General features: G+C 46.5%; 2 protein-coding genes and 1 pseudogene across 3 annotated transcripts; 1 reads left to right on the top strand and 2 right to left on the bottom strand.

Moving 5' to 3' along the window:
• Positions 1–33,437: 33,437 nt before the first annotated feature.
• LOC147978670 (alkane hydroxylase MAH1-like) lies at positions 33,438–35,291 on the top strand. The gene has a single exon (XM_087516652.1). It carries the CDS (start codon positions 33,475–33,477, stop codon positions 35,032–35,034), a length of 1,560 nt encoding a protein of 519 aa, XP_087372778.1. The 5' UTR covers positions 33,438–33,474; the 3' UTR covers positions 35,035–35,291.
• A 2,091-nt stretch (positions 35,292–37,382) lies between these two features.
• Positions 37,383–41,151, bottom strand: SIP2 (seed imbibition 2). Of its 2 annotated transcripts, none has more exons than XM_087546447.1 (8): positions 40,900–41,151; positions 40,558–40,780; positions 39,991–40,235; positions 39,798–39,888; positions 39,661–39,709; positions 38,636–39,511; positions 38,339–38,541; positions 37,383–38,224 (listed from the first exon to the last, which is right to left on the bottom strand). In XM_087546447.1, the coding sequence occupies exons 2-8, from the start codon at positions 40,746–40,748 to the stop codon at positions 37,621–37,623; spliced, it is 2,259 nt and encodes a 752-aa protein (XP_087402573.1). In that variant the 5' UTR covers positions 40,749–40,780; positions 40,900–41,151; the 3' UTR covers positions 37,383–37,620. The 2 variants fall into 2 exon arrangements, with proteins under 2 accessions (XP_087402573.1, XP_087402574.1); XM_087546448.1 differs by having other exon boundaries at positions 40,558–40,801; positions 40,900–41,109.
• A 6,243-nt stretch (positions 41,152–47,394) lies between these two features.
• LOC147978669 (uncharacterized) lies at positions 47,395–52,553 on the bottom strand (annotated as a pseudogene).
• Between the last annotated feature and the right edge of the window lie 19,536 nt (positions 52,554–72,089).

Raw genomic sequence — 72,089 nt, 5'->3', positions numbered from 1 at the left:
AATCTTCTCTAAGCAACCACCACTTTTCAAATTTAAAACTATTGCTCTTTCGAGTTTGGTTAAGACCAGAGTCCCAGAGCAAAGGAGTGTGGTCACTACCACATCTGGGCAGAGCTCTACAACTAGAAAGGGGAAATAAACTATCTAATTATGTGTCCCAGAAAATTCTGTCCATGGTGGACATAATCCTGGAGCAGCACTTCCAACATATCTAGCAGAACTGTGGGTTTTGCTTCTGACAGGGCAATTCTCAACTTTATGGGTAACCATTTTGCAGATAAAACAACTCTTAGGCTTGACACATTTATCCAAATGATGCCCTGGTTCCCCACAGTTGTAGCAGATCACCTCAGAGTATGCCATAAGGCCCGAAGCAGGGGCAGGAGTAGTTTTCTGGATGTCCTATATCTTCTTTTGCTAATTCTTGCCTTGATATTTCCCATTGATCTGAGAGTCAGAACCACCAGCAGATTGATCTTGGGCAATTACAGGAGCCTGCCCAGATTGTGCCCCCATTTGGGGCGGAGGTGGGCCATACCACTGGCCAACCGGCGCTCCCCCCATTGTGATAGGGGAAATTCATCGGAGTTCCTGGTTCCTTCTCATCCTCCAGCCAGATGTTGTCTCTCAGGAACCAGAAGTAACCACCAGACAGCTCAATTGAAGCAGATTGCAAGCCTAATTTCAATCTTCTGCAAGTTTGGGGGAGAGGTAAGGTAGGGGATCCACCTACTCCGGCTCCGGTGGCATGTTGGTGGGCAGGAGTCCAGTCAAGCATTCCCATCTCGCAGCACGGCGTGGATCTCCTGAATTCACTTCTCCTTTCGCCCATCGAATGAATGCAATCGGCAGCTCACTGGGGTGGGGCATCCTGTGCTTCTCCGAGAAATCTCCTTCGAAGTAGATCCGCAGGGCAAGATTCAGCAGCTCCCAATCCACATGATCCTTGCACATCCGGGCATACCTGCGCGAGTGAGAGAACAGATTCGGTCCCTCCTCGGCTTCCTCCCTCGCAGCTTCCTCCTCTACTTCCCTCCATTCGAGCGTGCACTGGGTCCAGGAGAGAGCGTCGTCGCGGATCCGCATCGCCCGCTCCCTCCATCTCCTCCCTCGAGTCTGCCGGCGCGACTGAGTCGAGCGGCTGGAGCATCCGCGGGAAGGCTTTGTAGACATGTGGGAGATGCAACTTGTACATCTTCCTGTCTTCCAGCCATTCCCCCGTGGATATGGCCGGTGACTCCATGGGGCGCGCGAGCGAACTTGCTGAGGGGGGCAGGCGTGCCCGGAGTCAGGAGGCAGGGGGTGGTGGCGAGATCTATTTGCCAATTACTCCCTCCTTTTCGGTTTATAGGGCTCAATTCAAAAATCTCACCAACCAAGGTAGATGATGAATGGTGGAATACTTTTTGTAGTTTGGAAAAGCACCTAATTAATGCACTTGTTTTCCTCAAAAAATTATGTTTATCAATGCATAAATTGTAATGCATGCATGCATAAAGTACATGCATTGGTCAATTTTCTCTTAATACTTGCATGCAATGATTTAATGCACCTTGGAATCTGAACATGTGATGGAAAACAACCAAATTGAGCCTTATAAAATGGAAAAACTAATATTTTGAGATAAGCCCTATAAACCGAAAAGGAGGGAGTATGTGAACTAAACAGTCAACATATAAAATAATTTAAATATATATAATATAGTTAGAAGGGAAACATAAGTTGGACCTGGCATTCCTATTCTTATATAGAAAAATAGAACGGACCTCGTTTTCTTCAAAAAAATACATAAATTGGGCTGCCAAAAATAAAACCTCGGATGGGAGGTCCATAGGCCAGTCGATACATGACGGCCCTAAGAAAATACAAACAGGCCTATGGACCTCCCATCCGAGGTCGTGGGCTGCACATGTTAAAAATGAAAGCCTAGACGGGGCAGCCCAAAACCACGTCCAACACTTGCCAAAACTTCGTCCCTCGTTTTCTCTGTGTTTCGCACACTCGACATTGTGTGGGCATTTTGACTGTGCATCATATGAAGATGTGCTATGCATGAATGTTGATCAGCATGATGTTAACTGGCTGGTAGTTCCATTTTCGACCATGAATAAAACTTCCAACATGATGTTAACCCTGTTTGAAAAGGCCGTGTTAATATAAATGCACTGCCTCTGAAAGTTGCAGTTTCTTATCTGAAACTGAACTTGCAGTTTCTTATCTGAAACTGAAACTTGATGTTTCTTCTCTGAGAATCACATTGTCTGCACTTTTATACTCCTATGAAACTACATTTTTTTAAGTGCTAAAAATAGATCTCTAGAATTCATAAAATACTTTATATGCTCAATACTGCAAATCTGAAATTCAAAAGACATTCATATCTGAAAGTACTCTCAAAATACACAACAGGAAACACAATTCACAACCTGCAAATACTGACAACCCTAAGCTCCTCCTGACAATTCACAACACGCCCGACTATTGGGCTGGGGGGCAGCCCCCTCCTATTCCTCGGCGGCAGACAGCCGCCCTGTGAGATGATGTGAACGGCGAGGGAGACGATGGCGGGGAAGCGTCGTCGGGCCAACTAATTTTCTCCTCTTGCAGTTGGGTTCGGTCGACGAAGACTCCACCGGCTCGCTCTGGCAGGACACCCTCACAAACGGCACCTTGTAGATGCTCGATCCTTCAATCTCTGGTGGATGCTCCATCTGGGATTGATACTCCCACCACCGCTCCCTCACGATCGGATTCGGTGAATCTGTTTGCTCCATGGCCCAGAAGAGCAGCTCTATGTACTTCGGCGCGACTCCCTCCGGGAGTATCGTCGCCTTTTTGCTCTGTTGCAGATATTTGGCCATGGATGTCGCCGTCGCCGCTAGTTGGTCCTTGTTGTCAAACCAAGACTATATCTCCAACATCCTAGCTAGCTTCACAGGCTCGCCGTCTGCGATCCTCACGTATCGGTTGTACTCCTCCATCGATCTACTTCTCCACAACACCTTCACTCGCCGGCGGTGGTTTTTGAATGGAAGAGGAGAGGAGCAGCGCTGGTTTTGGATTAGAACAGGAGAGGAGCGACGCTGGTTTTGGACTGGAACAGGAGAGGAGGGACGGTGGTTTTGAAATGGAAGAGGAAAGGAGCTGCGCTGCATTTAGATTGGAACAGGAGAGGAGCGGCGGTGGTTTAAGAGGAGAAGAGCGGAAGAGCGGCGCTGGTCTTGGAAGTATTTTTTTGTTGTTTCGTGTATTTTGGGTCAAAGTTTGACCACGTATTGTATTTGACAAGCAAAATGTGAATGCATGTCACCAAAAATTGTATCATTTGGTTCGTATCTTAATGTACTTTCAAATTATACTCCCTCCATTTTTGTATACAAGGCCACAAACTCATATTACAGGTACCAAGGTAAAAATCAATTCTATGTTTAAGTCAATGTTGCAAGCTAGCTTGTCACCTTGATTGTCGTGTTAATTACTGTACCAAGGTAAAAATCAATTCTATGTTTAAGTCAATGTTGCAAGCTAGCTTGTCACCTTGATTGTCGTGTTAATTACTGTGCTTTTTCTCTCCCAAGCACAACAAGACAACCCTCTTACTCATCATTGGTTGATTAATGTTGGGAATGCAAGCTAACCTTCTCACTCCCGCATGCACACAAGGGATATTAATGTCCTCGGGTGCTAGTACGAGGCAAACGCCATCAATTTTGCCTCGATTAATGTTAGTGGCCTTGTATAGTTGCAAATTGTAATTTTGATAGTGGCCTTGTATACAACGTATAACATATATTTTATGTGCGAAAATCATGGTCAATTATGACCCAGAATAAAAGGGAGACTAGTTAATGTGGGGTCACTTTCTTAATTGAAGGGCAAATTGATTTTGATTTTGATCCAGTCAGAGCGCGCCAGCCCTCTCGTCCAATCCTAAATCGCTGCCGCACGCTCCTCTCCCTCTTCTCCATTGCAAAACCACCTCCTCTCCTCTCCATCATCTCCATTCCAAAACCACCGTCTCGCCTCTCCCTCTTCTCTATTGCAAGACCACCGTCTCTCCTCCGTTTTCTAGATGCTTTGCTCCATGGCGCGGGCGCAATCCATGGATACAAAATTAGTATACTGTATACTATTTAAAAGTCGAGGGCGGGGCTTTTCCTGCGCGGTAGGCGACGGGGCAGTTCCGCCTAGTCGGTTCGAAAGAGACGCGAGAAGACGAGGGAGTAGGCTGCTGCAAACGTAGGGCTGTGTGATTTGACAGCGAGTTACTGCTGGATAGGTGGGGCCCCGTGATTTGACTTGCCATTATCATTTTAACTGCGGCGCTACGACCGGCGTGAGTCTCCCAGATTCCTGACCACCTCCATACAGGTGCCTCTCCCAATGCTCCACCATGTAGTAGAGGCTGGCTCTTGCATGAGAGCCCACTTCTCCACTTTTTCCTTGCCTCTCTTTCCTCCACATAGGCAAAAATGCCATGTAAAGCGCACTGTTGTACTTACTTTTACTTGCTCCTACAGGTGCTTAAGCTTGCCACATAGGCATAAAGTCTGATGTGGCAAGTTAATCAAGAAGAGAGAGACTAGTTTGGTGACCCAAGGAAGAAACAGTGCTAAGTGCATGTACCTAGGTGAAAAGACAATTTTGAGTCTGTAGCTAATTAAATGAAGCAAACTTAGCAACACCATTTCATTGGAAGAGGTCACTCCTTGGCAAATGCAATAAATACACGCGCTTAGCACCGTTTCTTCCTTGAGTACGAAGAAAGAGATAGAGAGGAGTAAAAAAATACACTTATAGCCAACCTTGTTGTAGTATGAGTGACTAAGTGATGACTATGTATGACATGCCAACATTAGATAGCCTAACGCGCCGTGTTAAATCTCCAAGGGCGCGAGCGACGCGACAGTTGTGGTAGGCGCGACCATGATACGGGCTGCTGGCAGCCCTTGGATCTGAGATCAAACGGCCGCATGCTAAGTTGCTGAAAATTTGCAGAATAACCCTCCAGGATAGGACATTCACCCATAGGTCTAGAATCACGCCATGCAACCGTTCGATCTCAGATCCAAGGGCTCTCGGAAGCCCGTATCATGGGAGAATGGAAAGCCACTACCCTGCCGTTCGCACGCTGGCAGTTCGCTCCTACTCGTCCCCGCACGTCCTTCAATACTATGGCGGTTCGCTCCTAGTCGTCCCGTCCATTCACATTACGGCAGTTCCACTAATCCTAACCCTCCTCCCGAATCTATGGCGTCCCAAATCTCCACGATCAGCGGTGAGTACAAGGTTAGAACCATCACCGGCGATGAGTTCGACGTCATCTACACCCGTTCTTCCGTGACGGTGAAAGGATGCTTTTCTTGCTTCAAACGCATGTTCGAAAACTCAAATGATGAGTGGGTCGCTGGGCTAGATGTTGAGTACACCACAGTCCTGGGACGAGAGAAGGATCTAAAGGACGAAGACAGGAAGAAGCCCGCAGTGATCCAGGTTTGTGTACATAACGTTTGCTTGGTCTACCACATATGCCATGCCGACGTTGAGTGCCAGGATTTTAAGAACTTCCTCGAGAGAAACCTAGTCAAATTCGTTACTTTAGACTTTGGTAATGACAAAGAAGTCCTGCGTCGGATAGGCCTCGTTGTAGGCAACACCTTCGACCTCCAGAAGAATCGGCTGGTGTCCTCTTGTCAGCCTTCAATGCTGACCCTGGCAGGAGCCATGGTTCATCCTTCGTACGGTAAACTGGAGAAACCTCATTACACATTTCATCGTCATGCATGGCAGCGGAATGTACTAGATATAGACCACATCCACTACGCTGCAATGGATGGCTACCTTTGCTTCAATATCTACAAGGGTTGGATGAAGAGCAACAGCCAAGTGTGCGGTTCAAGCAAAGAAGTATCAGCCAAGAGGAAGAGGGACAAGGACGAAGTCGAGGACGTGGACGAGGACTCCGAGTAAGGTGGCAGTGTCGTTGCTCATGGTGGTTCTAATGCAGTGTCTACCGGAATAGTTGCAAAGTTTAATTTCAGGTGTGCTTAATTTAATTTGAGGGGTGTGTTGCGCTGAGCCCCCAGCAGAACTATGTTATGTTTCTTCTCGTTACTTTAACTCTTCAGTACGTACATACTAGTATTTCTTACATTTCATCTTTTAGTTGGTATAGTACTACCACTCGTTTCTTCACATTATATACGTACAATATATATGGCCAACATCATATAGCCAGCAGTTTAGTTGTCAAAGAATTTCAGGGTGCTTAGTTTTGTCAAAGAATTTCAGGATGCTTAGAGGGTGCTTGGATCCAAGGGACTTATTTTAGTCTGACTAAAAATAGTCTCTTTAAGAGGCTAAAGTTCCAAGCACCCCTGACTAAAGAGGGGCTAAAACTAGTCTTGAGACTAAAAAAATTTAGTCAGGGGTACCCCTACTAAAATGTGGATTAGTCCTCTCTCTACTCATTTAACTCCTCTCCTTTAACACAGGCGGGTTCTGGATTGGAGGGTTTGGAGGATAATAAATGCTCATTAACTTGATTTTAGCCTTTTTAGTATTTGGATCCAAGCATGGGTGAGGCTAGCATGTTTTAGTCCCACTACTTTTAGTCATGGGACTAAAATGTATCCAAGCACCCTCTTAGTTTTATTTGAGGGGTGGGTTGTGCTGGACACGATTATTGTGACTAGCCTTTTTAATATTACTATATGCATAATTTGGCGACGAGCGCTCTCTATATGTACCACCTTTTTTTAATTTCAAGTTTTGCTCCATGACGCAATCCATCGATACTACTACTATACAAAAGTATACATTTTTTAAAAGGCTAGAGGGCGGGCAGTCTAGCTTGGTCGGTTTCACGAGAGGCGAGGGCCTTTGTGATTTGACGGCTCATTACTGCTGGAAGGCGGGGCCTTGTGATTTGACTGCTCGTATAAATGCGTCGGCGACCTGATCGAGGAGGAGCAAAGAACCGTGCGGTATACTCAAGTTTTCCACTGGAGTAGTACTGCGACGGAGGAGCACGAAACACGATAGCCCAGTGCCATATGGCGATAAAAATGATCTAATTTGCTAGCCATCTCATTGTTAGCATTGTTCTATTCATTCCCTCAAAAAAACATTGTTCTATTCATGCCTCGTAGAGAACTTGACACGTGCAGCGAAACACCCGAAGCAAAAGATGAAACACAGGAGCAAAAGAAGAAGGAAGATTATCACCCCAAATGATCTAATTCGCCGCGGAGTCGTAACTGCTTCTTCATCGCCTCCACGACCTCCATCTCCTTGCGCGTCTCCTCCGCCATCTTCATCATTGTGTCAATGACGCGGCATTTCTCGACGTGAGCCTTCATCATCTGTTCCACAGCCATATTACGTACCTTGACAGCAGTCGGGTGCTCGATGCGGAGCTTCGCCAACTCTTCCTTCTGTTCCATGGCGAGGGCCTGCAGCATCTTCATAGAGGAACTACTATTCTCATGTAGCTTCTTCCAGCCGGCGTTCTTCTCCTTCAACAGGTCGATCTCGTGGCAAAGCTTCGCATTGTCCTCCCGAAGTCACAGGATTTCGCCGGTCGCCTTCTTCTCAGAGGCAATGCTCTTCTTCAGCAGCATCACCAAGCCGGCGGTCAACTCCCCCTGCTGATTGAGCTCAGCTGGCATGTCATCGAGGCTCTCCTTCAGCAACTCCATCAAGCCTTGGATGAACTCCTTCTGCTTATTGAGCTGATCAGGCATGCCGTCGAGGGATAACGACTCCAACTTCGCCAGCTCGGCATGTTCGCCTCCGCGGCTAGGGCGCTCCTGGGAGCCATCGCCTGCCCGTAAGAGATCTTTCGAGGTCTCTGCGTGGCGGCGAGCCCTCTTTTTTTTCCGCACCCTTGGTTGCCGCTCCCTTGTTACGAGTAGTTCTCGACCTAGAGCTCTGCTCACCGGCCATGGCAACGACGGACGAAGAAGAAGCAATTATTAGGAGGAAAGGTAGAGTGATTTTCGGTTAGGTAGTTCCCCTTTTTATAACCTAAGTACTAGCACTAGTACTAATACCTGCATAGTGGGAACACGTTCAGGTTTGGTACGTACTACTAGTAGGTGTGAGCAGGCTTTCGAATGTGATGGGAACAAGGTAAAGATTAATTGATGGTTTTGGTTTAGAGGCCCGAAACGGCTCCTGATGAGTTTAGCGGAACATAAATTTCAAGTACTACACTGCTCAAATGCGTAAATATTATGTTACTGTTAAAAATTGGCACAAAATACGAAGGAGACCAATGGAAGTACTACTAGCAACCCACGATTTAACTACTCGCATGCGCGCAGTGGAGTAATAATGTCTTTCTTCCGCCCTCACGTCCACTCAATTTGCATGCGCTGTATTAATTGACCATCAATGAAGTGAACGACTTTACACGCGTCAAATTATCACATGGGGTGGATCTTGGTACAAAATTGCGTCCGCCCGTGTACCCGCGTGTGCGTGCGAGGAATGAGTGCGTGCATGGCGTGCATGCACATCTTCACTTCGTGCATGTACCGCCAGTATGGCTCAGGGAGGACGAGTACATTCTTCTGGAACCAGCAGTACGTCACTGTGATCAATCCACGCAAGGAGGTCGCGACAACGCCTACACATGTGCCACGTGGCTTCATGAACTTTAAGAGAGACACTGTGTAGCGTGCCATTGGTATTCTAATTTACGTATTTTGCACATACTCGAAGTACTAGTAAGGTACACGTGCATTGCACGCATCAGATTTTGCAACCAAATTATGAATAAATACCACACTATAGCATGTAAGCTCTGAGTCATATATGCCTGATGTAGCCCTTCGTTTAATTCTTATAGTTCATCTCATTCAAAATCAATTAGTTTTTATAAAAAAGCTAAGAACGCGGGAATAGGAAAAATATGGGATTATAGTGGAATGTCGTCTTGAATCCTACAGAATTGTACGAGTGTTTGATTGTGCATAGAAAAACGCAGAATTCTTTCAAAGAGGTTTGAGTGGATGGGATGTTTCCTATGAAATCTAGTGCAAATGAATCATATGGAAAAATTCCTATGGTCTACAATCCTACGAATCAAACAACCAAGATAGGAAAAATTCCTAATGATTAGAATCCTCCAAAATGCCTTTGAGAATCCTTTGAATCAAAGAAGCCCTTAATCTATTTTATGATTCATGGAATTGTGCATTCTAAAGCATAAAGTAAAAACAAATAATGGCAATTCAACTAGAAAAAAGTTTGGGCAGTTATGATACGGAAGATTCTAGAACAAAAGGGAACCACTATTGTTTTGAGGTTTGTGCATTATGCTTAAGTTCAACCATGGAGTGTGCTAGATTGTACATGTGGCAAAATCCGGTGGGGGCTAGAAGATGGTGTGAGGGGCCGAGTGGAGGGAGACTATGAAGGAATGCACAAGTGCGAGATCGATATTTAGAGAGAGGGGCGAACACGTGCACTGATGCGCGCAGTGGCGGAGCCATGAAAAGTAAATGAGCTAGGGGGGCAAGCATTGCTAATCCTTTACGAGGAGGGTCAATTCATGAACTTAAACCATTTTTAGCAGCAATTGTCTAATGATCACATTCATATTAGCCTTGATATATAGTGATGTTAGGGGGGAGGGGGCAGGGCCTTTACTGCCCCCTGTCTTCGCCATTGTGCACGCGTCTGAGAGATGAAGCGGAAGGCATGGATGATGAGAGGGGGACGTTGGATACATAATTAATGTGGGTGTATTAGCTATATATGTTAATCCTATATAGAGAAGTATAGATTGATCGATGTGGACGTGGGAAAGAGGGTGAGACCTCACTGGATATATCGATTGATCGGTTTGTGTGGAAAACTATGAAAGACCTAGCTATATACACACATACATAGAGGAACATCGATCGTTGCGCATGCACGCGTGAGAGATAAAGAATGTCCGATATGATGAAGAGGGGGATGTGTGTTGGTGTGTGCCTTCATGGGAGACCGACCTGAAGAAAAAGATTGCATGCGTGCGATGGATAATGCCGACTGGTAATGTGTGTGCATGCATGCACGAGAGAAAGTTAGTGGTACAATTATAAAGAGAAGACTACTGCGTGGGTGTAAAAGAATAGCTGAATAGGTGAGGTCACAATCAATATAAAGTTGAATTCAAATATTTGAATAAGGGATCCTAATGTTTGAAACCCATGCATGCATGAATATAACGGAGATCTGCGCGGTGTGCTTTGGAAACGAGCATGTTGTAATGTATACACATTGAACAAGGTCAGACTGATTTGAATTTGAGATACCGATGGCAGACATCATTTGGCCACGTCGCATTTGTGCGTGGACACACTATTCTAATTGGAGATGATGGGCGGCTTTTGCATCACATATCTATATCTATACCCCAATATATATATATATATATATATATATATATATATATATAATTATTATATTATATTGTGTGCAGGTAAATTTAACTTTGAAAGATGGTCGTTGGATGAGGCGAATCCGATGGTCCAAAGATGGCAAATTTGAGCACTATTGGCCGTTGGATATCATCTAGATTCCACCAAATTTCGCCACATGTATAATCTAGAGGACTCCATGGTTGAACTTAAGCATAATGCACAAACATCAAAACACAAGCACTTCTTATTTGTTCTAGAATCTTCCTTATCAGAATTGCCCAAATGTTTTTCTACATGATTTGCCATTATTTGTTTCTACTTTATGTCTTACGACGCACAATTCCATGAATCTTAAAATAGATTAGCTTTTTTATAAAAACTAGATGATTTTGAATGAAATGAACTATAATAATTAAACGAACATCTACATCATGCATATATGACTCAAAGCTTGCATGCTATAATATGGTATTTATTCATAATTTGGTTGCCAAATCTCATGCGTGCAATGCACGTGTACCTTACTCTAGTCTAAATGGTGTTTGTGTGTGTGTTGTGCGTGTTGAGGTGCAAATTGTCTTTTTTGGGTACATGTTAAGCTTGTTCTTCCGAAATTTCAAGCCGCGCCTTGTTATGTCGAAAATTCAAACTAGCGTCTCTGTCTATCGTGCTGCGAAACTCCCCCCTCTTCAACCCGCGCCTTGTTAGCCCGAAATATTTAAGATATATCTTTGTCTCGTTGTGCTCCGACAACTCCCTCCATCTCAACCCGCGCCTTGCTATTCTGAAATTACAACGCTCGCGAAAACTCCCACCTCCTGTGAAATCCCGACACGCGAAATGCCCGTGGTACCCCTGAACCGAAAGAACTGCCTCAAATCGGTGGGGGTACTTTCGTCACTTACCCCACATTTCGGACAAGCGCGTCTCTAAGCCATGGTTCCCCACTGCCATCACATCCGCTCACCCATTCATACACCGAGGTCGCAAAAACCCGTGACGAAACCCCACACCCAGCTCCGTTCGCCACCCAGCCGGAGCCTCTTCCCCGACGACGTCGTCCACAGCAACACCTCGACGTCCCTCGTCCACCGTACCGGATGAGAATCTGTCGTCGATCTCATCGTCCTGCCAGTTCAGCCACCCCGTCCTCCACCTCCAAGGAGCTGCCTCAACGTTCCCCTCGTCTTTCGCGCCACCTCCATTCCCACACCGCCGTCTTCACCTGCACCACCGAAAGAGTATCATCATCACCGTTTCCTCAGATGAAGCTGCGGCCTAATCGGCGCCACCAAAGAGGTTGTACACTAATCGCCGCATTTTCTTCTTGATTCGATCTCACGGTGCTGCCGGCGCTCGGTCCCGAGCCGACACGGCGTGGCTCCATCCACGGCGGCGTCGCCGGCCACTTCCTCCACGGCGTCGCTCCCTCGACGGCGACGTCCACATCAGTAGGACCTGCTGCTGCTTTAGCTCTCGCTCGCGCTCCTGCTCTCCTCTTGCTCTCGGTCCCCTGCCTGGTCTGCTCTTGCTATTGCTCTTGCCCGCGCTGCTGCTCTCGCTCTTGCTCTTGCTTGCGATGCTGCTCCGATTTAGCTACACTTCACTCTGATGCCACTGGGGTGAAGGAAGAACCAGCCGCGGAGGGGAGGGGGGCTCGCTGGAGAGGTACCCCACTATCTATCTTAGGATTCAGGATGGGGGCGGTGGTCGCCGGTGGTGGCGGGGCGGTGGCGTGGGGATCGCTGGAGAAAAAGCTCGGCACGGGGGGGGCTAGAGGGATGGTCGGGGCGACGGCGGACTGGCGGTGGGGAGTGTTTTCGTGGCGGGCGGGGCGGCGCACCACCGGCCGCGGGCGGCGGGGGCTGCTGTTTGGCCGGCTCAGGGGGGTGGAGGTTGAAGATGAACTGCAGGCCCTTGATTTCGTATCCAACGGATGCAAAATCGACTGACCAGAGATGAAAAATTCAGTCGACCGACGTGTAGCCTCACCTTGCTAGTGTGTTCAGTTTCGACAGCAAAATTCAGTTTCGACAGCAAAATTCAGTTTCGACAGCAAAATTCAGTTTCGACAGTTAAGTTCAGTTTTGACAGTTAAGTTCAGTTTCAACAGTTAAATTCAGTTTCGACAGTTAAGTTCAGAGATGAGCGGCTGATGTATTTTACATCTAGCACTTTGTGGTTATGTATTTTACGTCATGTATTGGAGATGCTATTAGAATTCCACTCAGGTTAACGTTGTTCGCTGTCTCTCTTGTCCTGCTTCAGCCTCGGCGTCGTACAACTCATCGGAGCTGCTCCAACAACGAAACCCTCCATCACAGCGGAGCAGTACCTCGGGCTCCATCTCCAGACGCCTAAGATCTTCTTCCCCTCCTCCGACAGCCAAGTCAACCGGAGCGTCCTCACCGGCCAACCCAATCACGCTGAGATCGACATGGCTTCGCCAAAGAGGTTGTACACTTGTTGCATCTCTTTTTTTACTCTACATGTTATATATATTGTCCACTGAGCACTCGTAGTAACGGGAAATACGATTATTTTATCCTACTATATGACAAGCAGTGAGGTACCAGGCAACTTAGCTATCCGTGATGGACTCTCTTGAACGCCATCATTATTTATCTCTGCGCGTTTGAGCTGTGCATTTGTCGATGGGCCTGGGAGTTGAGCTAGTATGGCAGTGGCCTGGGTCCAAAGTAATAGAAGTAGCACAAAAACATTTTTTTAGTGTAGGATTTTCCTTCCTCAAGCCTGCCTACTAGAATCGCCAGTGCTTGAAAGGAAAAGTGAATGAAAAACATCGGAATTGGAAAGTTTTCTAAAGTACTGCTTTTCATGAATTTGGTGCAAAGGAATGGAGCAAAGGAAAACTGTAGGATTTGTTCCTTTAGTGTCTCCTTAAAAGAAAAACCGTAGGAATTATAATTTCCACTTCTCCTCCTTTTCATATTCATGTTCATCAAGCACAAGACTAAGAGATAGTAGCATAATAGCATTATAACCGTACATTTTCTTGTGGTTTGACTTAATCTCATGATGTCTACTACACAACCTTCTTCTTGTAGACGTTGTTGGGCCTCCAAGTGCAGAGGTTTGTAGGACAGTAGCAAATTTCCCTCAAGTAGATGACCTAAGGTTTATCAATCTGTAGGAGGCGTAGGATGAAGATGGTCTCTCTCAAGCAACCCTGCAACCAAATAACAAAGAGTCTCTTGTGTCCCCAACACACCCAATACAATGGTAAATTGTATAGGTGCACTAGTTTGGCGAAGAGATGGTGATACAAGTGCAATATGGATGGTAGATAAAGGTATTTGTAATCTGAAATTATAAAAACGGCAAGGTAACTAATGATAAAAGTGAGTGTAAACGGTATTGCAATGATAGGAAACAAGGCCTAGGGTTCATACTTTCGCTAGTGTAAGTTCCCTCAACAATAATAACATAATTGGATCATATAACTATCCCTCAACATGCAACAAAGAGTCACTCCAAAGTCACTAATAGCGGAGAACGAATGAAGAGATTATGGTAGGGTACGAAACCACCTCAAAGTTATTCTTTCCAATCAATCCGTTGGGCTATTCCTATAAGTGTCACAAATAGCCCTAGAGTTCGTACTAGAATAACACCTTAAGACACAAATCAACCAAAACCCTAATGTCACCTAGATACTCCAACGTCACCTCAAGTATCCGTGGGTATGATTATACGATATGCATCACACAATCTCAGATTCATCTATTCAACCAACACAAAGGACCTCAAAGAGTGCCCCAAAGTTCCTACCGGAGAATCACGACGAAAACGTGTGCCAACCCCTATGCATAGGTTCATGGGCGGAATCCGCAAGTTGATCACCAAAACATACATCAAGTGAATCACGTGGCATCCCATTGTCACCATAGATACGCACGGCAAGACATACATCAAGTGTTCTCAAATCTTTAAAGACTCAATCTGATAAGATAACTCCAAAGGGGAAACTCAATTCATTACAAGAGAGTAGCGGGGGAGGAGAAACATAAGATCCAACTATAATAGCAAAGCTCGCGATACATCAAGATCATATCATCTCAAGAACACGAGAGAGAGAGAGAGATCAAACACATAGCTACTGGTACATACCCTCAGCCCCGAGGGAGAACTACTCCCTCCTCGTCATGGAGAGCACCGGGATGATGAAGATGGCCATCGGAGAGGGATTGCCCCCTCCGGCAGGGTGCCGGAACGGGTCTAGATTGGTTTTCTGTGGCTACGGAGGCTTCTGGCGGCGGAACTCCCGATCTCTTCTGCGTTCTGGAAGTTTTAGGGTATATGGAGTTATATAGGCAGAAGAAGGACATCAGGGGAGCCATGAGGGCCCCACGAGGCAGGGGAGTGCCCCAGGGGGGTGGGCGCGCCCCCTACCCTCGTGAGCTCCTCCTTCCTTCCTTGACGTGGGGACCAAGTCCTTCGGGTGGCTTTCGTTCCAAAAATAACTTCTCTAGTTGATTTCGTTCCGTTTCGACTCCGTCTGATATTCCTTTTCTTCAAAACACTGAAATAGGCATAAAACAGCAAATCTGGGCTGGGCCTCCGGTTAATAGGTTAGTCCCGAAAGTAATATAAAAGTGGATAATAAAGCCCAATATTGCCCAAAATAGTAGATAATATAGCATGGAGCAATCAAAAATTATAGATACGTTGGAGACGTATCAAGCATCCCCAAGCTTAATTCCTGCTCGTCCTCGAGTAGGTAAATGATGAAAAAGATAATTTTTGATGTGGAATGCTAGTTGGCATAATTTCATTGTAATTCTTCTTACTTGTGATATGAATATTCAGATCCGAAAGATTCAAGACAAAAGTTTAATATTGACATAAGAATAATAATACTTCAAGCATACTAATAAAGCAATTATGTCTTCTCAAAATATCATAGCCAAAGAAGGCTATCCCTACAAAATCACATAGTCTGGCTATGCTCTATCTTCACCACACAAAGTATTTAAATCATGCACAACCCCGATGACAAGCCAAGCAATTGTTTCATACTTTTAATATTCTCAAACCTTTTCAATCTTCACACAATACATGAGCGTGAGCCATGGACATAGCACTATAGGTGGAATAGAATGGTGGTTGTGGAGAAGACAAAAAGGGAGAAGATAGTCTCACATCAACTAGGTGTATCAACGGGCTATGGAGATGCCCATCAATAGATATCAATGTGAGTGACTAGGGATTGCCATGCAACGGATGCACTAGAGCTATAAATGTATGAAAGCTCAACAAAAGAAACTAGTGGGTGTGCATCCAACTCGCTTGCTCACGAATACCTAGAGCATTTTGAGGAATCCCATCATTGGAATATACAAGCCAAGTTCTATAATGTAAGATTCCCACTAGTATATGAAAGTGACAACATAGGAGACTCTTTATCATGAAGATCATGGTGCTACTTTGAAGCACAAGTGTGGTAAAAGGATAGTAGCATTGTCCCCCTTTTTATTTGGCCTTTCTCTCTTCTTTTTTTGGCCTTTCCCTTTTTTTATTTGGCCTTTCTTTTTTTATTTTTTTATTTTGAGACAATGCTCTATTAATGATGATCATCACACTTCTATTTATTTATAACTCAATGATTACAACTCGATACTAGAACAAAGTATGACTCTATATGAATGCCTCCGGCGGTGTACCGGGATATGCAATGAATCAAGAGTGACAAGTATGAAAGAATTATGAACGGTGGCTTTGCCACAAATACTATGTCAACTACATGATCATGCTAAGCAATATGACAATGATGAATGTGTCATAAACAGAACGGTGGATAGTTGCATGGCAATATATCTCGGAATGGCTATGAAAATGCCATAATAGGTAGGTATGGTGGCTGTTTTGAGGAAGGTATATGGTGGGTTTATGGTACCGGCGAAAGTTGCGCGGTACTAGAGAGGCTAGCAATGGTGGAAGGGTGAGAGTGCGTATAATCCATGGACTCAACATTAGTCATAAAGAACTCACATACTTATTGAAAAAATCTATTAGTTACCGAAACAAAGTACTACGCGCATGCTCCTAGGGGGATAGATTGGTAGGAAAAGGCCATCGCTCATCCCCGACCGCCACTCATAAGGAAGACAATCAATAAATAAATCATGCTCCGACTTCATCACATAACAGTTCACCATACGTGCATGCTACGTGAATCACAAACTTCAACACAAGTATTTCTCAAATCCACAACTACTCAACTAGCATGACTCTAATATCACCATCTCCATATCTCAAAACAATTATCAAGTATCAAACTTCTCATAGTATTCAACACACTCATAAGAGAATTTTATTATTAATCTTGTATACCTAGCATATTAGGATTTTAAGCAAATTACCATGATATTTAAGACTCTCAAAATAATATAAGTGAAGCATGAGAGTTCATCTATTTCTATAAAATAAAACTACCACCATGCTCTAAAAGATATAAGTAAAGCACTAGAGCAAATGACAAACTACTCCGAAAGATATAAGTGAAGATCAATGAGTAGTCGAATAATTATGCAACTATGTGAAGACTCTCTAACATTTAATAATTTCAGATCTTGGTATTCTATTCAAACAGCAAGCAAAGAAAAATAAAATGACATTCTAAGAATGGCAAACAACATGTGAAGAAGCAAAAACTTAGGATCAACCGATACTAACCGATAGTTGTTGAAGAAGAAAGGTGGGATGCCAACCGGGGCATCCCCAAGCTTAGACGCTTGAGACTTCTTGAAATATTATCTTGGGGTGCCTTGGGAATCCCCAAGCTTGAGCTTTTGTGTCTCCTTAATTCCTCTCATATCACGGTCTCCCTAAATCTCAAAAAGCTTCATCCACACAAAACTCAACAAGGACTTGTGAGATAAGTTAGTATAAACCATTGCCAAAACCTTATCATACTCTACTGTAGCAAATCACTAAAATTATTATTCAACATTGCATACTAAATGCCTCTGCATATTTAATAGTACTATCCTCAAATAGAATCATTAAAGAAGCAAACATATGCAAACAATGCAAACATAACAGCAATCTGCCTAAACAGGATAGTCTGTAAAGAATGCTCCAACATCCATACTTCCCTAGCTCCAAAAATTATGAAAGAAAATTCCCACTGTCGTAAATTTATCAGAGCTTAATATGCAAAAGGTTTCAATATTTTATCACATTCTGACTTTTCTAGGGAATTATTGCAACAGCGGTAAACTTTCTGTTTTCAAACAGCAACATGTATACTTGTAACATAGGCATAGTAAAGGCTATCAATGACACTTTTATTGAAATAAAATATGCAAAACATTGTTCTAAATAACAGCAAGCAAATCCTAACAAAATAAATTGACGCTCCAAGCAAAACACATATCATGTGGCGAATAAAAATATAGCTCCAAGTAAAGTTACCGATGAACGAAGACGAAAGAGGGGATGCCTTCCGGGGCATCCCCAAGCTTAGGCTCTTGGCTATCCTTGAATATTACCTTGGTGTGCCTCGGGCATCCCCAAGCTTAGGCTCTTGCCACTCCTTATTCCATATTCCATCGAATCTTTACCCAAAACTTGAAAACTTCACAACACAAAACTTAAAGTAGAAAACTCGTGAGCTCCGTTAGTATAAGAAAATAAATCACCACTTCAAGGTACTGTAATGAACTCATTCTTTATTTATGTTGGTTTTAAACCTACTGTATTCCAACTTCTCTATGGTTTATAAACTATTTTACTAGCCATAGATTCATCAAAATAAGCAAACAACACATCGAAAACAGAATCTGTCAAAAACAGAACAGTCTGTAGTAATCTGGATCAAACGTATACTTCTGGAACTCATAAAATTCTCAAATAAATTGCTGGACCTGAGGAATTTATATATTAATAATCTACAAAAAATAATTAACTAAATAGAACTTTCCAAATAAAAATGGCAGCAATTCTCGTGAGCGCTAAAGTTTCTGTTTTTTACAGCATGATCAACAAGACTTTCCCCAAGTCTTCCCAAAGGTTCTACTTGGCACAAACACTAATTAAAAGCATAAAACCACATATAAGCAGAGGCTAGATGAATTATTTATTACTAAACAGGAGCAAAAAGCAAGAAAAATAATAATATTGGGTTGCCTCCCAGCAAGCGCTATCGTTTAATGCCCCTAGCTAGGCATGATGATTTCAATGATGCTCATATAAAAGATAAGAATTGTAATATAAAGAGAGCATCATGAAGAATATGACTAACACATTTAAGTATAACATACTTCCTATGCATAGGGATTTTGTGAACAGACAACTTATGGGAGCAATAATCAACTTGCATAGGAAGGTAAAACGAGCATAACTTCAAAACTTTAAGCACATAGAGAGGAAACTTGATATTATTGCAATTCCTACAAGCATATGTTCCTCCCCCATAATAATTTTCAGTAGCATCATGAATGAATTCAACAATATAACTATCACATAAAGCATTCTTTTCATGATCTACAAGCATAGAAAATTTACTACTCTCCACACAAGCAAAATTCTTCTCATGAATAATAGTGGGAGCAAACTCAACAAAATAACTATCATGTGATTGAAAATTAAGATCAAGATGATAAGTTTCATGGTTATAATTATTCTTTAAAGCATATGTGTCATCACAATAATCATCATAGATAGGAGGCATGCTTTCATCATAATAAATTTGCTCATCAAAACTTGGGGTACAAAAAATATCATCTTCATCAAATATAGCATCCTCAAGCTTGTGGCTTTGCATATCATTAGCATCATGGATATTCAAAGAATTCATACTAACAACATTGCAATCATGCTCATCATTCAAATATTTAGTGCCAAACATTTTATAGATTTCTTCTTCTAGCACTTGAACACAATTATCCTTTCCATCATACTCACGAAAGATATTAAAAAGGTGAAGCGTATGAGACAAACTCAATTCCATTTTTTTATAGTTTTATTTTATAGACTAAACTAGTGATAAAACAAGAAACTAAAAGACTCGATTGCAAGATATAAAGATATACCTTCAAGCACTCACCTCCCCGACAACGGCGCCAGAAAAGAGCTTAGTTGACGGGGTGTGTTAGTGCCGCTTTCCTTGCCTCCCCGGCAACGGCGCCAGAAAAGAGCTTGATGTCTACTACACAACCTTCTTCTTGTAGACGTTGTTGGGCCTACAAGTGCAGAGGTTTGTAGGACAGTAGAAAATTTCCCTCAAGTGGATGACCTAAGGTTTATCAATCCGTAGGAGGCGTAGGATGAAGATGGTCTCTCTCAAGCAACCCTGCAACCAAATAACAAAGAGTCTCTTGTGTCCCTAACACACCCAATACAATGGTAAATTGTATAGGTGCACTAGTTCGGCGCAGAGATGGTGATACAAGTGCAATATGGATGGTAGATAAAGGTATTTGTAATCTGAAATTATAAAAACAGCAAGGTAACTAATGATAAAAGTGAGCGTAAACGTTATTGCAATGATAGGAAACAAGGCCTAGGGTTCATACTTTTGCTAGTGTAAGTTCCCTCAACAATAATAACATAATTGGATCATATAACTATCCCTCAACATGCAACAAAGAGTCACTCCAAAGTCACTAATAGCGGAGAACGAACGAAGATATTATGGTAGGGTACGAAACCACCTCAAAGTTATTCTTTCCAATTAATCCGTTGGGCTATTCCTATAAGTGTCACAAACAGCCCTAGAGTTAGTACTAGAATAACACCTTAAGACACAAATCAACCAAAACCCTAGTCACCTAGATACTCCAATGTCACCTCAAGTATCCGTGGGTATGATTATACGATATGCGTCACACAATCTCAGATTCATCTATTCAACCAACACAAAGGACCTCAAAGAGTGCCCCAAAGTTCCTACCGGAGAATCACGATGAAAACGTGTGCCAACCCCTATGCATAGGTTCATGGGCGGAACCCGCAAGTTGATCACCAAAACATACATCAATTGAATCACGTGGCATCCCATTGTCACCACAGATACGCACGGCAAGACATACATCAAGTGTTCTCAAATCTTTAAAGACTCAATCCGATAAGATAACTCCAAAGGGGAAACTCAATTCATTACAAGAGAGTAGAGGGGGAGGAGAAACATAAGATCCAGCTATAATAGCAAAGCTCGCGATACATCAAGAGCGTATCATCTCAAGAACACGAGAGAGAGAGAGAGAGAGAGAGATCAAACACATAGCTACTGGTACATACCCTCAGCCCCGAGGGAGAATTACTCCCTCCTCGTCATGGAGAGCACCAGGATGATGAAGATGGCCACCGGAGAGGGATAGCCCCCTCCGGCAGGGTGCTGGAACAGGTCTAGATTGGTTTTCGGTGGCTACTGAGGCTTCTGGCGGCGGAACTCCCGATCTCTTCTGCGTTCTGGAAGTTTTAGGGTATATGGAGTTATATAGGCAGAAGAAGCACGTCAGGGGAGCCACGAGGGCCCCACGAGGCAGGGGCGCGCCCCCTACCCTCGTGAGCTCCTCCTTCCTTCCTTGACGTGGGGTCCAAGTCCTTTGGGTGGCTTTCGTTCCAAAAATTAACTTCTCTAGTTGATTTCGTTCCGTTTCGACTCCGTCTGATATTCCCTTTCTTCAAAACACTGAAATAGGCATAAAACAGCAAATCTGGGCTGGGCCTCCGGTTAATAGGTTAGTCCCGAAAGTAATATAAAAGTGGATAATAAAGCCCAATATTGCCCAAAACAGTAGATAATATAGCATGGAGCGATCAAAAATTATAGATACGTTGGAGACGTATCATCTCACCATGCTTTTTTGCATCCTGTAATCTTCCAATTGTTGTGAATCAAACACCCAGATTGGCAGAAATCCTGTGTTTTTAAATTCTCTATTTTGCACGTGCATTCCTATCCTATTCCTGTCTATTTCCTATCCCTGCATTATTAGAATCCTCAAATTCAAACAAGCCCTTACTCAATTACTTCTGTTACAGATATGTGTCAAAGAAAACCTTGTGTGGTTTGTCCTGCTCCTGCGGCGCTGTGTTCCACCCCAGCTCAGCTGCTCCAACGACGGAAGGGTTCACCACAGCAGGGATCCGCTCTCCAGACTATCTTTCGCCGCCTCAGATCTTCTTCCCCGCCGCCGGCAGCCACGACAACTGCATTACCATCATCAACTGAGCAGATGACCTTGAGGACTACACGGGTCCGCAAGAGAGGTCGCACTCTTCCGTGTCTGCTTACGTTATGCGTCGCTTAATCATATGACATGCTACATTATCGTCGTGTTCACCTATTAGACTCTGAGTCAGGTCCAAACTAATGCTGAAACTTGAGTTTTTAAATGGTTGTGGGGTACATATTGGGGCAGCAATCAGTACTATATGTCTACTATCTGGTTAATCTCCAGTGTCTACTATGAGTTTCATGTTGGGTGCAAACAAACATTAAAGGAGCCATTATCTGTATTTTTTAACTAAAGCTATTATCTGCCTGCTATCATTGGTTTTGGGTCTATCCACAGTTTGCTACCATCACTCTAGATTTGTGCATGCACTCCTTACATAATCTCACTATGTTTTATTCCTATGCATGACAGTTATTGTACACAATGGAACTGATCATGTAGAGCAAACTAGACGAGCCTTGCATGGCAATAAAATTTCATGCAGACGTCGTTCCATGGTGGGCGCAAAGGCAGCCCCCCTCCACCCATTTCGGATCGTAATCAAGAGGAAGATAACTGTTCTGAGGGGGATTCAGAAGGAGAAGACCACTCCTATTTACCCCATGAGGTCTTCGCTCTAACTTGGCATGCTAATGTTGGTAATATCATGCATATGGTGCCTTGCATTGCTTACTGTATACATTAAAGATGTCATCTACTTAGTTTAGACATGCTTTGTGTCAATGCCATCTGTTTAGTTTCTTTATCGTATATGTGAATCATGCAATGCCATCTTGTCTAGCCAGGCATCATATATGTGAATTTTGCAATGCCACCCTGGTTAGCCAGTCATCTTATATGTGAATTATATCATGCCATCATTTTTTTATTACGTGTTAAATTTGTCAACAATTTTAGTACATTCAACTACTCTTCCTGTGCATCAGCCATTTGGCACGGTCATGGAAAAATCTGGAGTGGAAACAAGGTCTTTAGAGCAGACAATGCTATCTGACGAAGCGCATGTATTGCTGGTTACCGATAGCTCCTCAAAGGAGGATTCAGAGATAGATGACCAGTCATATCCCCCCCCCCCCCGAGGTGCATGCCCTAACTTGGCAGGGTTATGTTGCTCATATCGTGCGTATGGTATCTTGCATTGCTATGTCATTTGCTTAGTTTAGACATGCTTTGTGTGAATGCCACCTATTTAGTGTCTAATTACCTTATATGTGAATTATGCAATGCCATCTTGTTGCAAGACATTATATATGTGAATTATGCAATGTTATCTTGTTGCAAGGCATTATGTATGTGAATTATGCAATGCCATGCTATTTAGGCAAGCGTCATATATGTGAATTATATCATGCCGTCCATTTTTTGTATTTCTCATTGCTTTTGTCGACAATGTTTGTATATTCAACTGCTCTTCCTGTCCATCAGCCATTTGAATTGGTGATGGAGAAATCTGGAGTGAAAACAAGGTCTTCAGAGCAGACAATGCTACCTGCTGAAGCAGATATCTTGCTCGTTACAGATAGCTCTTCAGAGGAGGATTCAGAGGCAGATGACCAGTCCTATTATCCCCCTGAGGTGTATGCTCAAACTTGGCAGGGTTATATTACTCATATAATGCATATGTTATATTGCAATGCTTAGTTTTTACATCATATACACAATATTGAATGCCATCTCCTTAGTTGACACATCATATATGCGATTGCCCTCTGCTCACTTCCTTAGTATATAAATCATATATTTGAATTATGTCATGCCATGATGTTTACATGGACAGCATGTATCTGAATTATGGCATGCCAACCCATTTTCTAAATACATAATATAGTTATATCATCTCATCCTGTTTACATAGTCATCATATTTAAATTATGTCATTATATCCGTGAATTATATCTTGCCATCATGTTTCCATCGACGGCATGTTTGTGATTTATGGCATGCCAACCACTTTAATAGACACATCGTATAGTTATATCATGTCATCCTGTTTACATAGTCATCATATTTTGAAGTATGTCATTCTATCCTGTTTAGTTAGCCATCATACATGTGAAATTGTGTCATACTATCCTATTTAATTAGCCATCATATATGTGAAATTATGTCCTGCTATTCTGTTTGCTTAGACAACATAAATGTGAATTATTTCATGCCATGTTTTCTTCCCTACTATCCATTGCACCTGTCTATCTTACAATGTCTGTACATTCAATTACTTTTCTTGTTTATCAGCCATTTCAATTGGAGGGAGTGATGGTAGTATCTGTGGGAGTAAAAACACGGTCTTCAGAAAAGATCGTGCTACCTGTCGATGCAGATAGAACCACGGTTGTACTTGCCCAAGAACCAGCCCCACCACACATAACCCACACTCATGCAGATTGTACCCCTACCCAGTTGGACAGAGAACCAACTACACCCCTTCTAACCCCAACCCCAGCAGATTGACACCCAGTTCCCGTTGACACAGCACCGTCTCCACCACAGAGCACCCAAACACGAGCAGTTAGTAAGGCAACTGCAGTGCCCAAATCACGAGGACCACCACTCCGAACCCGAAGTCAACGCTTAAAGCAGAAGAAGAATTGTTCTCAGGTCCGGTTCCGTAGCTATGGTTCATACTAGTTTGCTCTTGCATCACTGTATTTACTGATACCAACTAATTTCAAATTTGAAGGATGCAATTGAAACTCCAATGGCGCAACAGGTATGTTTTAAACCTGTTTCTTCAACGTGTTTGGCTATTTGCTGTTGTAATTTGCTCTATGTTGATTTCAGTTTCAATTGAATAAACAGTTATGTTCTCATGCCATGCACATTACAAGTGTTGTTATTGCTATGTAGTTTCCCACACTTATATTCTGTCTATGCTGCTTTGTCTTAAATAGATATGATTCGAACTGTATCTATCTTGATTTGGCAACATAAACTAGAATGATATAGACCATACAGTGACCATACTACATAGATATATGTTTGTTTCATGTTGTTATCCTGTCCACCTTACTACTAAACTGGTTTACCAAAATGAGTTTCATATACTACATTGTAAACCTGAGATGTGTTTGTTTGTTTCTCTTTTAGAACACAGATAAAATATTGGAGAAGAGTACCCTGTTATGCAATGGTAAAGGAAGTAATGCAGATAAGGTTCAAGATAGTGAGACATCCCTATTGGTCTCCAAGAAAGCTGATAAAAACTATATTGAAGACACTGAGACAACCCCAAAGTCCTGTCTTGATGTAGTGTTCGAGTTACTGGCTACCACTGCTAGCACCGGCTCTTCGAACTCATTGCCTGAATCAGTTAGGCTTCTTGAGTCTCAACTTCAAGTTGAAAGACATCGATCAGATGTTATGCGACAGGAAGCCGAAGGACTGAGAAAGTCCCTACAGAATTCAGATGCATACTTTCTGGTGCAACAGCAAGCGCTGGAGGACTTAAGCGCCAAACAAGAGAAAGTTAATAAGCTTGCTAAGCATCTTGCCAGCATTATGGGTACCTAGGATATTGTTTCTTGAGCTCTTCTGAAGTGGTTTCAGTTCTGGACTTGTTTTGTTGCGGCGTTTATATGCTGTTGTGTTCCCTATATTTGCACTCGTGGCGAACTTTGATGCCCAGTGGATGTAATATGTGTAATAGTCGTGATAGCCTAGTGTAAGTTGCTTGCTTATTTATTTCCTTGTTGTCTTGTTTATTTGTTTGCTTGTAGTCAGTGAAATTCTTTTTCTGCGGTTTGCTAGTGGCTGCAATAACCTATTTTTTAAAACTAGGCCACAATAACCATGGGCTAATATTTACTGTAGTGACACTGGGCCTCCTATGGGTCGTAGAAACAGTGGGCCTTCTACGGGCCGTATAAACAGCGGGCCTTCTACGGGCCGTAGAAACAGTGGTCCTTCTACGGGCCTTGGAAACAATGGGCCTTCTACGGGCCGTATCATCAATGGGCCTTTTACGGGCCGTATCATGAATGGGCCTTATACGGGCCGTATGATCGATTGGCCAAACATGGGCCAAACAGACCACATTCTGGTCGTAAACGGGCTAGAGTTGGAATCGCCCATTTATGGGCCGACCATAACGGGCCATCGTTAATAGGCCGTATTTGATGACGCTATGAAAATGGCCCAATGTATTAACGAACCACAAACGGGCCGACTGTAACCACGGGCTGAATTTGGCCCCCAAGCAGAAAATGACAGAACGGGTCGTAAGTAAACGAATGTTGGAAATGAGCCCAAGAATAAATGGGCTCTGAGAAGGCCGAAAGATAACATGGGCTGGAGACGGCCCAACGGAATAACGGGCCGTTAATGGGTATAAAGTGATACACTGTTCATTACTGGCCAGTTTCACCACGGGTCGTTAATAGGCCAAGAGCTACATAGGGCCTCATATGGGCCGAAAGACGTCATGGGCCATACATGAGTCAGAAGTGAAAACGGGCTGGAATCATATTGGATGGCCCAGATGACGCTATTGGGCCTAATTCGGATAGGGCGTAACGGGCCTTGGGTTAGCGGGTTGTAAATGGGCTATATGCGAACAGGCCGTTAACAGGCTTTCCATGGGCCGGCCCGCCACCTTTTGACCAAGTCAAACGGGTCGGCCTTTTCACAGGAATGGGCCTCTGTTGCGCCGTGTCATGTGTCAACGTATCATAGGCACCTTCTGTCCAATGAGTGGATGACATCTGTCCCGACGATGAGCCGACACGTGTTTCCTCCAGCCAATGATGATTTTACACATGGAAAATCCCCATTGGTCGGGGCTGTTAACGGGTTATCGGATCCAAAACCCGACCCAGTAGCTTAACGGCATTCCGTTACGGTGGATGCCACGTGTCGGTCACCCTTGACGAAAGCACTTCTGTGACGCGCGATTTATCGTCATGGAAGTGGACACTTCTGTGATGATAATTTTGGTAATATCATGGAACACTTCTACGACAGCACATGTATGACTATCTTGATTCTGTCATAAATTTTTCATGGATGTACATGCATGACAAAAAACGCGACCTACTGCGACAAACACGTATCATCACGGAAGTGTATTTTTTTGTAGTGTATGGGTTCCTTCTCTTTAATATTTTTCAAAGTGACTCCTACTTTAGATCCATATTGAGAGATTCGATTGTGGATCTTTTTAAACAAATTTTCAATTAACTCTATGGTAGCAACCTTATTTTCAATAATTTCAAGCCTTTGCATTACATGCTCCAAAGTTAATACAGTTCCGTTAACCAAAAGAGGGGGTAAGCCAAACAAATCTATCATAGCATTATAAGAATCAAAAGTATGGCTACCCAAGAAGTTCCCTCCGGTATAGTATCAAGGATATATCTGTGCCAGTGAGTTATGCCTACATAAAAATTGCGAAGAAGAACGGAAGTAGATTGCTTCCTGGTAGATCTATTTTGAGCATTGCAAATTCTATACCAAGCATCTTTTAGATTTTCTCCCTCCCTTTGCTTAAAATTTAGAATTTCATTCTCGGGAGACAACGAAGAAGATAAGGGACTAGCCATAATGACAAGAAAGCAAACTAACACACAAGCAAACAAAAAGCAAACAGGCAAAAAGAGGCAAACGAGAAAGAGAAGAAGGATAGAGAGAGAGGGCGAATAAAACGGCAAGGGTGAAGTGGGGGAGAGGAAAAAGAGAGGAAAATGGCAAATAATGTAATGCGGGAGATAGGGATTGTGATGGGTACTTGGTATGTTGACTTTTGCGTAGACTCCCCGGCAACGGCGCCAGAAATCCTTCTTGCTACCTCTTGAGCACTGCGTTGGTTTTCCCCGAAGAGGAAGGGATGATGCAGCAAAGTAGCGTAAGTATTTCCCTCGGTTTTTGAGAACCAAGGTATCAATCCAGTAGGAGGCTACGCGCGAGTCCCTCGTACCTGCACAAAACAAATAAATCCTCGCAACCAACGCGATAAGGGGTTGTCAATCCCTACACGGCCACTTACGAGAGTTAGATATGATAGATATGATAAGATAATATTTTTGGTATTTTTATGATAAAGATGCAACGTAAAATAAAAGCAAAGTAGAAAGCAAAGGAAATAACTAAGTATTGGAAGATTAATATGATGAAGATAGACCCGAGGGCCATAGGTTTCACTAATGGCTTCTCTCAAGAGCATAAGTATTCTATGGTGGGTGAACAAATTACTGTTGAACAATTGACAGAATTGAGCATAGTTATGAGAATGTCTAGGTATGATCATGTATATAGGCATCACGTCCAAGACAAGTAGACCGACTCCTGCCTGCATCTACTACTATTACTGCACTCATCGACCGCTATCCAGCATGCATCTAGAGTCAAAACAGAGTAACGCCTTAAGCAAGATGACATGATGTAGAGGGATAAACTCATGCAATATGATGAAAACCCCATCTTGTTATCCTCGATGGCAACAATACAATACGTGCCTTGTTGCCCCTACTGTCACTGGGAAAGGACACCGCAAGATTGAACCCAAAGCTAAGCACTTCTCCCATTGCAAGAAAGATCAATCTAGTAGGCCAAACCAAACTGATAATTTGAAGAGACTTGCAAAGATAACCAATCATACATAAAAGAATTCAGAGAAGATTCAAATATTGTTCATATATAGACTTGATCATAAACCCACAATTCATCGGTCTCAACAAACACACCGCAAAACGAAGATTACATCGAATAGTTCTCCACAAGAGAGGGGGAGAACATTGTATTGAGATCCAAAAAGAGAGAAGAAGCCATCTAGCTAATAACTATGGACCCGTAGATCTGAGCTAAACTACTCACACTTCATCGGAGGGGCTATGGTGATGATGTAGAAGCCCTACGTGATCGATGCCCCCTCCGGCGGAGCTCCGGAACAGGTCCCAAGATGGGATCTCGTGGATACAGAAAGTTGTGGTGGTGGAATTAGGGTTTTTGCTCCGTATCTGATCGTTTGGGGGTACGTAGGTATATATAGGAGGAAGGAGTACGTCGGTGGAGCAACAGGGGGCCCACGAGGGTGGAGGGCGCGCCTAGGGGGTAGGCGCGCCCCCTACCTTGTGGCCTCCTCTTTTGTGTCTTGACGTAGGGTCCAAGTCTCCTGGGTCTTGTTCGTTGAGAAAATCATGTTCCCGGATATTTCTTTCCGTTTGGACTCCGTTTGATATTCCTTTTCTTCGAAACCCTAAAACAGGCAAAAAACAACAATTCTAGGCTGGGCCTCCGGTTAATAGGCTAGTCCCAAAAATAATATAAAAGTGGATAATAAAGCCCAATAATGTCCAAAACAGTAGATAATATATCATGGAGCAATCAAAAATTATAGATACGTTGGAGACGTATCAGAAACCATCAATGGCTCGGGACTGGCAGGTCGCGGAGTGGCAGAGCCACTTTCAGTGTGAGATTCCCCGAGCAGGGGCGGGGCAGTGGGGTCAGGCTCGGGGGCAGCGCCAACCAAAGACGGATCCGAGGGGGTGCCGTGGAAGGCGACAACCCGTCCTGTCGGGCAGGGGACGGGGAAGGATCTGGAGTCTCCTCGACCGGTGCGGAAGCGCCAGATGGCGGATGCGGAGAGGCTGGAGCCCACAACGGGTTGTGCGGGCTGGTGGGAAGACCGGTCAGCTGAAGGGTTTGAACGGGGGGTGGGTGGAGCTGACGGAGTAGCTGCAGGTGCTAACGAGGGATTGCATGCTTTATCCAAAAGCGGGGCAGGGCCCAACCTTTGGGAGGCGGGGATCCGAGGCGCGGGCGGGGAGGCATCAGGGTGTGGGCCCAACACCCCCTGCCAACCGCAGTGGGGGGCTGCCGGCGACCAGGGGGTCGGGTGGCGCCGCCACGGACACCACGGCCAGAGCGTCGCGAGGTGCTAGGGGATCGCCGAGGAGGGAACTCGTACCGCCAAGGCCATGGGCCAGGAACTGGCGGCGAGCCAGGGTCATCTCCATCAGCCCCGGCCGGAGGAGGGGGCAGCGGCGGGGAAGGCAGGCGGTAGTCGTGGGTCTCATAGACGTGGATCAACATCGGGAACCGGACGAGGGGGCGCGCGAAGCGCGAAACACGGTCCGGGTCAGCACCGAGCGCAATGCCATCCCGCGGCGGCAGGAGCAGCTCGGACGAGCGCGGAATGCCATCAGGGTTGGCCGTCCAGGCGGAGAGGCGGAACACCAACATGTCGCGGCCAGAGCGTGTCTCCGGGGCGAGATCTTCAATGAGGCAGAAGGGGGCCAGCAGGATGTCGGCAGAGGCGCGATCCCATGCGTGGTATGGGATGCCGCGGATCTCGATGAGGACGCGCATGCGCACGGTGACCGGCTCGCCGCCGGCGATGGGACTCCATGGGGTGAACCGAAGCCGGAAGCGGGGGGAGCGCAAGCTCGTGGCTGCGACACGTGCACCGGACTCGCGAGAGCGGAAGCAGATGAAGAAATCTCCTGGGTGGTGGCAATGAACGGAGAACTCGTCCGGCGGAAAGGCAAACCGCGCCTGGAGAGCCTTGAAGACCTCATCGGCGGAGATGCCCGTGCGGTTGCCGGCAGGCTCGGCAAGCAGAGCAAGGGACTGGAGCGCGCCCTCGGCGGACTCCATAGTCGCTGACCATGGCAGATAGCAAACCGCGCCGGCCGGGCGGAGCGAGGGATGACCCGAGAGTGGGGAGGCAGGCACCGCAGAAGAGCTGGAGCCCGACGGGGAGGGGTGGGAAGGCGAGGCCGAAGTGGGGACCAGCACTCCGCGGGAGGAGGGAGGCTGGGAGGACGCGGCCGACAGCGCAGGCGAGGAAGGTGCGGACGCGGCCCCGGAGGACGCGGGGCCGCTCGGTCCGGCAACGCTCGCCTCGGAGGACCCAGGGGAGAGGTGGCGCGAGCGCTTCGGCGGCGGAGAGCCTGACGGACGTCGAGGGAGCAGGATGGTGCAGAACCGGGCGACGTGACCGTAAAAGCGATAGCGCCGGCAGCAGATATCACGGCGACACTCAGATCTGGGGTGCCAGGGACGGACCAAGCAGCGAGGGCATTCGTCGGCGCGCCGGGGCGACGCGTCATGGTCGCGACGATGACGCCGGGGGCAAGGCGAGGGGCGGCGGTCGGCGCGGCGCTCCTGGCGGCTGCGGACGGCGGTCCACGCGCCACTCGCCTCATCAGGGGCCGGTGCCTCCGCCGGAGGAACGCGGTGGACCTCGGAACGGGGGCCTAGACGGGGGGTGGCGGGCAGCGAGGAGGCGAGGACGAGGGCGTAAGAGGGGGCGGGGCGGAGCGGGCTGGGCGATGGGAAGGGGCTCCCATCCAACCAGGGGCGCTCGCGGGTCCAGCCTGGGCCCGGCTGGGGCGACGGCGAGGACATGGCGACGAGTGCCGAGGGGCGCAACGGCGCAAGGGCTGTGGACGCCGGGGCCGGAGTGGCCACCGGCGGAGCGCGAAGCGTGGGCAAGGAACGAGGAGCGTGGAGCTTCCTAACTTGCTACTTGAATTTTTCACGTTATACAGGACTGATGGATTTTCATCCAGAAGAGTCGCTTCGTCAAACCACTCTATCTTCTGTACAGTAACCAACGGTATCAACCAATTAAGCAGATCACACACTGGTGGCAGCTCAATCTATACGCACGTACAGTAACAGTGGTTGCTATATGTCTGTCTTTCTTCAATACGAATGTTTGATAGCCGAAGCCATTTTGATAGCTTACGTAAAGCTAGTTAGGCGACTGCGATTTGCGAAGGCTGCAATCGTAAGCTACATAAATACGAAGACAGCCTGCATATGATTTGATCGATCAGACGTAGATGGCTCATTCATAAAATATGAATATATATGTGATTCAGGCGAGTACACAACGCTAGGACTTTGGGAGGGCTTGGCCATCGAGCGAACCAACTTAGTGGTTTTATGCATGAGAGGGGCACGTCCTACACGCATGGGCATAAGAACCCACTTTTTAAAATTGCATTTTACCGGTTTTGTCTGGTTTTTCAGTAATTAACTGGACAATTTTTTTCTGCTTAATTAATAAATGAGGCAATCTTTGCCTTCGTTTCAAATTTTTTTTTACATTTTAAAAATGTTTTAAAATGTCAAAAAAATCAAAAGAAAATTTCACGCATACATCTTCGTAATATGTGTGTGTGGCACAAAGTTGTGAGAAAAATCTCTTTTTGTTTAGCTCCGCAAAAAAGACAAATGTTAGTGCTTCTAAATAGCGTTCCACGACACATTTTTTTCGTCTTTTTTGCATAGGCCAAAGAAAAGTTATTTTTCCGTGATACTTTCTGCGTGCACAGGAATGCGAAGATGTATGTGTGAGACCTTTTTCATAGTTTTTTGGCATTTAGAAATATGTTTTTGAAAGTGGGTTCATATGCCCATGGATCCATTTATGCACTTCTCTTTCATGCATGTTGTATACATGCCCTATGCTTTTCTAGACTTCGTCATATCAGTGGCATCTTCAGCGTCCCCTGTTGCTTCTTAGAGTAGTGGCAACTTTTGTTTCTCCGAGCCTACGTGCTCTATCCGGGCTGAGAGCCCTGTAATAAATTGGACCTTTAACTGTTTCTATTTCTCGTTTTCTGTGGATTATATGTGTTCTGTCTGTGTAAGGGCTTTGTTGATTTAAAATTGGACGCCTTTGGCGTCTTTGTTTTAAAGAGAATTGAGCCAATCTAGGTCAAGTGCAACGGGTGCACCAGGGCACCACGCGCATTCTCTAGCCGTCAACGTCCCTTGGAGGTCTCAGCCTCTCGGGCATCTCCAATGTGGAGCATCAAACATACACTTTTAAATGTTCGTGAAGACGTTCAAACATGTCTACAAACATTCAGATGGGCGTCGGTCATCCAACGTTATCCCCTAAAAATCTCGGCGAAACCCGGACCATGAAAGCCATGCAATATTGGTAGATAGGTTTTTGTTTTCACATTTTTAAAATGCACACTACATCTAAACACTACTTCTAAATCCTAACCCTCTTAGTCGGAGATCAGGCCGATAACCTCGAAGCTCACTAATGGCGGGCTGAATCCATGGCATCCCGGCATACCCGGAGGCCACAGATGAGCGGCGGCCTCATCGTCCTCCTTGTCGGTTGTGTCATTCGCGAAGACTACAGCTCGCCGCATGTCCCTGATGTAGATCCAGCGCTCGTGCTCGGTTGTGTGGGCACTCTGCACGGATGCGTAGACCGCCCAGATCTCGACGAGGAGGTCTAGATCTGCGAGGAGCGCCGCCAGAGCTAAGGAATCCGCGTGCTCTTTCTTGGCCCGAATCAGACAATGTGCTGCCGGGTTCGACGCCAAACCGCCTCGCCTCCTTCCCCTCATACCGAGTTGAGGGAATTGCGGAAAAAGCTATGACCCAATGACAGATGAGTCCCACTTTATGGGAACTTTTTGCAGGTTGATTTCCGTTGGATGGACACCAAATCCTGCGTGAGTGCAAAAAGAGACATCAAAAATAATATCAACAATGACCCGCTCTAGCCATCGCGTGAGTGCAGAAAAGACGCATAAAAAGAATGCATCCCGGCATCTACGTTGAAAGAGACAGGATGTATATGTATGAGGCAATATCCATGGTGGCCCTTTGATGACGTCGACCGGTCGACCGGAGAGAAAGATTTGGAGGGCAGTCAATTCAATTGCAACCTTAAAGTATAGATGGTGATTTAATTGATTCAATATGGCCTCTTTGGTAGAAATAAGAGTTTACTCATCCACCTCCCTTATCAGCCAAATGTCTACACCTAAACCCAAACCCCTCACCTTTCCACTATATAATAAGCCTAGCTAGCTCTGCAGCTGGATCACTTGTACAAGAACACTTCACCGGCTATAGCGTAAACAAACGCAAAAGAAATGGAGGCGGTGTCATGGTGGCTTCGAGGCTTCCTCGGCAAGTACCCGGAGATCGTGGTGTCGTTCGCTTGCTTCTTGTTCCTGCTCTTCTTCAGGTTCCGCCGGCGGGACGGGCTGCCGACGAACTGGCCGGTGGTCGGCTCGGTGCCGGCGATCACCGTCAACGCCGGCCGCGTGCACGAGTGGCTCACCGAGTTCCTGCGCGTGGCGCCGGGGATGTCGCACGTCGCCAGGGGCCCGTGGGGCTCGCCCGTGGACATACTTCTCACGGCCAACCCGGCGGACGTGGCGCATGTCTTCACGACCAACTTCGGCAACTACCCCAAGGGCGAGGAGTTCGCGGCCCTGTTCGACGTGCTCGGCAACGGCATCTTCAACGCCGACGGGGATTCGTGGGCGTTCCAGCGGCGCAAGGCGCACGCGCTGCTCTCGGACGCGAGGTTCCGCGCCGCCGTGGCCGCGAGCACCGCGCGCAAGCTCGACGAGGGGCTCGTGCCGCTCCTCGACGGCGTCGCTGCCGGGGGCGCGGTCGTCGACCTGCAGGACGTGTTCATGCGCCTGACGTTCGACCTGACGGCGATGTTCATATTCGGTACAGATCCCGGCTGCCTGGCCGCCGACTTCCCGCGAGTGCCGTTCGCCGCGGCCATGGACGAGGCCGAGGCGGTGTTGTTCTACAGGCACGTGACGCCCATTGCCTGGCTGAGGCTCCAGACCTACCTAAACATCGGGCATCACAAGAAGATGACCAAGGCTCAGCAGGTGCTGGACGCGTCCATCGCCGAGTTCGTCTCGCTACGGCGAGAGCGCGCGGCCAGCAGTGCCGACAGCAACGCCGACGGAGCCGACGCCGCTGAGGCTGATCTTCTCACGTTGTACATGGCATGCCAAGACGAGGTAGGCAAGGACGGAAAGGAGTTCGAGCGGTTCTTGCGCGACACGACGCTGAACCTCATGGTCGCCGGCCGCGACACGACGAGCTCCGCCCTGACATGGTTCTTCTGGCTGCTCACCAACCACCCCGACGTCGAGGCCAAGATCCTCGCCGAGCTCCGTGAGAACCTGTCGTCTGGCGGCCACCCTACCGCCGCCGATCTGAAGCGGCTGGTGTACCTGCACGCGGCCCTGTCGGAGTCGCTCCGGCTGTACCCGCCCGTGCCGTTCGAGCACAAGGCGGGAGCGCGGCCGGACACGCTGCCGAGCGGGCCGGCCGTGCGGCCTACGAGGAGGGTGATCGTGTCTTTCTACTCGATGGGACGCATGGAGTCGGTGTGGGGCAAGGACTGCCTGGAGTTCCGGCCGGAGCGGTGGCTGACGGAGGCGGGGCGGCTCCGGCACGAGCCGTCGTACAAGTTCGTGGCGTTCAACGTGGGGCCCCGGACGTGCCTGGGCAAGGACCTGGCGTTCACGCAGATGAAGGCCGTGGTGGCCGCCGTGCTGCCGCGGTTCCGGGTGGAGGTCGCCGCGGGTGCGGTGGTGAGGCCCAAGCTGTCCATCATACTCCACATGAAGGACGGGCTCAAGGTGAGGGTTTACAAGAGGCAAGACGATGCCCGCTAGGGCTACGTACGTACCTATACCGATGCTCGCACAAGTCCTACGTGCATATGCATTGCATGGCAAAACATGCATATACATGCACTACTACATTACTGTGGTGTATGCTGTATCTCCTAATTTGTGGGGTTATTGTTTGTTTGTGTGTGCGTGTATATATATAAATACGTATAAGGAATAATGTGTATACAAAGGATAAAATAAATACATGTGTATACAAAGGAATATATGGTTGGAAAAGAATGGCGTACGTGGAATAATGATCCAGCACAGATTGATCAACTGGGATATGAATGCATGCAACTGAAAGCTAGCCTGGTGCACAACCGCCCGCCTTATCTGTACATTTTGCCAGCATTGCATGAAGACATGCGGCAGTTGAGCGCCGCACGCACTCTCATCAGCTCAGTCTAAACATCGAACACAGACACGTAGCGTAGCACGCACTCTCATCAACGTCGCGGTAAACCTAGTTTGGTGAGCAAGACACGATAAGTCGAGCGGGACAAGGCACCAACCACCCATTTCTACGGTTTCCTGCTGACAAAGAACACTATCGGATAATAAATCAAAGAGAAAACAGGTCCCAGAAGGTTAATTATGGACGTGATATCTGCGATGCCGAATAACGGGGGCTGCGTGGCCGTCGTCGTAGCTTGAAATGGCAGCTCTAAAAGAACTTTTTGATTGGAAATAGAGCAAACAAGGACCTTTATGTAAAAAAAATGCAGTGCATGCGAGGGCTGCAACCAGCAAAAAATGAAATCTTTTTTTTTCTTGAGACAAACAAGCAGAAAAATCTGTCGTCGCCCAATAACAGGAATCGACGAGCCATGGGCTTCCCCAGCCGTGCAGTGGGCCGCGAGTGGGCAGACTTATTTCTTGACGTGACCCAACAACGTAACGAGAATAATGGGCCTTCGCATTAGTATCAAGTTTTTTTCCTTAAACTTCGCATTAGTATCAAGTTTACCGACCCCAAAAAAATCAAGTTTACCGTCGTGCTTTTTTCTTTTGAACACCAGTACAGACACAAACGCTCATATACACGCGCATACACTCACCTCTATGAACGCACACACACACACCTTACTCCTATGAGCACATTCGAAAGACTGAGCCGGCATATCATTTTGAGATTTACGAAGTAACCGTCTCCTCCCACTGAATGCGCATCGCCAAAAAATCTAAAATAAATACAGGAATAAATGCGAGCATCAGGATTTGAACCCTGATGGGCTGGGGATACCACAGTCCCTCTAATCATCCGACCACAGGTTTGTTTGCAACTTTACCGTCGTGCTGATTGATTGAGGTGAGCTATTTTCCAATAACAACAAAAAATGTGAGCTCATACTAAGCATATGTAATGAATTGGAAATACCCTAAATGATTGAAAATTCTTTTGGAAATACTCAAAAGAAAATGCTATGAATTGGAAATGTTATTGAAAATAAATGAACTTGGAGATTAGTCTTTAATTTATTTTTGAATACGACCAATAGGTGTAAACTTTGTGCTTCTCGCAATGCAAATGTGAAGTGTACATCTATACTTACAGTTAGAGATTGCTGAAGCAACCCGCAATGCATATATGAAGTTTTTTCTCCCTTAGATGGATCTCACTAAAAAAACTATGGATCGACATGAGTGCACTTGAGGTAATAAATTATGTCGCTTTATTTTTTTTTGTTGGACTTGTTACTGTTGGTTGTGTGCATCCTAATATACAGAGATCGGGTGTCCCGTCGTCGTGGATCCTTGCCTTTCTAGTGACGCGGCACCACCCCATGCCCTTGCAGTTGAATAACCACAGCATGCTGGCACACTTGTTCGCGTTTCATATTTTCAGCAAATTGAGAAAGAAAAGAGGTTTAGATGCAGAAGGTGCAACTAAAAATGATTCTCTTTTTTTTTGAAATCTAAAAAAACTATGCTCGTGTGATGTATCTTTCATGTGCATCTTTGTTTTTATTTGTTTGGTCAAGGATCGCTCACTAAAAAAACTATGGGGGAATGCACTTGAGGTAAAAAAAAACTTGTCTCATCTTGCACAATTGTTTTTTCCTCTAATGTAACTTGAGGCAAAAAAAAAAAAACTTCAGTGAGCGGAGGAAAATGGAGATGCAAAAGGTGAAATTCAAGGACAATGATTCCAAATAACCCTAATGTAACTATCAGTTTTATTGCAATTTTATTGTTGTTCTTTGGCATTTTGTCTTTGCCCTGTCTTATCTGCAGATCATTTACTGAAAAACCAAGGTGTGTGTTTTTCATGTATGAGGGTATGGTAAGTTGGCATAATTGTATGTTGTGAGAATTAGAATTGGTGAGATCATCGATGTCACCGATTTACAAGGAGCACCATATCCTTTATTGCATTCATTCAAATTCTAATGATAGTACAGAAGGGATACATTATTGCATTTGCCACAGTGATAGAGCAAAGCATAATCTCTCTACATGACAATCTCTCATCTCTCGATCAATGTCTCTTAAGCTGTAAGCACACCAACAATGGAAATAAATAATCTAACGGCTAGGATCACCTCAGCCTCCCCGTGAGGCCATGACCACGACCACCGCAACCTAGACCCGAATCTCAAGCGCCCACCGGTACATCTCCTTCTCCGGGACCGGCACGTCTACCGTGACGAGCCCAGTGTCGGCGTCGTAGCCGAACCCCACGTCACCCGAGTCGAGGGAACATTTCACCGGCCTCCGCGAGCAGTACGCGCCGAACAGGCCGCAGCCGCGCACCCTGAGGGACACAACGGCCTTGTCATCCTCGTCCGGCCTAACGGTGCATTCCTCGACGGCGCCGCCAGCGTTGAACATGTGGAGCAGCCCGATAGGCGCGAATGAGACGTCCGGCGCCACGGTGCGGATGGGGCATACGTGGAACAACTCGTACTCAAGCCTCTTGAGCGTCACCGGCAGGGTGGCGCCCCGGGGCAGCCTCACGAGCTCCCCTGCTCGGTACGCGTACACCACGGCGTCGCCGGTGCAGTCATCGGTCCCGGCGGCCTGGGCGATGCCCTCCACGTCCTCGGCGCGCACCGAGCCGGTGAGTGTCCCGGGTGCCTCGTCGTGGATCCTTGTCTTTTTGACGATGCGGCACCACCCCGCGCCCTGGCAGTTGAACACCCCCACCACGCCGGCGCACTTGTTCATGTTCCATATCTTGAGCAGGCTGAGAGAAAAAAGCAGGGGATCACATGTCAGCGGCACTGAGATAGAATCTACTAGGAGAGTTCCATTCACGTGAGTGAGAGGGAGGATTTCTTTGAAGGATGATGGTGAGCACCTGGCACCGTCGCGCGCCGGGTCGGAGAAGAGGCAGTCGCGCGTGGGCCTGCCGGGGAGCTGCGCGCGGAGCACGGAGCCGTCGGGGAGAACCAGCTTCTTGAGGAGGTCGAAGTTGTGGTTCCCCGGCTTGTCGCTGACATAAATCGGGCAGCCGCCGATGGCCCTCGCCGCGCCGTGGTACTCCGCCGCCGGGTGCAGGCTCTGTACCATCCATCGGTCAAAAGTCAGATTAAACAGTGAAAAATTAATTAAACTCGAGAAGGAAGGAAAGAAAGAAAGAGAAGAATTACTGTACATGAAACATGTCCCAGTCGGGCTGCATGAACTCGCCGAGGAAGAGCGTGTTGTAAGCCACGGAGGAGATGTGGACGGTGTGCGACGCGGGGTCGCGCGGGTAGAAGTCGTCGGAGGCGCGCACGACGGCGGTCTGCTTGGCGCTGTAGAGCATGTCGGTGTTGTGGCACATGCATGAGATACAACCATTATCCGGGAAGTTGCGGGCGACGGAGGCCTCGAGCGCGCGGTGGTAGGCGCGGGTGAGCGCGACGCGGCCGCCGTGCCCGGCACCGAGGGTCTCCACGATGTTCTGCACGTCCACCTTGACGCCGTCGACGCCGCAGGCGGCCAGGTAGGCGTGGAGCTCGTCGTAGAAGTTGTAGACCTTGCGCGGGTGCACGAGGCCGAGGCCGAGCACGGAGAGCGAGTCCATGACGATGTCCGGCTGGTTGCCGGTGACGCCCGGCGACTGCACCGGGTAGGCCAGCGCGGACTCGTAGTGCTCCATCCCGGCCGCCGACGGCTTGACGCCGCCCCAGTAGCCGGCCATGGCGTGCCAGACGTAGACGCTCTTGACGCCGTGCCCCTTCTTGGTCTCCTCCACCAGCCGCTTCAGCCCCGGGGTGTCGTCCTGGTCATGCTCGCTCTGGAACTTGGTGTTCTCCTTGATGCCGGTGAGCCTGCTCGCGAACTGCGCCCCTTCCTGGACGGCGACGCCGGGGTCCTCCTTGTTCTCGCTGCCGATCTGCTGCCAGCCGTCGTCGATGATGAGGAACCGCGGTGGCACGCCGCCCTCCGCCAGGCTGCGGAGGCCCTGCTTGACACCGTCGGCCGTCACGTCCGTGTAGAAGGCGTCCCACGTGCACCACCCGAACCAGTCCACAAACGACGGCAGCTGCATAGGCCAATCCCCAAGCACACAAACCAATCAGATACAAGCGGTGGACTCAGAGCATCTAAAACCGCATACATCAAATTCGGTCCTCAAAAGTCCACGGACGCGTCCAAATCAATCTGGTTGAACATGATAGAAATTGTACGGACCTTTTTCTTCTCCCTGTGGTGGAATGTCTGCATGTGCTTCTCAACGGCCCTGCATTCCAGATAAGGAACATTTTAACGTGTCAGTTTAGATTTTGATTTGAGTCAGAGACGGAGGAAGAAGAGGAGGACGTATGTACTTGACGGCCTGGGTGATGGTGTCGAAGGGGTTGGTGCCGGCGTGGATGTACAAACTGTTCATGCCCTGCTCCGTCTGCACCGCTTTGTCCCCTGCTCTCACCCACACACACAACTGAATTCAGCAACGGCCCCAGTGCAAACACAACCACACATCAACTAATCTGGTGACAAAAAAGAGCTCCTGATCATTACCGCTCTCGATGCAGATCTGGAGCTGGTCTTGGTCGTTGCCCTGGAGCACCGTGCGGAACTGCCCCTCCAGCAGCGGCAGCATCACCAGGTACACCGGCTCGCTGTCGCCGTCGTCGTTGCCGGCGGCGGCAGGGACCTCGATGAGGATGAATTGGGTCTCCAGCGGGACGTCGCGGCCGGAGGTGCCCATCCGCTGCGTCATCCACCACAGCTTGAACCGGAACAGGCACATGAACCGGCAATCGCTGCAGCATCAACAATTTTTCCAGCGAAATGTAAATTAACCTCAGTCGAAAAGCTATGCCAAAAATAAACTGCTGTAACAAAATTCATAAAAAAAAACTGGAGTATGGTTTTTTTAGAAGAAATGAACTAATGAAAACTGGAACTGCTCAGAAATCAACTTCCTAAAATTTGACAGAAATCCTCAAAAAACAATTGATAGGAGAAAAAAAAGGTCAGAAATCCATGGTGCATTCCAGAGTTTGCCCAGGTGTTCATCCACCTTCCCCGCATTTATCCACCACTATCTCTTTTCCTCAACAGACACGGACAAAGAATACTGACCGGAGAGTCCCGAAGGTGAAGACGTGGTGGCTCTTGGCCTCGCCGGCCGTGGCACCCACGAAGGCCCCGTCGACGAGCCCGGCCCCGGCAGCATGCGCTGCGGTGATGTTGTCCGGCACGCCGGAGAGCACCGTCCGGCCGCGGACCTCCAGCCTCCCGTCGCTCACCGTGATTTGCGGTGTCACCGTCATCTCGGATAACCAAATTCAAAGGACCGCCCCTTCTGCAGCACAAGAACAGCAAGCTGAGACGGCCGGCGTCAGCATCCAGCAAACGACCAAAGCAAAATTCAGACGAATCATTCACAGATAGAGATGCTGACCAATCAAGGAGAACGCGTACCTTGCTTCGATAGATACCGGACGATGGTATATGATAAGAGTGATAGAGAGAGCTTTGCGTGCGGGTAATTGAAACTAGTAGCACTAATCTAATGATATGATAAGATGGTGCGGTGCCCTCGCCGGAGAGGGAGATGAAGGGAGGGAGGGAGGCGATGGGGAGAGGAGGGGTTTATATAGTCGGTCGGGAGGAGGGCGAGACGTGCGTGGCCGGCGACACGACATCCACACGCGGCCCATTCCCATTCGGGGAAGAAGCCCAGTCGCTGGAGAATTCACATGTTTCTTCGACTCTGTACGCCTAAAATTACGCCTTTTCCGGTGAGGTCTCCGTTTCTTTGTGTGGAAGATTGCACGGTATGGTCCAGCTGCTACGATATCGTGGACGATCTGACGTGTCCCAGTTCGATGTATATCTTTCTTGGAAGAAAGTTAATTGTGTAAACTATGCTACGCCTGGGTTGTTGCTTGTGTGTTTCCTGTTGCCGGCCGAGCGGAACAAATGACACGGACGGTCTTGGTCTCGGAACATTATCCCTCTCTTGGCTCCCGACGTCCATATCTTTTTTTTGGTGCTGCTCAAGCATTTCAATTTTCGTGTTCCAGATTTTCCACTGAAGATTGGCCCAATCATTCGAGGGCGGATGACGCCTCAAGAAAATTATCTAGAAATATTTACATCTTTCCCCCGAAAAGAGAATGTTTATGTTTATAGTTTTGAAAAATCGGATCATTTGTATATTTTGTTGAAAGCATATATCTATTTTTATTCCTTGTTTGTGTGCCCTCCTAACATTTTACGGTAGATATGTCTACAGCATGTGTTTTTACAGATTAAAAACCATACGATGATCAGAGTGCATGGTACTCCCTCCGTTCCAAATTACTTGTCACATGTATGGATGTATCTAGATGTATTTTAATTCTAGATATATCCATTTTTCCGACGAGTAATTTGAAACGGAGGAAGTGCATAGTTAGCATCTTTGTCGGTGAGTAGGGATCCTCACTCGAAGAGAGGCGGCACAAGGGCATATAAACCTTATTACCGGCCTAGGCGTCTAAGGGCTTTCGTGTTCCGCACCACACTCCATCACAATAGACTCTCGTAAGGGGTAAGGGCTAGGGGACCTACTTTAGGGATTTTATGGTTGCTGGGAGATTTGCACCTCATTACTGCATGATCACTTGGTTATATCATATCTTTTGAAGATCGGTATTGAACTATCAACCTAGGGTCGGTTACATAAGGGCGGCACAAGCTCCCTCATGGGGGCAGAAGATACTTGGGAGATTATTCCCACACCCTAGCTCAGTAGATACGAAAATGCCATTGTAATCCTCTATATTCAACAATAAAGATAGATAGGCAAGAGCTCTTACCCATACAGGGGCTTGGACCTAGGTAAAGCCACCGCATCACCATCGATCAATCATCGCCTAAGAGAGTGCTTCGAGCACCACCCCTCTCTCCGCATTGTTTCACGACAAGCATTAAAATCAAAAGATCAACAAATCATTATTTTTTTGATAATTATTGAGTTTGTATTTATACACGTCATTTCATGAGGGTTCAAAGATCTTTTATTCGCATGTTTCATGACAAACATCAAATCGTAAGATCAACAAAATATTGTTTTTTGACAGTTATTGAGTTTGTATTTATACTAGTAAATGCGCACGTGCAATGCACGTTAAATATTTAGGCAATATATTAATTGCACATGGATTTTAGGTCTGCTATTATTTGTGTGTTAATCTTGTGATTAGTGTAATATTTGGTATGATATTAATTGCACGTTAAACACGTTTAACGCTCGCCATTGGAGCAGTCTAGGTCGTTGGATTAACTTAGTTCGATGACTGAGATCATTTGGATCTGCCCCTTTGGGTCTTTTTATATTGGTATAGATAAGTCATTTCATGAGGGTTCAAAGATTTTTTATTCGCATGTCTCACTCCAAGAAAAGATAATTTCGCCGAGATCACAAAATAACCAAAATATTTAATCTTTCAACAAATTCACCTATACCAATATAAAAAGACTCAAAGGGGCAGATCCAATTAATCTCAACCATCAAATCATGTCAATCCAACGACTTAGACTGCTTTAATGTCGAGCGCTCAACACATTTAGCGTGCAGTTAATTTCATGCCAAATATAGTGCTAATCATATAATAACACGCAAATAATATCTTACTTAATATCCGGATACACTTAATATACTTCCAAATTAACGTGCATTGCACGTACATATTGACTAGTAGAGGAAAAGGAACATCAAGAAACAACGACAAGTCTAGTGGAATATGTGATTGGAAAAAACGGCCAAAACGACAAAATGAGACGCTTCTCTTCAATGAAAATGAAATCTCTCAAAAAAGTTGTGAAAGCAACTGTGACATTTTGGTAAATATCATAACAATTCAATAAAATATTACCAAAGAACAAAAGCATGTGGTAAAACCTACAATGGGTTTTCTCACGTACTACAAAATGGTGTTTTTTCCTAAAAAAGATGCAGACGCTTTACCACTCCGAAATCAAAATAATTGCTAGATTTTTTTTCTTCTATAAATGAGTTGTACCCATGTATTAATCAAACATCAGCATTATAAGAAATATCCAAAAGGAAATGGAAATATAATTGACTCCTCAGGTTATCCTTCATCTGGTACATGCCGAGGATGCGCTGAAGTTTGCTGCCGCTGGAGTTTTGCGCCATCACTGGAACAATAAACGTGTATCCACACAGGCAGCCGGTAAATCACTGATCTCTGCTGTGAAGTCTCGACTACATTGATCCCGAAGGATCGACGACCCAAAAACGAAGACGAAGCACCATTAGCCCAACGAAGCCCCCCCCCCCCTGCCGCCACACGCATCAATGTGTTGGGCACTGAGGGAAAGGAAAAAATGTTCACCCGATCTCGTCGGCAGATCCAGGGTGCACGCACCACTGAAGCCGGAGGAGAAGCGATGGGCATCAGTGATATATATGTTCATGTGATCTCACAGTGGGTTCCAGCATCTCACGTGTCATCAGAGCAGTATAAGAAGCCGATGAATGACTTTTTGAGAAGCAAATTTGACCATATGTTTTATTTGCATAAAAAATCACTAAGGAATGACTTCCGCGGTATTCTCAGTGAGAAAAAAAAAATCAACACTATATACACGCTTGTATTCACATTTTCTATCCTCAAAATTTTATGTTCTCGCCTTGAAGTCGTCAGGAGTTTTTTCTTAGCAAAACTTTTAATACAAGTACAACCGAAGGTCAAGTTTATTTCTGATTTTTTTCACCTTTTCTTGATTTAAATTTTTTCATATAGGATGTAAGGGCATGTTCAACTCAGGCCCCCTAAATCGGACACCGTATCCGTCCATGAACCGGTGGAGACCAGTCTGCCAACGATGGTGCGAGAGAGAGCCATCGAACGCTTATTCACTAATAATCCTTATTTGTCCGTTGGGAGGAAAGAGAGAGAAAGAGAGAGAGGGAGATCATGCATGTTGTTGCTTTTGGTTGGATATGTGCGATGGAGAGGAGAGAGAAAGAGAGGATGACCACGTGGTTGCTTTTCATTGATGATGTCAGAATGCTCCCAAACTTGCCACAAATTTGCTTCCAATATACCAGATTTCGGACTGGTCGGTAGACACTTTAAGGACTCGGTTGGGTGGCAAAAGTGGTCCGGACATACACGGGAAATTTGAAGGTACACCTTGAAGATGCCCTGGCTACACATGAGAGACAAAGGGTATTTCCCCAAAATAATGTTTTTTTTTTGCCTAGAACAAGTAGTACAATAGAATAGAATGATTTTTGTCTATAAGAGACGTCACATCAGATTTTTGCCTAGCTGAAGAGAAAAAAAAAGAAAGAAGAGAAGCAAAATGAAAGATGACAGCCGGCTGTAGCACATACTCCAACACACTTTGTGGGAGAAAAAGATAAACCACGACTAAGTATTTATATTAATGAGCTATCAGGTTTGCTATATATAACGCGATCATTTCATATGGTCGGCTGTTGGTTACTGACCATGCTGTTAGCCTGTTACCCGCACTCTCTCACACCAACGGAGCCGACAGAAGAAGAGGAAGGCGACGATGAACCGGTGGAGAAGATGCATGTGGCGGCAGGAGCAACCTAATCGGCCTAGGTAGGCGGCGGCTGCGCAGGCTACGCTTTAACCGGCTGTCCATGTCCACCAGACCAGTAATTTGTACGTACTCCGATCGGGGACATTGTTTGGCTGCGCAAGTGGCTACGGGATGAGTGTCCAGATTCCACGGATGAACAACGGACTCTTGCGTTGGAAGGCATGCACACAAGCGAACAGTAGGTCGCTCTTGCATTTCCGAGGCTCATAGGCGCCGGTGTTGACTGATTGAACGCTGTTGTGTTTTTATCTGCGCATGTACGTAGTCCGTAGAGGCTATGGAACGATCGACCAATCCGATTAGTGACATATAAAACGCATGCGTTTTTATACTATGTTGTTGGCCGACGAGGGGTGGTGAGAAAAGTGTACTACTTTCTTCGTCTTATAATATAAGAGTGTTTCTCACACTATAAAGTTAGACAGAGGGAGTACATAATATCATGTACTTTTTAACTATCAATGTATTTGTTGCTAGAGATACGACAAGCAAATCAACTCTACGAAGAACAAAGAACAAGCAGGGGACACAAGATTTTAACGTGAAAAACCCTTCCAACAGGAAGGGGAATAACTACGGGTGCTAGCTTGTTAGGGTACCAGATCGATCTATTATACTCTCAACAATTCAACTCAGTTTATACATCGATGATGTTCTGGTGGTGGAAAGGAAGGGAAGGGAAGTAGGTGAGGAAGAGAGAGCCGCCGTCCTTTGCCTGATCCTCCTGGATACCGATCCAATCGGTGCTTCCAGATTAAGTACTGGTGGCGACGCGTCAACGGGTCCAGTTGGGCCTGACGAATCTTCTGTTGGGCTGGACTATCCTCTTGGGCCTGCTGGATATCCTTCTTGCCACGTAGCCGTCTTGGGCCGGGTTCGCTGCCATGGTGGTACTCTGTTCTCCAGTCGTCATGGCAGCGGCTCCCTTGCTCTGCTTGCTCGTCACGGCGCTGACATCCCCCTTCTTGAGTTGTGGCTTGTCCCCAAGCCAGCAGTGCAGGGTAGCGTTCGCGCGTGGCCTCGGCGTCCTCCCAGGTGGCGTCCATGATCGACGGGTCGGACCAGCGCACGAGTAGTTGTTCTCGCCGGCCTTGTGGGGTTTGGCGCCATCTTGTGTCGATGATCTCCACCGGCTTCAATGGCTCATCGTTGGGTACTGGCAGTGCCGTCTCAACCTGGGTGGTGGGGGAGAGAGCTCGGCGAAGTTGATACACATGGAAGACGGGGTGGACCTTGGCGCCGGCAGGAAGCTCGAGCTCGTAGGCGACGGGGTTGATGACGCGGATGATCTTGTAGGGGCCGTAGTAGCGGAAGGAGAGCTTGTAGTTCGAGCAACGTACCACTGTCGTTTGGACGTAAGGTTGTAGCTTGACGAAGACAGAGTCGCCCACCTGGAAGGATCGTTCGATGCGCTTCTTGTCCGCCTGGGCCTTCATGATATTGCGAGCACGGTGGAGGTGCTCCGAGATGACCTGTTGCATGTGCTTTCGTTCTTCTAGCCAGTCTTGGAGCTGCGGAATCCTGCAAGTGGAAGCAGCTTCGATTCCCCAATGGCGAGGTTCGTGACCGTAGAGCGCGACGAAGGGTGACGTGTTCAATGCCGAATGGAAACTGGAGTTGTACCAGAACTCTGCAAGGGCCAAGTACTGATGCCACTTGTGCGGGTTGGCATGGGTGAAGCACCTGAGGTAAATCTCCAAGCACTGGTTAACACGCTCCGTTTGACCGTCAGTTTGTGGATGGTACGGCGTGCTCATGTTCAGCTCGGTGCCAATTGTCTTGAACAGCTCGCGCCAGAAATTGCTGGTGAATACTGGATCTCTGTCTGATACGATAGCTTCAGGCAATCCGTGCAGTTTGTACACGTTCTCCAGGTAAGAGTGAGCAACTTTTGCAGCCATGAACGGGTGACTGAGGGGCAAGAAGTGCGCGTAGCGCGTGAATTTATCCATTACAACAAGGATGCAGTTGAACTTGCCTGACGACGGCAGTCCGTCGATGAAATCCATGGTCACCACCTTCCATGCGCCGTCTGGAATTGGGAGTGGTTCTAGCAAGCCAGGGTAGCGCACACGCTCTGGTTTGGCCCGCTGACAGATTGAACAGGACTGCACATACTGTCTGGTGTGCTCTTTCATCTTGGGCCAGGGGAAGAGGTGGTGGAGACGGCGGTAGGTAACAGGCACACCGGAATGGCCGCCCACAGTACTGTCATGGAAGGCCTGGAGCATGCGTTGCTGGAGTGCGGGGGAGCCACCCAACCAGAGCCTACTCTGAAATACAGCAGGCCATCGCGCATGGAGAAGCGTTGTTTAGGGTCCGGTCGTCGCGCGAGATCACTGATGATCTTATGAACTTGTGGGTTGTTCTCATAGCTTGCTGCGATATCGTCTAGCCATACAGGTTTGTAGACTGAAATTGCTGTCGCTGTTTCGTCAGGAGCTCGTCGCGACAGTGCATCAGCGGCTGAGTTCGTTGCGCCTGGACAATAGCAAATTTTGTAGCGCAGACCAAGAAGCTTAGTAAATGCCTTCTGCTGCCATGGTGTAGAGAGATGTTGGTCGTCGAGGTGGACTAGGCTTCGCTGATCTGTCCGGATGATAAACTCTTTATTCTGCAGATAGGGACGTCATTGCTCGATAGCCATAAGAATCGCCATGCATTCCTTCTCGTAAGAGGATAGCCCTCTGTTTATGGGACCGAGAGGCTTGCTCATATATGCTATGGGGTGACCCTCTTGTTGAAGAACTGCACCCACTCCGTAGGCGCAAGCATCTGTATCGACGGTGAAAGTTTTCTTGAAATCTGGCAGCTGCAGTACAGGTGCTGTGATCAATTTCTGCTTCAGAACATCGAAGGCTTGCTGTGTATCACTGGTCCACACGAACTGATGATTTTTCTTGAGCAGATTGAAGAGCGGTCGTGCTATGATCCCAAAGTGCTGGACGAATTTCCTGTAGTACCCTGCCAGTCCTAGGAACCCGTGCACCTCCTTGGCGCAAGTGGGCATTGGCCAATTCTCAATTGTCTGAATTTTGCTGGGGTCAGTGGAAACGCCCTGCTCGTTGATGACGTGTCCAAGGTAAGATATTTGTTGCTGTGCAAACGAGCACTTGGATTGCTTCACTTGCCAATGATCTGCCCGAAGCAATTGCAACACTTGCCTGATGTGCTGAATGTGCTCTTTCAGTGTTTTGCTGAAGATGAGAATGCCGTCGAAGAACGAGATCGCACAAACACGGTTTACAGGGCGGAGAGTGGTGGTAATGGCGCTGTTGAATGTAGCCGGTCCTCCGGTGACCCCGAATGGCATAACGCGGTACTCCCAATGGCCAGAATGGGTCTGGAATGCCGTTTTGTACTCTTCACCTTCCGCCATTCTGATTTGATGGAATCCTGCGCGCAGATCTAATTTGGAGAACCACTTGGCGCCCGCAAGCTTGTCCAGCAGCTCGTCTATGAGGGGAATTGGGTACTTGCTGGCCACCGTCATGGAATTGAGTCGTCGATAATCAACGCAGAGACGCCACATTTCGTCCTTCTTTTTGACAAGCAGTGCTGGCGAAGAGAACGGACTGGAGCTTTTTTGAATAATGCCGGCATCGAGTAGCTCTTGCACCTGCCGCTCGATCTCTGTCTTGAGTTCCGGCTTATATCTGTACGGCCGCAGGTTAACTGGTTGTGCTCCTGCCATCAATGGAATTCTATGGTCACAGTCGCGTCTCGGAGGCAGGCATCGTGGATCTTCAAACACATCAGTGAACTGTTCCAGTAAGCGCAGAACTTCAGTTGGTATTGGGGTGTCAGGTTTGGTGCTTCCATCCAGTGAATTCAGTTGCACAACATGAGCGACTGAGCCTTGTTTACATGCTTTGAGCAGTTCTGGAGCTGATATGACAGAGCATTATGTTTGATCCGAAGAAACTGCCGACAGTTTCAGTTGGCCTTCAGGTGTAGTGACTGTCAGGTACTGCTCAATCCAGTCAATGTTCATAGGGCTGTGCTTGCGGAGCCAATCCATACCAAGTATAGCGTCGTACGATCCCAGCTTGAGGATTTTGAAATCCGTTTGAAACTGGTGACCTTGTGTGACCCATTGACATGCAGGAATGTAACGAGTGCAAGGAATGGTAGCTCTATCTGCAACTCGCACACGGCACGGCCTCGGCAAAGCAGTTGCTCCAGCAAGCTTGGTCGCCAGGGTGCTGTCAACGAAAGATGTTGAACTGCCGGAGTCCACTAGCAGTTGTATTTCTTGCCCTTGTACCCATGCTTGTAGTTGTAGGACACCGGGGTCTGATGATCCGTCTTCAACCTGACGCGAGAGAGTGCACAGGTTTTCTTCTTCAGAAACGGGCGAATCGGGTGGTGAGTCACCAGTTGGATCATCCAGGCTGAACATGGCAAGCAGTTCATCGACGATGTGCATTTGTACTGTTGGTGGGCACACATGGTCTTTGCCCCAGCGTTCTCCGCATTTGAAACAAAGCCCTTTTGCTCATCTAAATTGATGCAGTGCTGCGATCTTGCTTGTTTCAGACGAGGCCCGAGCTGCATCGGTCCCACGTCTGTCTTCAGAACCGGTCGCAGGTGTCACTGGTCGACTGAAGAAGGAGGGTGGAGTCGATCTGACCGCGTGGCTTGGCCCTTGGTTGGTGTTGGAGAAGCGCCTGTAGGGCAAGTCGCCGTCGGCCACTTCTGTTGGAAATATGCCCTAGAGGCAATAATAAAAGCATTATTATTATATTTCCTTGTTCATGATAATTGTCTTTATTCATGCTATAATTGTATTATCCGGAAATCGTAATACATGTGTGAATAATAGACACCAACATGTCCCTAGTAAGCCTCTAGTTGACTAGCTCGTTGATCAACAGATAGTCATGGTTTCCTGACTATGGACATTGGATGTCATTGGTAACGAGATCACATCATTAGGAGAATGATGTGATGGACAAGACCCAATCCTAAACATAGCACAAGATCGAATAGTTCGTTTGCTAGAGTTTTTCCAATGTCAAGTATCTTTTCCTTTGACCATGAGATCGTGTAACTCCCGGACACCGTAGGAGTGCTTTGGGTGTACCAAACGTCACAACGTAACTGGGTGACTATAAAGGTGCACTACAGGTATCTCCGAAAGTGTCTGTTGGGTTGACACGGATCGAGACTGGGATTTGTCACTCCGTATGACGGAAAGGTATCACCGGGCCCACTCGGTAATGCATCATCATAATGAGCTCAAAGTGACCAAGTGTCTGGTCACGGGATCATGCATTACGGTACGAGTAAAGTGACTTGCCGGTAACGAGATTGAACGAGGTATTGGGATACCGACGATCGAATCTCGGGCAAGTAACATACCGATTGACAAAGGGAATTGCATACGGGGTTGCTTGAATCCTCGACATCGTGGTTCATCCGATGAGATCATCGAGGAGCATGTGGGAGCCAACATGGGTATCCAGATCCCGCTGTTGGTTATTGACCAGAGAGCGATCTCGGTCATGTCTACATGTCTCCCGAACCCGTAGGGTCTACACACTTAAGGTTCGGTGACGCTAGGGTTGTAGGGATATGTATATGCAGTAACCCGAATGTTGTTCGGAGTCCTGGATGAGAACCCGGACGTCACGAGGAGTTCCGGAATGGTCCGGAGGTAAATATTTATATATGGGAAGTCCTGTTTCGGGCATCGGGACAAGTTTCGGGGTTATCGGTATTGTACCGGGACCACCGGAAGGGTCCCGGGGGTCCACCGGGTGGGGCCACCTGTCCCGGGGGGCCACATGGGCTGTAGGGGGTGCGCCTTGGCCTACATGGGCCAAGGGCACCAGCCCCAAGAGGCCCATGCGTCTAGGGTTACAAGGGGAAAGAGTCCTAGGAGGGGAAGGCACCTCCTAGGTGCCTTGGGGGGAGGGAAACCCCCCTTGGCCGCCGCCCCACCCTAGGAGATTGGATCTCCTAGGGCCGGCGCCCCCCCTTGGCCCTCCTATATATAGTGAGGGAAGGAGGGCTTTTCTCCCACGCCTTTGGTTGCCTCCTTCTCCCTCTCCAACACCTCCTCCTCCTCCATAGCGCTTGGCGAAGCCCTGCCGGAGTACTGCAGCTCCAACAACACCACGCCGTCGTGCTGCTGCTAGTGCCATCTCCCTCAACCTCTCCTCTGCCCTTGCTGGATCAAGAAGGAGGAGACGTGGCTGTTCCGTACATGTGTTGAACGCGGAGGTGCCGTCCGTTCGGTGCTAAGATCTTTGGTGATTTGGATCACGTCGTGTACGACTACCTCATCCCCGTTCTTTGAACGCTTCCGCTCGCGATCTACAAAGGTATGTAGATGCATCCGATTACTCGTTGCTAGATGAACTCATACATGGATCTTGGTGAAACCGTAGGAAAATTTTTGTTTTCTGCAACGTTCCCCAACAACTTCCTCCTGAAGTAGGGCCAGCGAACAAGCCGTGTCCAGGTCCGGTGGGCGCTGTACGAGCACCACCGCGCGGATGTCCGGCCGCAATCCCTCGACAAAGCGCGTTAGAAAAAAATATGGGTGAGTATTTTCGGAGTAAGAAATGAGGTGATTCATCAGTGATTCAAATCGCTCGATGAAATCTGCGACAGTAGTATGCTGCTTAATAGCGTAAAACTGTCGGATGAGCATCTGGTGTTTGTCGCGCCCGAATCGGGTGCAGAGTAATGATGTGAACGATTCCCAGTCGAGCCCAATCAGTTTCTTCTGAACTGACTGGAGCTAGATGCCCGCAGGGCCTGAGAAGTTCAAAATCGCCATAGGGACACGGTATGCATCATGAAAGGCGAACATCTGGAAATATTGCTCACAGAGCGTTTTCCAGAGCTGCTGGTTTTCGCCGGTGAACAAGGGAAAATTCATGGGAGGTGGATTTTGCCCCAAATTGGCGAGGAACGATGGAGTTATGTGATCTGGAGGGGAAAGTGCCAGGTGCTGAGACGTACCCGTGACCGGGAGTGTCGTCGGTGACTCGATGGTCACCGACGGGAGCCCCTCGGTGAGATCGACGTCGCTGTGGCCACTGGGCCCGTGGAGTATTCCTCGCGCTTGAAGCAGCGGTGGCGGAGGAACTTGGGGCGTCGCTCCACTCGACGAAGACGGTGCGGCTGGTTGGGGAGGGGTCGCTTGCATCATGGCGACTGTGTTCTCCAGCTTGGTGAAGCGGGCTTCTAGATCGGGTTTCCACCGAAGAAGATCCTCGATCTGCGATGTCTGCGCTTGCAGCTGCTTGAGGACGCTTGCGGAATCGCTCTTCGCGTCCTGATGGAGCTTGTCGAGGTACTCCTTGAGCGCCGGATCCATGGCGGCGAGGAGGACTTGCCGGGCGTGGACGCGTTGTCGAGTTTCCAGGATGTCGCGGCGGAGATCGATGGTGGTGGTGGTCTCTGATACCAGGATGTTAGGGTACCAGATCAATCTATTATACTCTCAACAATTCAACTCAGTTCATACATCGATGATGTTCTGGTGGTGGAAAGGAAGGGAATGGAAGTAGGTAAGGAAGAGAGAGCCGCCGTCCTTTGCCTGATCCTCCTGGATACCGATCCAATCAGTGCTTCTAGATTAAGTACTGGTGGCGACGCGTCAACGGGTCCAGTTGGGCCCGACGAATCTTCTGTTGGGCTGGACTATCCTCTTGGGCCTGCTGGATATCCTTCTCGCCACGTAGCCGTCTTGGGCCGGGTTCGCTGCCATGGTGGTACTCTGTTCTCCAGTCGTCATGGCAGCGGCTTCCTTGCTCTGCTTGCTCGTCACAGCGCTGACATAGCTAGCCAAATTTCACTATATCGAAAAGGTTACAAATGTCGGGGATTTACAACTGATCAACTTATTCCGTGTAACGCCTTACAAGAGGTACATATAACACAGTTGACCTAGGTCAGTACTGACACCCCCCCCCCCCCCCCCCCCCGCGCGCGCACCTAGACGTCCCTGTCGGGCCGGCCTCGCTTCGCTCGCTCGTCAGAAGTTAGCCTCTCTCTTTACCGGTTTTGGTCTCTTTGCCGTCGAGCGAAAGGGAGAAGTGGGGATGGTAGTGGCGGCGGTCGATCTCGTGTCGCCGTCGAGCTCCTCCAGCCCGCTCCTTGAGCCTCGTTGAGTCAATACGTACAAGAAACATACGGGCCGGTTTCACTACTTGATTGATCAATCAATTACCGGAGTGCCTAGATTAATCAGCCGACGAATAGGAGGGTGACGACGGACCGTACGTACATGTGCGGTGCGGAGACGACAAGCAACGGGGTAACACGTCGGCCTGGCGTGGCGGCTAATAATTGCACTCCGCCGGACTTTCCTCTGGCTAGGCGGCCATGATTGTGTGCTGATTGATTGTCACTGCATGATTGATTTGCGTATCTTAGTACTGTCCCAGTCTGTCTTTGTTTTTTCACTTGCACTTGTTCGAGTCCGCTAGATTCGCGTTATCTGGGGGACGTGCGGCTGCGATCGTCCCGTGATTGCGCCTGGTTGCTTTCCAACCGCGCGACCGATGCGGCCATCATGCACGTGAGCCTTTCAGCGGTGTGACCCTTCCACGGCCGCAACAGGTAACACCTGTGCCGTGATTGATTCACTGCATCTCAGGATCAACCAGGTCAAGTGTATAGGAGCAGTACTAGCTAGCTAGCGTGTCGCGATGATGAGGTGCAGCACGGCTAAGTATAGGAGAGGAGATACGCGACACGTCTCTCTCTGGAAGTTGCGTGGCTGGGGCTGGTCCGTGTCGGATTGGACGGACCGGATCGGATCGGCGGAAACGTCCGACCGATCGAGTCGGGCCTTTCCGGCTTGCTGCAGTAGATTCGCATCGTCCTTTGCTAGCCCCTTGTCTGGTGACGGTTCAAGTTGCTGTTTTTCTTTGTGATCAAAGGGTTAAAGTTGCTGTTTTGGTGACAGATCAAGTTTTGTTGAGCAAGAGGACGCAGGGATCGGACGGTCGAGTCATTCCCATGAGCATGAGCATGTGACCGCGCAAGTCGATGATGCGATGGACCTCGTCGGTGGAAGGAGCACGCGGAGGCAAAATTTCATGTTTTGACACTTTTTTTAAAGTTAATCAAAATCTGATCCTAGTTTATAAATATTTCAGGATTCGATCCTTTTGTTGCCGTCAGGGTCCATGACAATAGCAAACAACCATACCGTCAAACAGGCTGATGATAGACTGTACAACTCTACCGTCAAGGTGCCCGGCAGTAGGTGCGAGCATGCACTGTGTTTCATACTAAATTTTTTTTAATAGGGCGTGCAACCCTACCGCCAGGGACCTTGGCGGTAGGCTGTTATACCTTACTGACATGGACCCTGGCGGTAAGAAAAGGGTCAGATCTCAAAAAATTTACAAGACAGGGTCAGATCTCGATCAAGTTTTGAAAAAGGATTAAAACACGAAATTTAGCCGCACATGGATGGTGGATACTACGGTAGCAATAACACTGGGATTTGATTTGAACACGCGGGGCTGTGTTGGGCACGTGAATCCATCCTTTTCTCGAGTATGAATGAACCTCGAGCATTTTGTTTCTTGGAATCCAAATGTCCACACTTTGTCTGGCGATCTTTAAAAGCAAGAGCACTGCAACTTTGTCAAAAATAAAGAGAATGTGCAAATATCCATGTTCCATATCTAGCGCGCAAACAATGGTTTATACTAACGGTGCAAATACAACTTAAAATCGTAGCTTAAACCAGTAGCTCGGTAATCGGCTCGAATTCGAGTCATGATGAGACGAGTCGAAGTTTTAAGTCATCAAGTTTCCGCGTTAGACGAGCCAGACAACGCGTTAGATGTGGTCTTTGACAATGTGCAAGCCTTCTTGGGTGCCATTACCAGCGCGGTGCTTCAGGAAGGTGAGTAGTGGAGGCTTTGCCAGCCTTCTGCAAGGGGATAGATTCACTAGGTTTAGTTCGCGACAACGCATGGTAGACATAGTAGATCTGGATTGTACTGGCATGGCAAGTGCCTAGTCTTGCGTTGTATGTCTCTTGACGCGTATTCTCCAAAAGATGACAACGAATTACTCGTTAAGCTTATCACTCGTTTCATTCTACTTTTTTGTAAGCGACTTTTTTTAAAGAAAAGATGTTATTTCCCTGGATCTACACCACCAGTTGATGCACACACTAGTTAATTTATGGTCGAGATGCTTTGTACTTTCGGTGAATTTTTACAGTACTCCCTCTATTTCTAAACATAAGTCTTTTTAGAGATTCTAATATGGACTATATACGGAGCACAATGAGTCACTCTAAACTATGTCTATATACATTCGTATGTAGTCTGTAGTGAAATCTTTATAAAGACTTATATTTAGGAACGGAAGGAGTAGTAGTAAATCTGTTCTTTTCGTAAAAAAAGATTTAATTCATGACATCTATGAGTAGCAAATCTGATCATTTTCAAGAAAAAATAAGATTTAATCCATACATGCCATGTTATTTACTGGTGTCAAGTTGTATAAAGTTGGCTCGACTCGTTTTTTTTTAGAATGCTCGACTCGTTTAACTTGTTAATCATCTCGTTGTCCCCAGACGTTCTCTAACACAAGTGCGGTTTGGCAGATGCAAAGAGGCCAAGCGACGTGTCCTTGTTGATTGTCCTGGAGGCCAGGTGTGCGGTGCGCCATGCGCCCATGCCATGGCCGTCAATCATGATTTGATCTAAGCAAATCAGTCACCGTCAAAAAATCAACCCCTACATTTTGCTTTTGTCTGCATCGCATGTACGAATTGCATCGTGTCGGGCGGCTACCTCTCCTTTTGCTGATCTTTTACGAGACCAAGAACGTGCAGGTCTAGGAAAGGAGAGGAGGATGCTTCGAGAAACCCCGAAAGATCTGGTGACCTGCGCTTCCAGGGCCGTCGTCCTCTAGCATGTTCGTGGTGGAAGCCTGCAAGTACGGAGCGCGATGCCTACGTTATGGACTCTCATGGTAGTAAAAAAGTCAGATCTCAAAAAAAAATTTAAACTAGGATCAAACTTTGAATAAGTCTTAAAAAAGAGTTAAAACACGAAATTTAGCCTCAGGTTGATGTCATCAGCAGTGAAAAGTCACCGCACGTCGCCTCACCCCACCGCATGCATCTTGTTTGCTGTTCGTTTTCTGTTCTTTGATAGCAAAAGGGCTTAGCTCATCTCGTTGACCAGTTGTGGATTTTCTTTCTCAATGCCATGCTATCACTATGTGTGGTTAGGAAGGGAACTGCCTGGTCACCCCACTTTGGGTTTTTCACTACCTTATAATATTACTACCCATACCAAGCATAAAAAGGACCACTTTCGCAAAATGATCGATATGAACCATATTGAGATTTAACTTGACAATAGTTAGAACGACTACGCAGGCCAGCCCTAATGTTATTTTTTTTAGGAAAAACCAAGTTTTATTCATCAAAAACCACATACTGTGGGATACATCTTGAATCAAGAGATTGGCTAAACCAAACGTGGCGCCCCGGACCCAGAGAAAGCGATGACGTGACTAGACTATGTGCCTTCATATTGGATGCACGGGACTCAAAAATGAAATTGTTAGGTAACGTAGTAATTTCAAAAAATTTCCTACGCACACGCAAGATCATGGTGATGCATAGCAACGAGAGGGAGAGTGTGATCTACGTACCCTTGTAGACCGACAGCGGAAGCGTTATGACAACGCGGTTGATGTAGTCGTACGTCTTCACGGCCCGATCGATCAAGCACCGAAACTACGGCACCTCCGAGTTTTAGCACACGTTCAGCTCGATGACGATCCCCGGACTCCAATCCAGCAAAGCGTCGGGGAAGAGTTCCATCAGCACGACGGCGTGGTGACGATCTTGATGTTCTACCGTCGCAGGGCTTCGCCTAAGCACCGCTACAATATTATCGAGGATTATGGTGGAAGGGGGCACCGCACACGGCTAAGAAAACGATCACGTGGATCAACTTCTGTGTCTATGGGGTGCCCCCTGCCCCCGTATATAGAGGAGTGGAGGAGGGGAGGGCCGGCCCTCTCTATGGCGCGCCCTAGGGGAGTCCTACTCCCACCGGGAGTAGGATTCCCCCTTTCCTAGTCCAACCAGGAGTCCTTCCATGTAGTAGGAGTAGGAGTCAAGGCAAGGGAAAAGAGAAGAGAAGGAAGGAGGGGGCGTAGCCCTTCCCCCTAGTCCAATTCGGACTAGGCCTTGGGGGAGGGGGGGCGCCCAACCTCTCCTATCTCTTTTCCCTAAAGCCCAATAAGGCCCATATACTCCCCGGCGAATTCCCGTAACTCTCCGGTACTCCGAAAAATACTCGAATCACTCGGAACCTTTCCGATGTCTGAATATAGTCGTCCAATATATCGATCTTTACGTCTCGACCATTTCGAGACTCCTCGTCATGTCCCCGATCTCATATGGGACTCCGAACTCCTTCGGTACATCAAAACTCATAAACTCATAATATAACTGTCATCGAAACCTTAAGCGTGCGGACCCTACGGGTTCGAGAACAATGTAGACATGACCGAGACACGTCTCCGGTCAATAACCAATAGCGGAACCTGGATGCTCATATTGGCTCCCACATATTCTACGAAGATCTTTATCGGTCAGACCGCATAACAACATATGTTGTTCCCTTTGTTATCGGTATGTTACTTGCCCGAGATTCGATCGTCGGTATCTCAATACCTAGTTCAATCTCGTTACCAGCAAGTCTCTTTACTCGTTTCGTAATACATCATCTCGCAACCAACTCATTAGTTGCAATGCTTGCAAGGCTTATGTGATGTGCATTACCGAGAGGGCCCAGAGATACCTCTCCGACAATCGGAGTGACAAATCCTAATCTCGAAATACGCCAACCCAACATGTACCTTTGGAGACACCTGTAGAGCTCCTTTATAATCACCCAGTTATGTTGTGACGTTTGGTGGCACACAAAGTGTTCCTCCGGCAAATGGGAGTTGCATAATCTCATAGTCATAGGAACATGTATAAGTCATGAAGAAAGCAATAGCAACATACTAAATGATCGGGTGCTAAGCTAATGGAATGGGTCATGTCAATCATATCATTCTCCTAATGATGTGATCCCGTTAATCAAATAACAACACATGTCTATGGTTAGGAAACATAACCATCTTTGATTAACGAGCTAGTCAAGTAGAGGCATACTAGTGACTTTTTAGTTTGTCTATGTATTCACACAAGTATTACGTTTCCGAATAATACAATTCTAGCATGAATAATAAACATTTATCATGAAATAAGGAAATAAATAATAACTTTATTATTGCCTCTAGGGCATATTTCTTTCAGTCTCCCACTTGCACTAGAGTCAACAATCTAGTTCACATCGCCATGTGTTTTAACATCAATAGTTCACATCTTTATGTGGTTAACACCCATAGTTCACATCGACATGTGACCAACACCCAAAGGGTTTACTAGAGTCAGTAATCTAGTTCACATCGCTATGTGATTAACACCCAAAGAGTACTAAGGTGTGATCATGTTTTGCTTGTGAGATAATTTTAGTCAACGGGTCTGTCATATTCAGATACGTAAGTATTTTGCAAATTTCTATGTCTACAATGCTCTACACGGAGCTACTTTAGCTAATTGCTCTCACTTTCAATATGTATCCAGATGAAGACTTAGAGTCACCCGGATCAGTGCCAAAACTTGTATCAACGTAACCCTTTTACGATGAATCTTTTGTCACCTCCATAATCGAGAAACATATCCTTATTCTACTAAGGATAATTTTGACCGCTGTCCAGTGATCTACTCCTAGATCACTATTGTACTCCCTTGCTAAAAACAGTGTAGGGTATACAATAGGTCTGGTACACAGCATGGCATACTTTATAGAACCTATGGTTGAGGCATAGGGAATGACTTTCATTCTCTTTCTATCTTCTGCCGTGGTCGGGCTTTGAGTCTTACTCAATTTCACACCTTGTAACACAGGTAAGAACTCTTTCTTTGACTGTTCCATTTTGAACTTACTTCAAAATCTTGTCAAGGTATGTACTCATTGAAAAAACTTATCAAGCGTCTTGATCTATTTCTATAGATCTTGATGCTCAATATGTAAGCAGCTTCACCGAGGTCTTTCTTTGAAAAAAAAAACTCCTTTCAAACACTCCTTTATGCTTTGCAGAATAATTCTACATTATTTCCAATCAACAATATGTCATTCACATATACTTATCAGAAATGTTGTAGTGCTCCCACTCACTTTCTTGTAAATACAGGCTTCACTGCAAGTCTGTATAAAACTATATGCTTTGATCAATTCATCAAAGCGTATATTCCAACTCTGAGATGCTTGCAGCAGTCCATAGATGGATCGCTGGAGCTTGCACATTTTGTTAACACCTTTAGGATTGATAAAACCTTCTGGTTGCATCATATACAACTTTTCTTTAAGAAATCCATTAAGGATTGCAGTTTTGTTATCCATTTGCCAGATTTCATAAAATGCGGCAATTGCTAACATGATTCGGACAAACTTTAAGCATCGATACGAGTGAGAAAATCTCATCGTAGTCAACACCTTGAACTTTGTCAAAAAAACCTTTTTCGACAAGTCTAGCTTTGTAGATAGTAATACTACTATCAGCGTCTGTCTTCCTCTTGAAGATCCATTTATTTTCTATGGCTTGCCGATCATCGGGCAAATCCATCAAAGTCCATACTTTGTTCTCATACATGGATCATATCTCAGATTTCATGGCCTCAAACCATTTCGCGGAATCTGGGCTCATCATCGCTTCCTCATAGCTCGTAGGTTCGTCATGGTCAAGTAACATGACCTCCAGAACAGGATTACCGTACCACTCTGGTGCGGATCTCACTCTGGTTTACCTACGAGTTTCGGTAGTAAATTGATCTGAAGTTATATGATCATCATCATTAGCTTCCTCACTAATCGGTGTAGTAGTCACAGGAACAGATTTCTATGATGAACTACTTTCCAATAAGGGAGCAGGTACAGTTACCTCATTAAGTTCTACTTTCCTCCCACTCACTTCTTTCGAGAGAAACTCCTTCTCTAGAAAGGATCCATTCTCAGCAACGAATATCTTGCCTTCAGATCTGTGATAGAAGGTGTACCCACCATTTTCTTTTGGGTATCCTATGAAGACGCACTTCTCCGATTTGGGTTTGATCTTATCAGGATGAAACTTTTTCACATAAGCATTGCAACCTCAAACTTTAAGAAACGGCAGCTTAGGTTTTTTGCCAAACCATAGTTCATACGATGTCATTTCAACGGGTTTAGATGGTGCCCTATTTAACGTGAATGCAGCTGTCTCTAATGCATAACCCCAAAACGATAGTGGTAGATCGATAAGAGACATCATAGGTCGCACCATATCTAATAAAGTACGGTTATGACGTTCGGACACACCATTACATTGTGATGTTCCAGGTGGCCTGAGTAGTGAAACTATTTCACATTGTTTTTAACTGAATGCCAAACTCGTAACTCAAATACTCTTCTCAACGATCAGATCGTAGAAACTTTATTTTCTTGTTACGATGATTTGTCACTTCACTCTGAAATTCTTTGAACTTTTCAAATGTTTCAGACTTATGTTTCATCAAGTAGATATACTCATATCTGCTCAAATCATCTGTGAAGATCAGAAAATAATGATACCTGTCGCGAGTCTCAATATTTATCGGACCACATACATAAGTATGTATGATTTCCAACAAATCTATTGCTCGCTCCATTGTTCCGAAGAACAGAGTCTTAGTCATCTTGCCCATGAGGCATGGTTCGCAAGCATCAACTGATTCATAATCAAGTGATTCCAAAAGCCCATCAGCATGGAGTTTCTTCATGCGCTTTACACCAATATGACCTAAACGGCAGTGCCACAAATAAGTTGCACTATCATTATTAACTTTGCATCTTTTGGTTTCAATATTATGATTATGTGTATCACTACGATCGAGATCCAACGAACTATTTTCATTGGGTGTGTAACCATATAAGGTTTTATTCATGTAAACAGAACAACAATTTATTCTCTTACTTAAATGAATAAACGTATTACAATAAACATGATCAAATCATATTCATGCTCAACGCAAACACCAAATAACACTTATTTAGGTTCAACACTAATCCCGAAATTATAGGGAGTGTGCGATGATGATCATATCAATCTTGGAACCACTTCCAACACACATCGTCACTTCACCCTTAACTAGTCTCTGTTTATTCTGCAACTCCCGTTTCGAGTTACTAATCTTAGCAACTGAACTAGTATCAAATACTGAGGGGTTGCTATAAACACTAGTAAAGTACACATCAATAATCATGTATATCAAATATACTTATGTTCACTTTGCCATCCTTCTTATCCGCCAATCACTTGGGGTAGTTCCGCTTCAAGTGACCAGTCCCTTTGCAGTAGAAGCACTTAGTCTCAGGCTTAGGACCAGACTCGGCCTTCTTCACTTGAGCAGCAACTTGCTTGCTGTTCTTCTTGAAGTTCCCCTTCTTCCCTCTGCCCTTTTCTTGAAACTAGTGGCCTTGTCTACCATCAATACTTGATGTTTTTCTCGATTTCTACCTTCGTCAATTTCATTATTACGAAGAGCTTGGGAATCGTTTCAGTTATCCCTTGCATATCATAGTTCATCACGAAGTTCTACTAACTTGGTGATGGTGACTAGAGAATTCTGTTAATCACTATTTTATCTGGAAGATTAATTCCCACTTGATTCAAGCAATTGTAGTACCCAGACAATCTGAGCACATGCTCACTAGTTGAGCGATTCTCCTCCATCTTTTAGCTATAGAACTTGTTGGAAACTTCATATCTCTCAACTCGGGTATTTTATTGAAATATTAACTTCAACTCCTAGAACATCTCATATGTTCCATGACGTTCAAAACGTCTTTGAAGTCCCAATTCTAAGCCGTTAAGCATGGTGCACTAAACTATCAAGTAGTCATCATATTGAGCTAGCCAAACGTTCATAATGTCTGCATCTGCTCCTGCAATAGGTCTGTCACCTAGCGGTGCATCAAGGACATAATTCTTCTGTGCAGCAATGAGGATAAACCTCAGATCACGGATCCAATCCGCATCATTGCTACTAACATTTTTCAACATAATTTTCTCTAGGAACATATCAAAATAAACACAAGGAAGCAACAACGCGAGCTATTGATCTACAACATAATTTGCAAAATACTAGCAGGACTAAGTTCATGATAAATTTAAAGTTCAATTAATCATATTACTAAAGAACTCCCACTTAGATAGACATCCCTCTAATCCTCTAAGTGATTACGTGATCCAAATCAACTAAACCATGTCCGATCATCACGTGAGATGGAGTAGTTTCATTGGTGAACATCACTATGTTGATCGTATCTACTATATGATTCACGCTCGACCTTTCGGTCTCCGTGTTCCGAGGCCATATCTTTATATGCTTGGCTCGTCAAGTATAACCTGAGTATTCCGCGTGTGCAACTGTTTTGCACCCGTTGTATTTGAACGTAGAGCCTATCACACCCGATCATCACGTGGTGTCTCAGCACGAAGAACTTTCGCAACGGTGCATACTCAGGGAGAACACTTTTTGATAATTAGTGAGAGATCATCTTAAAATGCTACCGTCAATCAAAGCAAGATAAGATGCATAAAAGATAAACATCACATGCAATCAATATAAGTGATATGATATGGCCATCATCATCTTGTGCTTGTGATCTCCATCTTCGAAGCACCGTCGTGATCACCATCGTCACCGGCGCGACACCTTGATCACCATCGTAGCATCGTTGTCGTCTCGCCAATCTTATGCTTCCACGACTATCGCTACCGCTTAGTGATAAAGTAAAGCATTACAGCACAATTGCATTGCATACAATAAAGCGACAACCATATGGCTCCTGCCAGTTGCTGATAACTAGGTTACAAAACATGATCATCTCATACAATAAAATTTAGCATCATGTCTTGACCATATCACATCACAACATGCCCTGCAAAAACAAGTTAGACGTCCTCTACTTTGTTGTTGCAAGTTTTACGTGGCTGCTACGGGCTTAAGTAAGAACCAATCTTACCTACGCATCAAAACCACAACGATAGTTTGTCAAGTTGGTGCTGTTTTAACCTTCGCAAGGACCGGGCGTAACCACACTCGGTTCAACTAAAGTTGGAGAAACTGTCACCCGCTAGCCACCTTTGTGCAAAGCACGTCGGGAGAACCGGTCTCGCGTAAGCGTACGCGTAATGTCGGTCCGAGCCGCTTCGTCCAACAATACCGCCGAACCAAAGTATGACATGCTGGTAAGCAGTATGACTTATATCGCCCACAACTCACTTGTGTTCTACTCGTGCATATAACATCAACATATAAAATCTAGGCTCTGATACCACTGTTAGGTAACGTAGTAATTTCAAAATATTTCCTACGCACACGCAAAATCATGGTGATGCATAGCAACAAGAGGGAGAGTGTGATCTATGTACCCTTGTAGACCGACAGCGAAAGCGTTATGACAACGCGGTTGATGTAGTCGTACGTCTTCACGGCCCGATCGATCAAGCACCGAAACTACGGCACCTCCGAGTTTTAGCACACGTTCAGCTCGATGACGATCCCCGGACTCCAATCCAGCAAAGCGTCGGGGAAGAGTTCCATCAGCACGACGGCGTGGTGACGATCTTGATGTTCTACCGTCGCAGGGCTTCGCCTAAGCACCGCTACAATATTATCGAGGATTATGGTGGAAGGGGGCACCGCACACGGCTAAGAAAACGATCACGTGGATCAACTTCTGTGTCTATGGGGTGCCCCCTGCCCCCGTATATAGAGGAGTGGAGGAGGGGAGGGCCGGCCCTCTCTATGGCGCGCCCTAGGGGAGTCCTACTCCCACCGGGAGTAGGATTCCCCCTTTCCTAGTCCAACCAGGAGTCCTTCCATGTAGTAGGAGTAGGAGTCAAGGCAAGGGAAAAGAGAAGAGAAGGAAGGAGGGGGCGCAGCCCTTCCCCCTAGTCCAATTCGGACTAGGCCTTGGGGGGGGGGCGCCCAACCTCTCCTATCTCTTTTCCCTAAAGCCCAATAAGGCCCATATACTCCCCGGCGAATTCCCATAACTCTCCGGTACTCCGAAAAATACTCGAATCACTCGGAACCTTTCCGATGTCTGAATATAGTCGTCCAATATATCGATCTTTACGTCTCGACCATTTCGAGACTCCTCGTCATGTCCCCGATCTCATATGGGACTCCGAACTCCTTCGGTACATCAAAACTCATAAACTCATAATATAACTGTCATCGAAACCTTAAGCGTGCGGACCCTACGGGTTCGAGAACAATGTAGACATGACCGAGACACGTCTCCGGTCAATAACCAATAGCGGAACCTGGATGCTCATATTGGCTCCTACATATTCTACGAAGATCTTTATCGGTCAGACCACATAACAATATACGTTGTTCCCTTTGTCATCGGTATGTTACTTGCCCGAGATTCGATCGTCGGTATCTCAATACCTAGTTCAATCTCATTACCGACAAGTCTCTTTACTCGTCCTGTAATACATCATTCCGCAACTAACTTATTAGTTGCAATGCTTGCAAGGCTTGAGTGATGTGTATTACCGAGAGGGCCCAGAGATACCTCTCCGACAATCGGAGTGACAAATCCTAATCTCGAAATACGCCAACCCAACAAATACCTTCGGAGACATCTGTAGAGCACCTTTATAATCACCCAGTTACGTTGTGACATTTGGTAGCACACAAAGTGTTCCTCCGGTAAACGGGAGTTGCATAATCTCATAGTCATAGGAACATGTATAAGTCATGAAGAAAGCAATAGCAACATACTAAACGATCGGGTGCTAAGCTAATGGAATGGGTCATGTCAATCATATCATTCTCCTAATGATGTGATCCCGTTAATCAAATAACAACACATGTTTATGGTTAGGAAACATAACCATCTTTGATTAACGAGCTAGTCAAGTAGAGGCATACTAGTGACTTTTTAGTTTGTCTATGTATTCACACAAGTATTACGTTTCCGGATAATACAATTCTAGCATGAATAATAAACATTTATCATGAAATAAGGAAATAAATAATAACTTTATTATTGCCTCTAGGGCATTTTCCTTCAGAAATTACATTGGAAAGAGTTTGCTAGGATTTTTATTTCGCTAATGACAGATCCAGTGCTGCCCCTACATCCTTTATTGATGTCACTGATAACTTGCTTGGAGTCGGATGAAATCACAAAATTCTGTAGTTGGAGATCGGCCGCCAGAGCCAAACCCTCTCGGCATGCGATCGCTTCCAGAGCTTCAGGATCGTCCAGACATGCAATCACTAGGGACGAGCTGCCAAGATACGCGCCGGTTTCATCTCTGCAGACCGCCGCTGCTGTCCCCCTTCTACCCTCGCGGACACCAGCATCCATATTAATCTTTGCGTGGCCTTGAGGAGGAGCTATCGGCCTTCCGCTCCTGGTCGCTACACCAGCACCAGTCCCCTGGGATGGTTTGACCTTCAACATATCTAGTTCGTCAATGAACCTGGTGATGAAACTGTGTGTAGAGTGAGGACTTTGAAAGATCCCTTCATGAATCTCCTCCCGTCTCGCTGCCCAGATCATCCATAGCGTAACCGAGAGCTTCACAAAGAGCTCGTGTGACATTGACTCCATCAAAGTGAACAACCATTGTTTAGCATTAGGTTCGGTTGTAGCTGCAAGGTTTTCCGTGAGCTCCACATCCATCAGTGACCAGATGCATCTGGACATTGAGCACTCTAGTAGGGAGTGTCTCCACGAATCGGGTCCACCACAGATGCCGCAAGCACTTGAGTCGCTCATATGTCTGTGCGCCTTCACATCGTTTGTAGGAATCGAGTGTTTGGACAATCGCCAGAGAAACATCCTCACCTTGCCCGGCACTTGAGTTTGCCAAAGCTTCTTCCAGGCTCCCTCCTCTCTGGACGTACTGGAAGGTCCCGCCGTGCTTTCCAACCATGCATCTCTTCTAGCTCTTGTCGCCTCCAACATGCGTTAGGCTGATTTTACAGAGAAATTTCCATTCTTTTCGTAATGCCAGCTCCAGAAATCCGGAACATTCATGGTACACAGCGGGATCGCCATGATTACCTGAACGTCCATTGGCATAAAAACTTCCGACACCCTCTGTCTGTCCCATTGGGCCGACGTGGCATCTATGAGCTCCGAGACAAGTTCCGGTGGGTTCTGTGAGATGCACCCATATGGTCTTATCATTTCCTCGCGTGGTAGCCAGTTCTCTTCCCAGATTCTTGCCGTTCCCCCATTGCCTATTCTTTTGATCAAACCCAGCTTAAGGGTATCCCGCCCCTCGATCAAGCTCCTCCATATTTGGCTTGGATGGTTCCCCAAATTAGCATCAAGAACCAAAGTGTTTGGGTAGTAAATGCTTTTCAGCAGGCGAGCACTTAGGGAGTCAGGGAATTGCAGCAGACGCCATGCTTGCTTGGCCAGCATTGCCATATTGAATAGCTCGAAATCCTTGAACCCCAAACCCCCCATACCTTTGGGTTGTTTCATAGTATTCCACGAGACCCAGTGTGGCTTGCGCTTACCATCTTTACTTCCCCACCAGAATTTCCTGATAAGCATGTTGAGATGCTCACATAAACCCCGAGGAGGCTTAAACCACGACATTGAGAATACTGGGACCGCCTGTGCCACAGACTTGACAAGTATCTCCTTTCCTACTGAAGACATAGTATTTTCAATCCCACCTTGAACTTTGGCCAATAAATGATCCTTTAGGTACTTGAAGGCTCCATTCTTTGAGCTCCCCACATCAGATGGCATCCCCAAGTATTTTTCATTTAGAGTCTCATTCGGTACACCCAACAGATTCTTGATCTCCAGCCTTACGATTTCAGGGACCCCCTTGCTGAAAAAAGAGATGATTTACTATGATTTACTCTTTGGCCCGTAGCCTGGCAGTACATGTCCAGCACTAGATTCACCTCAATAGCAGCCATACCATTAGCCTTAAAGAACAACAGGCTGTCATCTGTGAATAACAAGTGGTTAACTGATGGCGTCGACGGTGCCACCTGCAGGCCACTCAAATTTGATGACTCGTCTCTGGATTTTAGGAGGCACGAAAGGCCCTCTGCTGCTATTAAGAATAGGTATGGGGATATTGGGTCCCCTTGTCTGATTCCACGTGTAGGAGTAAATTCCTCAAGCTTCTTACCGTTAAACTGGACAGAGAACTTCACTGTTGTTACCAGGCCCATGATGATATTTATCCATCTTTCTGTGAAGCCGAGTTTCACCATAATTGCCCTGAGATATTCCCACTCAACCCTATCATAGGCTTTCGCCATTTCAAGTTTCAATGCGCAAGACTGGTGCTTTTTTGCTTTATTTCTCTTCATAAAATGTAGACATTCATACACCGTGATGATGTTGTCTGTAATCAGTCTCCCTGGCACAAAGGCTGACTGGTCTTTAGAAATTATATCCGGTAGAATTAACTTAAGGAGATTTGAGATCACCTTGGAGGCAATCTTGTATAAAACGTTGCACAAACTTATCGGCCGGAACTGAGTTAGCAGTGTAGGATTTTTTACCTTTGGGATCAATACTAGGATTGTATCATTAATGCTGGTTGCTGAATCATTACCTTCAACAATCCTCAATACTGCTCTTGTGACATCATCTCCGCAAATCTCCCAATGGCGCTGGAAAATATGTGCTGGGAACCCATCCGGGCCGGGCGACTTCGTAGGAAACATATGAAAAAGAGCCGTCTTAACTTCCTTATTAGTATAACGAGCATTAAGAATCTCATTCATACCCTGTGTCACCTTGTGCGGTACAGTTGAAATCACCTGGTCCATGTTCTGTACTCCTTCAGAGGTGTATAGCGTTTTATAAAAGGAAGTCGTTAAGGCTTCCATCTCTAGTATATCTTCTGTCAACTGGCCATCTTCCCTCTGGAGCGATTTTATCTTGTTCTTCCTCCTTCGGCGACTGGCTCTAAGGTGAAAGAAGTAGGTGTTTTAATCCCCGTGCATTAGCCACTCTAATCTAGCTCTTTGGCGCCACAAAATCTCTTCACGATGATATAATTCAACCAGGTTTTCAGTTATTTTTAATTCCTCATGACTGGGGCCGGATCTTCCTGGGGCAGCGCGCATCTCCTGTAGCCCACGGAGCAGCCCCACAATCTGCTGCCGTACATTCCCGAAATGGGCACGATCCCACTGAGACAAGTCGCCTGAGACACGCGTCAACTTTTTCCGAACTAAGTCCACCGAATCCCCTTGCTGTTGTTGTCCTCATCCGGCAGCAATTACTGCTGCGAGCGAATCATCTCTCTCCCAGCAGAGCTCGTACTTAAATGGTCTCGGTCCGCATGCATATGCATGCACGTCGCGGAAACTAAGTAGTAGTGGGACGTGATTAGAAGTAGTAGCTATTTTATGTTCCACTGTGGCATCTGGGAAAGCCATCAACCACTCCGGATTTGCTACCCCTCTGTCCAGCCGGACTCTGGTATACGTTCCACCTGCCACCCTTCGCTTAAAAGTCCATTTGTTTCCTCTGAACCCCAAATCAGTAAGGCCACAAGTATCAAGAGCGTCACGAAACGAATCCATCTGTGCTTGGCTTCTAGCTCCCACTCCATGATGTTCATGTTCATGTAGTACCTCGTTGAAGTCTCCCATAACCACCCATGGCAGATTATGTGCTCCCACAATTCCCGTCAGCATGTTCCAAGTTTTATATCGTTCATTTACTTGCGCCTCACCATAAAAAAACGTAACTTTGGTTTTAACATCCACCATCTCTTCAACAGATACATCGATATGATACTCAGAGTAACCAAGAATTTCTAGCTTTATTTCCTCATTCCAAAAGATACATAGTCCTCCACTCCTACCCGAACTGCTGACTGCGAAAATTTTATTATAACCTAAAGTCCCTGCTAAATTCTCTACTTGAGAGCCCTCTAACTGTGTTTCAACAATACAAGCTATAAAGGCAGCCCCAATGTGATAACATGTACAATAGCATGCATCCGAAGTGGGCTCCCCATCGGGCTCGCCACCATGCATCCCCCAAGTGGGCCTAGTGCGGCAAGTTTTTGCACCGCTCCAAACAACCCATGCGGGCCACGCCTGCGGTGGTCGGCGGGGTGCCAGCTACAACGCCGGCCGCCGCACCCATCTTTTTGTGGCTGGCAAGGCATCCTGGGCCCCTTCTTGCGTGTCACTCCAAGCATGCGTGGCCCCCTCAACCATGCCTATATGATTTTCCACCTCTGAAAAAATTGATGCGACCCTTGCAACCGCTCCGGTCGAAGAGCTGCAAGTCATTGACTCGGTCCAACCCCAGAATTCAAACATCCTCGGATTCCATCTCCAATCTCTCCCTCCCTCCCTCTCTCTCTGGAGATGTGGTCCCACGTCGATCAGGTTCAGGAACATTTTTCTAGGATCATGTCCCTAAGTGTGCCTGACCAGGCAGCTAACGAAACCGTTTAGACTCCTGCCGTTGGCCACCAGGGCAATCATGTCGTTGCCAACTTGCCATGCCGTCGGCAACACCTACCCACCTATGTGTGTTGTGAATATGTGTACCCCTCCTGGCCATTCCTTTGTGGGGCCTCAGTATCCTACCAAGGATGATTCGATCTCCCCCCAAGGAAGATTGATGGCCTGCAAGACACACATAGTAGTGTAGCACCTTCGTGTAAGTATCCAGATAATCATCGTCCCAATGAAGAGTAGAGGAGAGTATTTATGAGCGGAGTTTCGGTCGCACATGAGTTGCCACAGATCTCATATGAAGTAATTATTCGAGAAAATATGCACACGATGTTAGAGTTCCATGAAACAAATGTACCAAAGTGGTAACGAGGATTGATTGTTGCAGCGAGAGTAATAACAACTTGAAAGTAAAGAACATAATTTAGAAGACTAAAAATAAAAGTGGTTTCATGTAGTAGAGAGATTAGGCACGGAGAAACTTCGAATCATGATGTATAGCAAGTGTGTCAATGCAAAGGTAATACCAGTTACATTGTATTGTGATTCTAGTGTACTATTTGTCTGTTCAGTAAGCGTACCACCCTTGGGTTGTAGAACTCCTCCACACGGGATTACATTGTACTCTATGGTCCTGCATCGATGTTGGCATTGAAGGAAATATGCCCTAGAGGCAATAATAAAGTTGTTATTTATATTTCCTTATATCATGATTGTTGGGGAATGTAGTAATTTCAAAAAAATTCCAATGCACACGCAAGATCATGGTGATGCATAGCAACGAGAGGGGAGAGTGTTGTCTACGTACCCTCGTAGACTGGCAACGGAAGCATTGACACAACGTAGAGGAAGTAGTCGTACGTCTTCCCGATCCGACCGATCCAAGTATCGAACGTACGACACCTCCGAGTTCTGCACACGTTCAACTCGGTGACGTCCCTCGAGCTCTGATCCAGCCGAGTGTCGAGGGAGAGTTTCGTCAGCACGACGGCGTGATGACGGTGATGATGTTCTACCGACACAGGGCTTCGCCTAAGCACCGCTATGATATGACCGAGGTGAAATATGGTGGAAGGGGGCACCGCACACGGCTAAGGAACGATCACGAAGATCAACTTGTGTGTCCTGTGGTGCCCCCTTGCCCCCGTATATAAAGGAGGGAGAGGGGGAGGTGCGGCCGGCCCAAGGGGTGCGCCTGGAGGAGTCCTACTCCCACCGGGAGTAGGACTCCCCCCTCTTGCCTTGTTGGAGAAGGAAGGGGGAAGGGAGAAAGAGGAAAGTGGGACGCTGCCCCCCTCCTTGTCCTATTCGGACTAGGGGGGAGGGGGCGCGCGGCCTGCCCTGGCCAGCCCTCCTCTTCTCTCTTAGGGCCCATGTAGGCCCAATAACCCCCGGGGGGGGGGGGGGGGGGTTCCGGTAACCCCCTGGTACTCCGGTAAAATCCCAATTTCACCCGGAACATTTCCGATATCCAAATATAGGCTTCCTATATATCAATATTAATGTCTCGACCATTTCGAGACTCCTCGTCATGTCCGTGATCACATCCGGGACACCGAACAACCTTCGGTACATCAAAACACAAAAACCCCAATTACAATCATCACTGAACTTTAAGCGTGCGGACCCTACGGGTTCGAGAACTATGTAGACATGACCGATACACGTCTCCGGTCAATAACTAATAGAGGAACCTGGATGCTCATATTCGCTCCTACATATTCTACGAAGATCTTTATCGGTCAGACCGCATAACAATATATGTTGTTCCCTTTGTCATCGGTATGTTACTTGCCCGAGATTCGATCGTCGGTATCTCAATACCTAGTTCAATCTCGTTACCGACAAGTCTCTTTACTCATTCTGTAATACATCATTCCGCAACTAACTTATTAGTTGCAATGCTTGCAAGGCTTGAGTGATGTGTATTACCGAGAGGGCCCAGAGATACCTCTCCGACAATCGGAGTGACAAATCCTAATCTCAAAATACACCAACCCAACAAATACCTTCGGAGACACCTGTAGAGCACCTTTATAATCACCCAGTTACGTTGTGACGTTTGGTAGCACACAAAGTGTTCCTCCGGTAAACGGGAGTTGCATAATCTCATAGTCATAGGAACATGTGTAAGTTATGAAGAAAGCGATAGCAACAAACTAAACGATCAAGTGCTAAGCTAACGGAATGGGTCAAGTCAATCACATCATTCTCCTAATGATGTGATCCCGTTAATAAAATGACAACTCATGTCTATGGTTAGGAAACATAACCATCTTCGATCAACGAGCTAGTCAAGTAGAGGCATACTAGTGACACTCTGTTTGTCTATGTATTCACACATGTATTATGTTTCCGGTTAATACAATTCTAGCATGAATAATAAACATTTATCATGATATAAGGAAATAAATAATAACTTTATTATTGCCTCTAGGGCATATTT

This window comes from Triticum urartu, chromosome 3A (genome assembly GCF_056163025.1).
Source record: "Triticum urartu cultivar PI428250 chromosome 3A, HENAU_Tu73, whole genome shotgun sequence".
Classification (NCBI taxonomy): domain Eukaryota; kingdom Viridiplantae; phylum Streptophyta; class Magnoliopsida; order Poales; family Poaceae; genus Triticum; species Triticum urartu.
This window is presented reverse-complemented; position numbering and strand designations above follow the sequence as displayed.

What these genes read in the sequence shown, in the direction of transcription:
- SIP2 (XM_087546447.1), bottom strand. Translation starts at nt 40,748, where the DNA reads ATGACGGTGACACCGCAAATCACGGTGAGCGACGGGAGGCTGGAGGTC. An exon ending in TTCACCTTCGGGACTCTCCG is followed by an intron (nt 40,236 to 40,557) that starts GTCAGTATTCTT and finishes TTGATGCTGCAG; the next exon opens with CGATTGCCGGTTCATGTGCC. An exon ending in CCGGCGCGCGACGGTGCCAG is followed by an intron (nt 38,225 to 38,338) that starts GTGCTCACCATC and finishes TTTTTCTCTCAG; the next exon opens with CCTGCTCAAGATATGGAACA.
- LOC147978670 (XM_087516652.1), top strand. Translation starts at nt 33,475, where the DNA reads ATGGAGGCGGTGTCATGGTGGCTTCGAGGCTTCCTCGGCAAGTACCCG.